The sequence below is a fragment of the Podarcis raffonei genome, chromosome 2, assembly GCF_027172205.1.
Source record: "Podarcis raffonei isolate rPodRaf1 chromosome 2, rPodRaf1.pri, whole genome shotgun sequence".
Taxonomy (NCBI): Eukaryota; Metazoa; Chordata; class Lepidosauria; order Squamata; family Lacertidae; genus Podarcis; species Podarcis raffonei.
Window position 1 is genome coordinate 90,999,415 of NC_070603.1, and position 60,948 is coordinate 91,060,362.

At 41.7% G+C, this 60,948-nt stretch overlaps 1 non-coding gene across 1 annotated transcript; it reads right to left on the reverse strand.

Moving 5' to 3' along the window:
- Positions 1 to 52,766: 52,766 nt before the first annotated feature.
- TRNAN-GUU (transfer RNA asparagine (anticodon GUU)) lies at positions 52,767 to 52,845 on the reverse strand. Its single transcript has one exon. It is a non-coding gene; the product is annotated as a tRNA-Asn (tRNA).
- Positions 52,846 to 60,948: the final 8,103 nt, after the last annotated feature.

Here is a 60,948-nt window from a genome sequence, read left to right on the forward strand (position 1 = left end):
CAGAGTCTCAAACAAGTACGCGCTCTCCCAAGTCCATCTTCTCGGCATGCTCACACTTTGTCTCATCAACATCTACATTGGCTTGGTAATGTCCACAGAATGGAAGATGGAAGGATCCCCAAGGACATACTCTATGGGGAGCTGGCTTTGGAAGAAATGCCATTATGCACCTGTGGCAGCAAAACTGGATGCCTTCATCTGCCCCACCTGCAATAGAACATGTCTCTCCCATATCAGTCACTACAACCACAGCAGCCACTGTAACTCTCCAATGGTTTGACTTTACCCGTGAAGGTGCACTCTTCCATTGTCTCCTGAGACAGATGGATACCAATCAATGTTTGAATTGTCCTGATCAATTTTATGTTGACTTGCAAGATGTATGGACAAGTGCAACAACTAAGATTCATGTGGAAGGGTGCCTGGTTTGCTTCTAGGGGCACTCATTTTTAAATAAGTTTACTTAATAATGTGCCTTCCTGAAATCCCAACTTCATGAGGTTGATCTGAAACATCTTATAGGGATATCAATAGTTTCACTAGGTGGTTTCCTGAAATATATGTCTATGATGAATGCATCATTGTTTTCCTGGTCATTCTACATTTGAAAAATATCCATTGCTTTATAACATTCTGAACCTATTAGAGAATCACTTTAGCTTTAGTATGATTGTGTTAATTAACTGATGCAAATTAGTGGACAAGCAAGGCACACGGATCCCTTTGGCCATGGGGTTGATAAGCTCATGCCACCTTCAGAGTGGGAGGAAGCTGTGAAACTGGAGGTGGTATAAGCTTATCATCTGAATGACAAAGTGATCTGCATTGCTTGCCATCAACCAGCATTCATTAATTCAAGTTAAAAGAGAGTCCATGGTCTATAACATTCAAAGCTCTCTCTCTCTCCATATATATATATATATATATATATATATATATATATATATATATATAATACAGTGTCGGTCTGAGTGTAAAGTACTGTAACTGCTAAATGTCAGTTTATATCTGGATAAATGAAAGAAAGGAGAGAGGGGCTTGTTTTAGACCAGTGGTTTGTAAACCCTTTCCCCCCTTGGACCACTTGAAAATTGCCAATGGTCCTGGAAGACCACTGAATGGTTTTTCTTCCAGTTGCAGGAATTGTAATGCTACTTCTTTTATTTCTTATATATTGTATTTCATTGTTTTATGATTTGAATTCCATAGAATTCAAATTGTAATACAGTAAAATGCAATATAATAAATTAAAGAAGCAATAAAATACAATTAAATATGAACATATGGAATATGGTGGGTGAACTATATCCCGTTTTCAATCAGAAAATCAACAAACATGTTGCATTGTTGCAGACCGCCTGAAGGAAGGCTGTGGACCACTGGTAGTCCATGGTCTACTGTTTGGGAACCCCTACTTCAGACATGTAGAAGCTTGGGCTCACCTCTTTTCTCCACTCCAGTGTGGCTCTAAGGAGGAGACTTCCTGTTTTTTACTAGCTGTGGTTCACATTTACATAATGAGGGAAGGACTGTAGCTCACTTTGTTGCATGCAAAAGATCCTAGGTTTGATCTCCAGGTAGGACTGGGGAGAAAAGCTGTGCGATACCTTGGAGAATGGTTGTCAGTCAGTGCTGACAATACTGAACTAGATGGATCAATGAGTTGGTATAAGATGGCTTCATATGATCTCATATCCCCAAAGGACAAACTGGTTGATTTAATCATATTTATTTAAACACACACACAAGCAAGGAACAAAATATGGCTTAATAGCCCACATGACCTTTTCAAACATAACAATAAACTGAAGTTAGTGAAAATCAGGAAGTGAATGCTTCGAATCTCGCAGCCTCACCAAGAGGGAGTGAGCAGCACATGAGCCATAGTTTAGTGTTATGGAGAGACAGAAGGAAGAGAAGGCAGCTCTAAGAAAACTTGTTAGCAGAAGGTACAAGGGTGCTTTGGTGTGATGTGGCTGTGAGCCTGGAACTGATAAGTGTTTTGTGCACTGAGCTACAACAGTGAACATGCCATTGGCTCTTAGGATTGTTCAACCCAAGCCCATCATAGAACAAGTTGAATACGACCTTCTTGGTCAGATGCCTCACCTGCGTGCACAAGATGGCAGGCTCGGTCACTCTTCCAATTTGATATGGCTTTCAGATGGTACTGCAGAGATGTGCCAGAATAAAGTGTGGCCGTTAACCCTTGGACAATCCCCTGTCACCTGCCGCAATGTCTGCTTAGCACTGATATCAAATATAAAACTTTTCTTTTGACATATTTCAGCTCTTTCCCATTGCAGCATGGTTTTGATGATCTGCATTCTGTGAATATTAATGAAGTAAATTATCTCTGAACTCTTCCAACTGTGCCCAAACAACAGGAACCCACATGCCTCATTAGACTCCCGTCGAGCAAAAACGTTAAAGTGGCTTTTCTTTTAATTTTAATTAAAACAAATTGGGTAGACTTTTTGATTTTCCAAAAATAATCATCACCAAAATTACTTAAAGCTCACACCCTTTGAAGTTAGATACAAAGTAACTCTTGTTAAGTGACACGGGTGGGCTCATTTCCACCACTTTGGCCTCCAGCCTTAGCTATGGCCATGAGTTATCTCTAGGTCCGTGGCAATGACATACATGAACACACCCCTGCTGCAGCCTTCCTGGTGCCTGGAGAGCATCCTTTGTCTGCGTGGAGCTGGCTTCTTCTAACACCAACCTCCTTCTTATCCAGTTTCTTAGGAAAATATTTGTTTCATCTTTTTTATTATTTAAAAGCATTTGCAAAAAACTTCGCTTTGGGGTCACAACCCTATGATCATCCGTAGAGTACAATGTCATGAGTAAAATGTGTCAAGGTTATGAAAGTGATAATACAGGGGCAGGCAATCTTTCAGGTCACTTGTTCCAAGTTGTTCAGGGCTTTATATGTTCACAACAAAACCTTGAGCAAGGCCTGATAGCTGATTGACAGCCAGTAGCCCCAATGCTTTTTGGAGAGCACGGTTCCTCAGTACTGCTCATGTATCTAGTCACCTGCCCCTTTCCACTACATGCTTTTCTTCTGCAAGCAGAATTGTTTTTATTCCATGAATGATTTTTCTTCTTCAGATTTCACTGGTTTTTCCCCTTCCGAAATGATCCCTTAGTTTCTGAGAGCACATCTTCGCTGGGAGCAAGGGAGAAGGTTGAGCAGCTTGGTGGCAAGAACGGTGGGGCAAGTCTCTTTGTTGCAATAGATGTAGGGCTCAATTCAGCTCAAATGAAGCACATGAGTGTCTCAGCGATTTCAAATGGGATTTCAAATGGGAGACGTGCTGAACTCTCTTCCATTATGCATGTGCTTATCTCTCCCCCATTGATGTCAATGAGACCTCAATGTGCTTCAGTTTGATTGGATTGTGCCCTTACATTTTTATTTCAGCACTTCAGTGAGCTGATGAATATGTAAATATGGGAAGAGCCATAATTGTATTTCTCAGGGATAAGTCTGGTTCATTGATCATTACATTCTTTCCCAGCAAACCTCACGATAAATTTTTCCTGTATTCTGAATTGTATCGTTAGGATTTGTAGGAACCTCTCAAGGCAGTATTAGAATATGAGGCAGCTGGGTAAATCGTAATGAGATTGCTTAGAACATCCTAGCATAATGAGACAGGTGTGAGCCTGACGGGCAAACACATGGATAGTCATGAGTTTTCCATGAAAGCCGTCTGCAGGGACCTCCTTACAAGAGAATGAAACTGGAGGAGGAGGCTCACAGCAGCTACTGAGAGGCAGGCATGGTTGTCATCAAAAGAAACTTTATAAGATCCTTCCATTAGCCATGCTCCCCCCTCCCTAACTCCCAGGTGGAAACTTGCAAGTACTTCTCTCCAGAAATGGACATGTTGGCAATATTGGTCAATGTTTTGTGGGAGGCGGGCATGTCTAGCTAAATAAGAAATCATCTGTTAACTAATAAGGACCTACTTGTGTGCACCTGGCTAGAATTATGCTTCTCAACAGCAGTAACATAAAGATTGTCATATTACATGCACTAATTGGGGTTGCCTTTTATATACAGCAGAATGTTTCCATGATGCATTTAGAATTGGCCAATAGCCACTGCCAGCAGATGTCTCCGAATCACTCTGAATCCAGGAGGAATAACGCCTGCAAGGTAAGAACAGATTTCTTTTCTTTTTCTTTCTTTCTCTCTTCTTCTTTTTTGAAATGTAAAATGGATGGGATGTGTTCTAGCAGCATGAGATATTTTACACAGAAAGAATCAAGTTTTCAATTGGTGTATGCTAGCTGAATGTCAGTTCCTGAGTTACAGGGTTCACAGGTACCTAGAGGCAGAAAGCTCTGTGGCTGGAATGGAAACTTGGCTTGTTCCCTCAAGCAGGCAGCCACAATTCATTAAGCCTAAAACACATCCCTAATAGATGTTTACCTAACCCTTTTCAAAGGTTCCAGTAATGGGAAGTTGCCTTGTCTTCTCAACTTCCTCCATTGGCCTAAATAAGTGTTTTCTTGGGTTGGTTCCTTATGAAAGAAAGGGGGGAAAGCAAACTTTTCTTCTGGGGCAACGGAAGGCACAGTTAAAACAAGTCTTCAGCTTACATGTGCATCAGCATTGTGACCGCCAATACTGTATTTACTTTACCTAGACGGCGCTGCAAGGAGTGTCTGCAATATTTACCAAGACTGACCATTATCTATTTAAATGTTTTTAACCGCCTTTCATTCATACCATTAAGGCTCTTAAGTGGACGCATGGATAAGATCAAAACAGACCAGCGATATGCACATAAAAGTGCACTTAGCCAAATGTGTTTCCCCCCCAAAACAGATTGATGAACAACTGGCGGCTTAGGAAGAGATGGCTAGGTAAAGGTAAAGGACCGCTGGACGGTTAAGTTCAGTCAAAGGTGACTATGGGGTTGCGGCGCTCATCTTGCTTTCAGGCTGAGAGAGCCGCTGTTTGTCCACAGACAGTTTTCCAGGTCATGTGGCCAGCATGACTAAAATGCTTCTGGCGCAATGGAACACTGTGACAGAAACCAGAGCGCACGGAAACACCATTTATCTTCCCACCGCAGTGGTACCTATTTATCTACTTGCACTTTGGGGCATGCTGCATCCTGAAGAGATGGTTAATGCTTAAACAGCATAGAAGGTATCAGGTTTGACTAAACTTCTACTGCAGGGGAGCTTTCTCTCACAAATGTTGGAAGCCACATTTGGAAGAAGAAGAGTTTGGATTTGATATCCCGCCTCTTTAAGGAGTCTCAAAGCGGCTAACATTCTCCTTTCCCTTCCTCCCCCACAACAAACACTCTGTGAGGTGAGTGGGGCTGAGAGACTTCAAAGAAGTGTGACTGGCCCAAGGTCACCCAGCAGCTGCATGTGGAGGAGCGGAGACGCGAACCCGGTTCCCCAGATTACGAGACTCTTAACCACTACACCACAAGTGCTAGAGCCAAAGGTCAACTGAGTTTGAAGTGCTGCAGGATTGCATCCCCCCCCCATGTGCACACATATGTCATTGCCATGACAAAGGGTTGTAAAATGATGCCCCGCTTTTTCAATGTAGTCCAAAATTCTAAGGCATGGGTTGCAGGCATATCATTGTGGCATCCGTTCTTAAGATCTGCTCTGCAACACACCTGGATGGGAGATTGCTAGTGGAAACTTTTCATCTATGGAGAACCAGTGTGGAGTAGTGGTTAGAGTGTTGGACTAAGACCTGGAAGAATCAAGTTATAATCCCCACTCAGCCATGAAACTCCTTGGATGACCTTGGTCACTCCCTGCCCCTCAACCCAACCTAACTCACAGGGTTGTTGTGAGGATAAAATGGAGAGAGGGAGAACCTTGTACACCACCTTGTGTGGCGTAGTGGTTAAGAGTGGTGGACTCGTAATCTGGTGAACCGGGTTCGCTTCCCCACTCCTCCACATGCAGATGCTGGGTGACCTTGGGCTAGTCACACTTCTCTGAAGTCTCTCAGCCCCACTCACCTCACAGAGTGTTTGTTGTGGGGGAGGAAGGGAAAGGAGAATGTTAGCCGCTTTGAGACTCCTTTGGGTAGTGATAAAGTGGGATATCAAATCCAAACTTTTCTTCTTGATGATGAAGAAGAAGAAGAAGAAGAAGAAGAAGAGGAGTTTGGATTTGATATCCTGCCTTTTACTCCCTTTAAGGAGTCTCAAAGCAGCTAACATTCTCCTTTCCCTTCGTCCCCCACAACAAACACTCTGTGAGGTGAGTGGGGCTGAGAGACTTCAAAGAAGTGTGACTGGCCCAAGGTCACCCAGCAGCTGCATGTGGAGGAGCGGGGAAGCGAACCCGGTTCACCAGATTACGAGACTACCGCTCTTAACCACTACACCACACTGGCTCTCTTCTTCTTCACCTTGGGCTCCTTGGATGTGTACTATAAATTTTTTGAAAAAAAGATGGCATATAAATTGAATTAGTTAATAGTATGGACACATGCTTATCCAAGTCTTATTAGTGACTGAACCTATTAATAATCAGGATTAATTAATTTGGAATAAATAAATAAAAACAGATTAACAAAAGATTCGAAGAGCCCCCTGTTCATATGAACCAACGAGGGGCTAATGTCTTGAAAGAGCAGGCATTTTACATTAACAGCTTGATACTGTCCATTTGTCTCTTGTTGAAAGTGTTCGCTGAACAGCTTGAAACCATATTAACATGCCCATTAATCATTTTCATAAGAATTGGACATGTGCCACAACTCTTATTGCTTAGTAATCAAGCAATTCTTCTTTTTTTTGTTCCAGGCAAGTGAGTCTGAATAAATTTCTGTGTTTTCTTTTATACTGCATACGGCAGGAGTGGACAACCTTTTTATTCAGGCTTAGGACTGCAGACCCTCATAGGACACCTTCTAAGGCTCTCAGGACTGCAGTAGGAAGGACCATGGTCACCTCTACTGTCTTTATGACACAGCTTCCCTCTGTCAAAATATATACAGGCGTCTCACCACTTGCATGGGGGTTAGGTTACGTTCCAGGTTACCGTGTGTATACATGAAATCACATATAGTAGGGAACACCGTCTAAAAAGCCTGTAAACACCCTCTTAAGCTCGGGAAACTCTTGAAAAACCCTTGGAAAAAACAGCAGCACTTACCAGACTGGCATGAATGGTGACAAAAATGGTGGTCTTCCAAAAACTCATCCTCCAAAAACTCCTCCAAACTCTGACAAAAATCCATAAAAATTGGCCATACTCTACCACAATCGCTCCCTCCAAACCCCCTTTCTCAAACTCCACAGGCCTCAAAGGCTCTTGGGATTGCAGTTGCAAAAAGCTCCTGGGATTGCTAGCTGTTTCTTTTGGGGCCGTTTCTGCAGTTTTCCTGCTCTTTTCAGGCCATTTTTGCCCCTTTTGCAGTTTAAAGGGGTTTATTTCATTATTTCCTGGTGCTGTGCATCTACGCAGTCACACACAGGTCGAACATGTGTAAGTGGGGAGATGCCAGCTTCTTATGCACTGTTAAATGCCACACAACAACAACAATGGTCCAGGTGTTGTTTTTCACCAGATTCTTATCCACTTCTGCAAGTGTGTCTTTTTAATGCACATGGTTATGGGTTTAAAGTGATTTTGTTCCACATTCAAATGCTGTATATTTTTTAAACCTTTGGAACTGGCAAGTACAATACATTCATCTTCAAGGAAACGCATTTCAGAAATTTGTTTCTTTTAATTTCCCTTGTGCAAAACATATTTATTATGCTCTGTATCAGAGCAATGTCACCCCGTTTCAAGATCACTAACAGTTAAGCCCAGGGGTGTAACAGTGGCATAAAATTAGTTCTCCAGCCCATGTAGACACAGTGGTGGGAGATATAATTCATTGTCCACAGGTCCCAGTGAGCACTTTATTAACTTGCCCTCCGAGACTCCTTAATGGGGTTAATTATTTAGCTACCTTAATTTACAACATATCTCTGCCTTTTGCTTGCGGCAACAGTAGTCCAAAACACCTACTGAAGAGTGAAACTGGAGGAAACGATGCAGTGAGTTCATTGAATCAGGAGGCACTGAGGATGCTAGCTTTCCTGCAGGATTTCAGACCCTGTAAACTGTGGATAAATAATATGGATTACTTATTAAATTCTGCTTGAAGTGGCAATCCCGGGACTCCTTTAACGCCCAATGTTAGAAGTGAAATACAAATTCAGATTGATTCTCTCCATTTTGCTGATTGCCATCACAGCTTTGACATCAGCAAAAGTAGTAATCGAGTGGGGATAGTCTGAACCAAATGGAAAATGAAAACTGTGGCTTGCAGGTATACCTTGGTTCAGGTAGGAAGAGGAGGTGGGCAGCTGCAATCAGTATCTGATTGTTGATAAATGGAAATCATTACAAAGAACTGAGGCTGAAATGCCAACCATGAAATGGATGTTAGTCTCTCTTTTCTTCTCCCCCTGGTCTCCATTAATTCACTGAGACCACTGAGTAACAAAGAGCAATTGCTGTGCCAGGAAATAAATAAAGCATTGTTATCTAGCTTCAAGGCGGAGAGCTAAGCATTAATACTTTGCGCGAAGGAGAGAAACTTGCCACTGTGTGTATGCTTTCTAGCTTTGATGCTCTTTCTTCAGAACTGCTTAGTAAGCTGAAGCCCATCATCTCGTCAGGTACAAAAACGGTTCCTTTTAGTGCTGTGCCAAGAATTCCTCCCATGTTTCTTTAACCATTTCCCATCAAATAATGAGAAAATAAATTGCACCAGAAAATTGTTAAAGGGGTGGAAGAGAAATTTCAGTAAAATGTTCATGGTTGGTCTACAGCTTTTTCTCTCTCTTACCTTTGGAGGCAACTAAGGGGTATTCTGATGTTACATATTTCATGGACATGTGCATTTTTCATACAATTTCCTGTTCAAAATTGGGATTGTGCATAATGGCTGAAGAATGTGCAAAGTTTAGTCAGTATACACACATTTCCCAAGACCTGTTGGTGATTCTGTGTATTGACTGGGAATCGTGCACAGTTCCTTTTTTCTGGAAGAATTATGTGCACATTATCCATGAGACCTGCTGAATGTGCACAATGATTGGTTCTTATGAATGTTATGAACAGTTATGCACTGAAACTCATCTGCTTTAGGAGGTAAAAAAAGAGACAGGACTCCTGGCTCAGCCCCTGTTGGCTTCTATGAGTGAAACACAAAACATAAAAGGTGGTTCATTAACACTATCAAGCAAACATGATTTTTAAAACCTGAAAGACAATGGAAGAGTCCGTTAACAGGCATTGACAGTGTCAATGTCTTTAAAATGTGAGAGATTGGTTTGTGAAGCAGAACCACTCCTAAACTGATCCAGTTCCAATTGTCCCTAGCAATGCAACACTTTCATCATTCTTCCCTGTATCCAAATGGTGAGAATCTTTCAAAGCTTGCCATAGGATAACATTTAATTTTCACTTGTCAGATCTTGTAGCAGGGTGGGGGGACTTCTCTAATGATAGGATTAGTGGACCACTTATGTTTATATACATTTCTTTCTGCAGATAGCCGAAGGATACAAACATAATTCATTGCTCCTGAAAGAATGTGTTCTTGGATTATATGTATGCATCAATCCTGACATCTTCTGCTTATCAATTATTTTTCTTTATATAGGGTGGCATCTAACCAACTTGTTCTGTCAGGGCACTTGCTCAGCTGAACTTCTCCCCTCTTCCTATCCCCATGTGCCCTCTGCACCCTCCCTAAATCTGCTCAGAAAAACTCAGAACAGATTTAGAGGGTGTGCAGGGGGAGAGAAGAGGGGGAACATTCATTGTGCAAGTGGGAATCTTTGTACTGACAGAATGAGTTAGCTGGATACCGCCCAGAGCATCCGTCATTATTTCTTAGGTGACATCTTTAAAGGATAGCAACAATAGTTTCCCATGTTCAGGAAATTGGTAAGTTACCTGTTCTGGATGGGGTTTGCACTCCTTCTGAAGGAGTAATTGCATAGCTTGGGGTTAATCCTGCACACATCTCTGTCACTAGAGGCCCAAGTGTCCTCTGTGGCTAAGAAATGCCTTTTACCAGCTTTGTCTATGGCCATTGCTGCCCAACCACTGTAGTCCAAGGCTAGTAACTCTAATGTGCTCTATGTGGGGATGCCCTTGGTGTTAGTGGCCTAGTAGGGAGGACCTGGAACACCCTGGGTGGCATGCCTGACAAATGGAGCCAGAGTTGACTGGTTTGGTGGAGTATGACTTGGGCTTAGCACTCCCTCAGTGTCTGTTGGTTTCCTGTCTTAAGTCCAGTCTTCCACATTTCTGCATCAGTTCTTGTTGGGGTTTTTTTTTGGGGGGGGGGTGAATCCTCCTATGAATCCATTAGCATTTTAGTGCCTGTTTCTGCTAATATGCACATTTTTTTACAAGCAATTCCCCCCCCCCCAAACATAATGTTATTTTCACTCATCTATATGTTTGAATGCAGGGTTTTGCTAGATATACACAACTCAGTACACATTCTTTGGTTGGAGAACTGCATCACAGCATATTGCTTCAAAAAGTGCAACTTGGGTAGGGTTGCATTAAGATTGAACTATCTTCTCCCCCATCCTTACCTGCCACACAACATGATGTGGGTTGTGGGTGTGTGATGAGACTGGAACAATGATTTCAGTTCAGCAAGCTAGGCTGGAGTTCATCCACAAATGGTTATCCCTTTAATAAAATGTCTACACTAAGAGGTTAGTTCCAAAAAGAAAAAAAAGCCCTGTCCTTTCACTGTGTCTGCAATCCACCCTATCAATTCCTGAAGGAAAGGGGGATTTTATTCTAGCCTAGTTTTCATAAATAACCAGTGTCGTCTCAGACCCAGAAAGACTTGTTACTCTTGATTCATTTCTGTTCTGGGATCAAGCTTTCAATTAAAACCGCATGACACTTAAATATTTATTTCCACCCAGACTAATAATTTAATTCTGAGTACCACCATAAAGTTTTCAACCAAGGCTTAAATTAAAAAGGAGACCACGCAACCTCTGTGATCATAATTAATCAGGTGAGGGCTAGGCACGAATGCATATTGACCATATATATTAATGCAATGAAGACCTCTGAGGGATGACTTGGCTCCTATATCTGTCTATAGAAAGAGGCAGAATTATGCAAACTACATAAATAATTTAGAGATATTCAGTGCATGCTGTGGCAATAATTAGAAGTCACTGCCACCAATATATCTCACAATGCTCTCAGAACTATGAGAATGAAGCTTAACTACACAAATCAGATCCTTTGTAATCCCATTAACATTTTATAGTCCAGAGATATAAAATCTTCCCTGTTGCTGAATTGTATATTACGTATTTGTTTTCTTGCAGTTGTCATAGGCAGAGACATGTTGTAACACTAAAAGATTACTTCATTAACTTGTAAGCTATGAGCTCCTTACTTTATATAGGTTGCTGCCCTCTGCTAGGCCTCCCCCCTTTTCCCCCAGGCATAATAAGGCATACACTTATTCATGCAGATTTTGCTATAAGGGTAAAGCCGAAAATAGAGGGGAAGAGCCAATGGTGCACCAACAAATACAACAGGATTTCCCCTTTCTGTGCTTTCTTTTCCCATGCTCCCATAACTGCTCTGTGGGGTTCTCTAACTCCCTGGAGTAGATTCAGGTGTGTGTGCAGGGGCTCCAGCAGGGAGCAGAGGAAGTCCCATTCGTGCAAGCAAATGGAGGGAACCAGTGGAACATGGTTCTCTCTGGGAATGACCAAAGGACAGGGTAGGACATACTGGAGGTGGCATCACTCTGTACATCAAGGGTGGCACTGAATCCAGCAAGCAAGCTCCTCCACATAATCATTGTGGTGGTGATACAGGCCCCAAGAGTAATCTATTACTGGAGGAAAGGCTGCTATCCCACAGATCGAAATGCTGAGGGAGATCTGGTGATTGAGAAAGAAATCAAGGAAGCATGCAAGAGAGGAAATGTTGTAGTAACAGGTTGGACCCTTAGATGACGAGGGAGTCAAAGGTGAGCTAAAGGAGAAAAGCCATTCTTGTTCAGTTCTGTATATACATTTTGTTAAATGACAACAAAAGCCTCGCTTACTTTGCGTTATTCAGGACCAACTAGTATTTGGGAGCATTTTTTCTTGACCTTGACAGAAGCCATAGCTAATAATCATATCCCAGCTATTCAAAAATATCAGCATCCTAATTTTAGAAGGGCAGGAAGTCTAATTAATTTACACTAAGTGGCTTTGCCATTTTTCATTGTGAGTTGTTTTCTTTTTTTGTAAAGTGCATATTATCATACTTATTTGCACAGATGTATATCTCCTGCTGAGAACAATGCTACACCTAATTTGCTCCAGCAAATTAGAACAATTAAAAATAACTCAGCAAAATTGATACTGAATCTTCAATTACATCCATGCCTAGAAGATGAAGAGCATTTCATGCAGCTCTTGACTTGCTCATTGTGTCCTCTAAAGCTCTGCTATGGAACCATTTTATGCTGGGGGTTTATTCATAAACTGTTTACTGGTGTTAGTTGCACAGCATGACTGGCCTCATGAATCACATATTACTTCTGTGGTGTCCTCCATTGAATGACCTATGCTCCATATTCAGGTGCAATCTGTTATTCTTGTCACAAATATCCCACAGACATTGCACAAATGTTCAAGAAAATTCAGAGGTGAATGCAAGAAACTTTCAGATGTCCAGAAAAGGGCTTCTACAACTGAGGCGCAACAATTTGTAGGGTTTCAATGAATGGATAGGCTTTTGTTCAGGGATGACCTTTGCCCTGTGTGTTGGGGAGTGCTGTGTGCAAGAGTGCCACACTTCTTGCATCTAACATTACCTGACTCATATAGGAAACTATTGCAGTCCTTGGGGGTTTCTAATTCCAGATATGCACCTGAGCTACATGAATGTGGTCCTGGTTATGATCCAGTGAATATAGGTTATGCTCAGCAACCATCATCATTATGCTCAGCAAAGGTAATAATTAAATTTTGCTCTGAAAAGAAACAGCCAAACATCATAACAGATCAAATCCTGTTAGAGGACTTCCCTAAAATGTTTCTCTGTATTTAGAAAGCCATGGGCTTTGCAGATAATAGAGCACAAGAAGTCACTCAGAGCAGCTGTCCATCAGTTGAGGAAATTTCCAAGCTGAGAATTAGGCACACAGAAATATTTTGATTCCAGGAGCGATTTCCGGAGATGCTACTCATCTCTTCCTGTTTGGTCTAGGCATGTCCAACTCCCAAGAGACTGTGATCTACTCCCAGTATTAAAAAACCGGCAGTAGTCTACCCATTGTCACTGTGGGGAGGATGAGCATGCATGGGGTGAGTGGATTGACCAGAGTTGTTGAGCTTTTTTGGGGGTAGGCTTGCACAGAGTTTTTTTGCTCCCCCCATAAGGATCCCGTGATCTACTAGCTTGGGATCTACTGGTAGATCACGATCTACTGGTTGGAAATCTCTGGATTCCTTTTGAATAGGTTAGACCCCATAAATTCTACATTCCCATCATGGGTCTCATTCCAAGCCAAAGCCAAACTTCCAGACATCACAATGTGCAATAGGGACTTTCCTGGCACTTAAGCCTTGGTGTTTCATGTGACACTCTCAGTTAGCTTGTCTTCCTTTTTATTGGAGAAGGAATCAGTCATCTGGTTATTAGCCATAGAAAAATGAAAAAGAGGCATGGCAGACCCTGGAGGTGAAGCCTATTGTCAGGACGCATGATAAGGAAATATTTTAACCAATGAGCAAATAACTAAATAAATCTGGGTAATTTTTGCATATCATAGGAATGTCTAAGAATAAAGTAACATAGTCCACTCATCAAACAAATACCTGTATTTTCCATGTAATTAAACCTCTAGAACCAGACCTGCCAATTCTCTGCTAAATTCAATTCTGCCAATTAAATTAGTAACCCCCATGTCACTAATTACCAGGATTTTACAGAGAACGAACATTTCTAATTAGTTCTGTGTTACACATGCTACAAATTCAGTCAAAGTCTTTGTGATAAATAGCGAACAGCTGCTACTGACAATACCTAGATATTGATCTTCCTCCTTTTTTTAATTTCAGAAGGCATGTTCAGTTGGGTTCCTGGTGGTTCTCTGCATAAAGGTGGGTGGGCAGGGTCATCAGCAGGGAAGAGAAACCCTACCAGGAAATAACTGGAGAGTTTATTCTAAATCATGGCAAATGTAAGAAAAGAACAAATAAATATTATTAGAGAATAGTAGGAGTCAGTTCTTCTAAGGAATGACATTTCCAGCTGTTCACTGGTATATTGTACAAAAAACAGGAACGTATCACATTTATTAATAATGATACTTTGAGGTTGCACAACTGATAATGGAATTAAATCAAACACAATGATGGCAGCAGCATTTTAACAGTAGATTATGCTGTGCATAATTTAAAGGAGGTGATAATGGGGCTTATGCTGCTTTCTCTGTTAATAAATCAGGCTTCTGATGTTTAAGAAAATAATAATGTTAACTTGTAAAGACAACATTTACCATGCTGTGGGGATCTCTCTCTATTCTTCCTTGCTAAGTAGCAACCAATCTCAGCCACTTCTCACTCATATCAACCACTCTTAAAGACCAGTGTACTATTTCTCCACAGTGGTGGTGACAGTACATTTTCCACTTCCTACCTGAACACTACTTTTCAGTGATAAGAAGATTCAATGGATGATCTGCTTTTACTATACACACATTGTGTATACATGAAATATTCTTCCAGAACCTGAATTCTCTGCATGGGTGTTGTACTTGTGTTGTGAGCCCTAAACTTTTAGTTGCAGACTGTTACAAGAAACTACTTTTTACTTATTTACTTTTTATTATTTATTTAGAAGATTTATAAACCATTTGATAAAAAGCTCTCTAGGTGGTGTAGAAATAAAAATGGAGATAGACTTCAAATGACACCCATCTTACCATTAGAATCAAGGACTCTGGCTAGATGCAAATGTCTTATTCTTCACCTGATCACCTCTGCATGTGTCTCAGTTTGGTCATTCATTAGCCCTGGGGAGAATAACAGTGACAAAAGCCACTTTCCAACAAGCACTGTTCCTAATGGAAGCTTAATCAACGATCATTTGAATTTCTTAAAGTTAGGATGTGTCGTTGAGGATTTGTGCATAACTGGTAATACCACATCACAATGTATACAAGTTATAAATTTTCAGGGAGAATGGTTAGTTATCCTCTAGGCAGTTTTTTTTTACAGGTTTTGTACAGTTGATTTCCTATGTGCTGGTTGATTATATCCACTTCCCATATATATGAGCTCAGTGGACCATCGTTACACTTTATGAGTCATAAACATCAGGTTTAAAATATGAACGTATTGCATGTGTTGCCAAAAGACATTACAGAGACATTATATTTGAATTGTTCCTTTTTTGTACACCTATTTCATTTTATTTTGCCACATAAATTTCCTCTCAGGGAAAAAATGCTTACAGTGCTAACTATTATTTCAAGCATCTTTCTCTAGCCAGCCACCAAGGTAAACTCATTTGAAAACTTGACATTACATTGCAATGGATAATTGACACTCAAAATGCTTTGGGTATAAAATCTGTACAGGAGCATCAAATGACAGAGAAGCCATATATTGCTCCAAGTGGTACTCACAAATCTATGAGGAACTGAGGATTTCTTAACAGAGAATGTTGACAAAGAGGATAATGTCAATGTTCTGTGTTAAGAATCCTCAGTTCCCTATAGAATTGTGAGTACTTTTCGGAATGATACAAGGCTTCTCTGCCGCTTGATGCTACAGTACAAGTTTTACACACACACACACACACACACACACAGAGACGGATATTACGTACACACACACACACAGAGAGAGAGAGAGAGAGAGAGAGAGAGAGAGAGATTACTTTCATCGCTTAAAAAAAAAAAGTATGTGAAATTCAGGAGCCTTAGTAGAGCCTCAGCAATAGCCTCCTGTCAGCAGCACTGTGAGACAGCATTGAGATAAGGCCTGCATATTGCACAGGCTGAAGCAATCTGACGCTCCCTTTGGCATCCCTGCAGAACCCTGACCTTGTTGCTCCTTTACCCTTCCTCTCTTCATAAGCAGCAGGTGATGTTGCTGCTGCTATGAGGCTATTGCTGCACCCCGCTGGGGAACACATTTTGGGGGGAAACACACAACATTGTAAATATTGGGGCAATTTGTGAGGAAGAAGGGGAAACTGGGGGTACCCAATTTTGGCAGAAGTCCCATGAACATTGTAAAATGTACTTGCACACAGAAATGTCAGGGCCAGAGATGGGGTTCATTGTGTGCAGCGGGGGAATGACTGGACACCTCTGTGGAGCAGCTGAATGGGGAAGGGAACATAAGTAATTCCCAGCAACTTTCAGGAGATGGCAGAACAAGCAGGGACTGGCTCCCTTGGCATCATGCAAGTGTACAGCTGCTGGTCATGCAATGAGCTGCACCGGTATTAGCAACTGATAGCCAAGGGACAGGGAACTTCTGGCCCTCTAGATGTTGATGGACTCCAACTTTCACTGGTCCCAGTCAGCATGGCTAATGGTCAGGGGTGATGGGAGTTGCAGTCCGGCAACATCTGGAAGGCCAGATGTTCCACATCCTTGTGGTAGCCCATCAACAGCTGTGCACTTGAAAGCAGTAGCTGACATTTCCCCTTCTTCCTCCCCCTCTTAACAGTCACTGGTAATGACTTTCATGCACATTCAGTGTCGATCCTGCACTAGTAGCACCTCAGTGGCTATCCTTGGAAATAATGCTATGGGCAGCTCATAGAAACAGTTTTAGAACTCTCTTTAAGGCTCATTGGTAATAAGGCAGGCAACATTCCTTTTCAATAAGCAAATCAATAACTCTCTGCAAAGACGAAATACATTATACACTAACAGTTCATCAGCCAATCTGCTGGTTCAAAGCATAATCCGATTCATGTTTACTCAGAAATACGTCTAAAACCTGCTATGTATGTGTGTTTAGCACTGCAGCATCCATTGTACAAGCATATGGAGTTGTCAGGTGAAGCATCCTTGCCAAATAGAGGTAATCAGGCAATGAGGGGGTACCTCACAATTTTTGTTGTTGGTTTGTGCTTCCCTCCATCCTCCTTCTACTGCTCCTCCCATGTATACTTGCAATGTTTGGGAAATTGCAAAATTGTCCCTCCTTTCCCTGTCCTTAGTTTGAGGGCTATATGTGCCATCGGCTCTATACTGTATTACTGTATTGTGCAACCAGAAGTATAGCAAGCCATAGTAGACATTACTGAAGAGCACAAATCCATTCCCACCCTTTGCATCAATCCAGTGCCTCTTCTAGGAATGAGGAACTTGTGGTCCATTGTCTGAATATCATTCCCACTATCCTTGCCCATTTGTTATGCTGGCACTACAGTGGCTAATAGGAGTCAGCATCCAAGGATGTCTGGAGGGTCACAGGTCCCCTATTCCTTGTCTAGCCTTTCAACTCCTTCCTTCTTTTTCATGCATAGAAGATCCATAGCACCTTTGGACTCCTTTGATCCTGTGACACGTGGCCCAAGAGTGGTCCCACCAATAGTAATAAAAACCCTTGATTGCTTCAGAATAATCTTGATATGTTTCTCTTAAAATTCATGAGATGTATCAAGCCCATGTTCCTTTGTAGGTAGCAAACTGTATACAGAACTGTCTGAAAAAGATAAAAATTTAGGGATTGGTTCCCTAAATCACAAAGAGGCACACCTCTGAACCTCCTCCTTAACATATGTCACACCTTAGCTGTCCCTCTTGCAATTGCTGTCACTGCTTGAAAACCAGTCAAGTCTAAACAGTACTTGGTAGATGCATAGCAAAAGGTCGTGGAGAGGAAACAAAGGCCTTGTTTCAGTTCATGCACTGCTGGAGAAGGCATTTTCTTATCTCCCTTTTCTGCCACCTTCCCATCCATGCCATGATTAGCATAGAATTAAAAAGCTTAAAGTAGACATTTTTGATACCCCTGTGATCTCCCCACCCCTCAAAAGCACAGCTGTTCTGAATATAGACATGGCTCATTTCTGTTTATCCTTCGTCTCAAAATAGAAGAGAGAACTTTATTTAACAAGCAATTCTTACTTTTTTTTTTTGCAGATTGCAGGTGCTGGTATTCTGCTACAGCAAATAATTCTAAATATATAAACTCATTGGACACCTTTAATGCAAAAATAGATTTTCATTAGTTTTAAAAATTAGGCAACATGGATCCATCCTTTACAAATAAGATATGCAGAGGAAAGGGAAAGATACTTTTCTGCAACAAGTGTAACAGTATATCTAAAGGGCATTCTGTAGACAAACATACAATACACCTGAAGCTAATACTGTTCTACTTTCTTTCTGTTTATGTGTGTATGTTAAAAGGACTGCAAGTTTAGCAGTTAACATTCATAACAATTGGCCATTTTGCACATTAACTAGGTCTCAAGGAGAATGTGCAAAAAAATCCTTCCATGAAGAGGGAATTGTGCACATTTCCCAGCCAATATACACAATCTCCAACAGGCCTTTGGGAGTGTGCATAGCTCAACTGCATTTTGTACATTCTCCAGTCTCCAAAGAACATACCATTTACCCTTACTACTTCTTCAAAAGTAGGTATGGACATAATACACCATCTACTCAGTTGAGAAAAAGCAGCAGATTATAGTTATATACACTATGTAATGTAGGAATCCAAATAATAATGTTGATGGACATATTTTAACCATGACATAGAAGTGGAATACTTCAGTTTTTCTTAGCAAACTTAGGCCTAAGTTTGTCATGTGACAAACACAGTGAAGTTGGTCTGCAATGTGAATAATTATTTTTTAGAACATGTGAAACCCTGGCCTAGACACTTACAGAAAAGCAACTGAGTATTATTGTGAAGAAGGGGATGACAGAGGACGAGATGGTTGGACAGTGTTCTTAAAACTATGAACATAAGTTTGACCAAACTGCAGGAGGCAGTGGAAGACAGGAGTGCCTGGCGTGCTCTGGTCTATGGGGTTACGAAGAGTCGGACACGACTAAACAACTAAACAACAACATTATTGTGAATCTGACCTGCATTAGAGTGTGCACATGAATCACACCAGGAAAAGTTGGTAGGTTTGCCAGTATTTTCAATGGTCAGGCAAAGGAAGAGTCTCCCAAAATAAATAAGGGAGAGTTGGGAAGTTGAAACAGGCTTCACGGTGCTGTTGCTTTGAAACAAAGGCTGGAAAAGAAAACAATTATGAGGTTGAAGAACACAACAAGTATAGCCTAAGAAATTTTGATGAAGATACCATTTCAGAGAAAACTGAAAAGTGGGGGAGGGGGATTAAAATACCTTATTCACAAGGGAAGTCTCTCTCTCTCTCTCTCTCTCTCTCTCTACCTGTGGACCAGGTTGGAATTAATAATTTGTCACCAGTAGTTCATTTCCAATCTTGCCAGCAGATTAGCTGCTTGTCTGAGCTCCTGAAATGGGAATGATGAGGCTCTGAAGAGATTAAGGTATTTCCTGATTAGCTCATTTGTTCTAGTCTACTACATCTTAATGAGAACTTACTACTCAGATCAGAGATTCAATGTTTCTTCACAGGTAACAGTGTTCTGTATTCTCACACCGCATGGGATAGAGAAATGCTGCTAAACTTGGGTACTCCACTTTTGAATGAGATGTACAGAAAACATTTCTTGGTTGCAATACCTGATTAAAATCAAAGTGACGGAAACATCCTTTCTGGAAAGACAGACACCACTGAATCACTGTGGCAATGGACATGTGAAATGGAAAAACTGAGAGCTTTATTTGAATTAGGCCAAAGTGGCTGTTTTCATCATTATTGGATGGAAGAGGAGCTCATATGGCTAGAGGTAAGCAAATTCTATTTGGATAAAACTATAGTGATGAACGTATGCAGTCAACTTCAACAGAAAAAAGTTCCCATGTGGTTATCATTTCCTGCCATTTCCCCACTAAGTCAGCGCTGGGGAATTTATGTGGTGCCATCACCCCTGAGCATTGGTCATGCTGACTGAGGCTGAATGAATTTGGAGTTGCGCACACAGGTACAGTGAGCCCCTGGCTAGTGGGGGGCACAGGAAGACGTAATAGACCCAGGACAAACATATTGGGATCGAACAGACCACAACTTTATTGATCACAGGTGCCAGTAGGTTTTGGCATAGGCTTTGAATGTGTATCCCGAAACATCCCACCCATCTGCTGGCTGCTTATTTGTCAGGGTGAATCCTGGGTTAAGATCTGCCCAATGACTTACATCACATCAGGGTGATCCCTCAAAGACTACCATAATGGAGGGTGCTATAGCCCAATGTCCTCCATTTGGGCATCCAGACAGAAGCACCTCCTCCTGGACTCCTTTAACTGGGTATCCTGTTTCCTTGAAGTGGGGGATAGGGCTCCCAACCCCCGGCCCCCCACCTCAACTAAGGATCCTATTATCATCATCATCATATCATCATCATCATCATCAATTGAATTTATATACGGCCCTATACCCGGGAGTCTCAGGGCAGTTCACAGAATAAAATCAAGATATAAAACCACAAAATGCATAATAAAAATAGAAACAACAGCCCAATAGCCCCCCCAAAAAACCCACATTTTAAAAGGGCATAGGATGTAAATCAGATCAACCAAAAGCCCAGTTAAAAAGGAACGTTTTTGCCTGGCACCTAAAGGTATATCATGAAGGTGCCAGGCAAACTTCCCTGGGGAACGCATTCCACAGACAGGGCGCCACTGCAGAGAAGGCCTGTTCTCGTGTTGCCACCCTCCGGACCCCTTGAGGAGGAGGCACATGAAGAAGGGCCCCAGAAGATGATCTCAGAGTCTGGGTAGGTTCATATGGAAAGAGACGGTCTTTGAGGTATTGCAGTCCTGAGTCCCAACCCAATGCCATACCTTAAGCTGCAACAATTACCATGAGGTAGACAAAAACGTCAGACAGTCCCAATTTGTCGGCAGGCAAATTCTTCCCTGTTCCCAAATTCAGTGACTGAATATTTCCATAGTAAGGTCTTAAGCATGAACTGCATGCTCACTTTGGGGCAAAGCCAAACATTTTGCATAGGATGGGAAAGAGGGAAATCCAGTGCCAACTGAGCTGGTGAGGCCGGGCAAGGCCCACTTACTGTAAATGCCCGAAGAGTGGATCAGAGTGAAGCCGGGGGGGGGGGGGGAGTTTCCATTCTAGCCCATCCACAATTGGCCCAGCCCAGTGTGGCCAGTTGAAGAGGAAGTAACATCCTCATCCAACTGTGTGTGAACCAGGAGATGACTCTGGCTTGGCTGCAGCCGTACCAGGCCACAATTGCCACCTGCCATTTTTGTGCCTTTAGGTGTAAAGGTAAAGGGACCCCTGACCATTAGATCCAGTCGTGGCCGACTCTGGGGTTGTGCGCTCATCTCTCTTTATTGGCTGAGGGAGCCGGCGTACAGCTTCCAGGTCATGTGGCCAGCATGACTAAGCCACTTCTGGCGAACCAGAGCAGCGCACGGAAACACTGTTTACCTTCCCGCTGGAGGTATTTATCTACATGCACTTTGACATGCTTTCGAACTGCTAGGTTGGCAGGAGCAGGGATCGAGTAACGGGAGCTCACCCCGTCGCAGGGATTCGAACCGCCGACCTTCTGATCAGCAAGTCCTGGGCTCTGTGGTTTAACCCACAGCGCCACCCGCGTCCCAGCCCTTAGGTGCAGAGGAAGCCATTCTATAACCAGTTTTGAAGGAAGGTACAAATGCCCAGTGGGGTTTTGTTGATGGAACCAGGAGGGTATGTGTCTTGCCCTTCACCTCAGGCAGCAAAATATGTTTGGTCTGCCATGGCACCTCCTTCTGAGCAGGGCAGATCAAGAAAGCCTTGATGATCCAAACACACAGCAAAATCACATGCTGTACATCTGGTAACTGGATGAATTGAAGAAGGCCTCAGACGGAGTGAATCATAAGATGTGTGCAGGATCCTCTTTGGGGGTTGACTTTTTTTGATGACATATTATACCTGATGGGTATCCACAGGTTGGCTGTACTAAATCAGTGGATGAGAGAAAACACAGTTATGCAATCAAAGCGGAGCTGTGTAAAAAAACAGAGGACACTTGAAGCCTGGTGCTGTATCAGATTCAGAACATTGTATGTTTAACAGGTTGAACTTGTAACCGTGTTCATCTAAATCAGTGAAATACATTTCCAATTAACTTTGTAATCAGTCAGTCACATCTGATATATTTATAAACCATTTCTGTGACAAAAAAATGTTGCAGAAACACTAATCATTTTCCCCCATATGCAATTTTATGTATTCTGTGTGAATTATTTCCCCATGCTTGCCATTTTATTCTATATCCCCCAAAGATCCTTAATGAGCTATGCTAGCTATGTGCCTCAGGCAGAAATGGTTGAAGCCTCGTGATGTGCTGACAGTAATTAATTTATGGCAAATTGTAGTAGGGCACAGAATGTGTGAGAGTCTTTGCCTAACAAGTTGCAATTTGGCTCGGGAGTATAAAAATGGACCCACTACAGTGTGAACAATGCTGAAGGCGGCATTTTCCATCATCTCACCTGGGAGTAATGACTTTTTCTTACCTGTAGGCACCTCAAGTATGACACATTTTGGTCCCTCCTGCTCCCTGCTTAAGTCAGGTCCCTCGGGCTGCATTCCCTCCCACCCCACTCCATTCCACAGCCTCCTAATGCAGGGTGTATTTGGGTAGGAAAGATCCTGTTTGAATGCAGAGGATTGAAAGAGTTTATCTTAAGGTATCTTCACCTTAAGTTCACCAATCCTATTTGCCATCTTAAACAGCAGATGCAAACTTAGGCTCAGAAATTATGCTAAATTTCTCTTATCTCCTAAATGCTGAGGAGGCATAACTTGTCCAGGATGAAATGGGAGCACAGATAATAAGAAGACCATTTGCACAGACTAATAAAGAAAGGTTTTATTTAAAAAAACACCAAAAAACACAGAGGTAATAACATTCCCCTCCCCCAACTGAGGCAGCATACATGCCATAAATTTACCAATGTTGTCTTTTTTGGGGGTACTCAATGGTACACAATACTGGCACCTTTCCCCCCCAAATGTTAAAAGTGTGGCACTTACTATAACAAATTCATGGTGAGTACCGGCACCTTTTTCTTATTTTTTAAAAACCAAAACCACTGGTCCTGGCTATTATCCAGCCCCAAATAATACTTGGATTTATTTATTTTTTATCCCCCACAGAACTACAACTCCCAGCACCCTTAACAAACTGAAGTTTCCAGGATTCTTTGGGCGGGGAGCTTAAAATGTGCTTAAAATGTATGGTGTGTATGCAGCTTTGAGGGCTAACAGGTATAAAAAGAAGAAACTCTTTATGATGTATTTGCAATGGGATAAATAAATAATAAAAATGCTTGCATGCAACAGCATTGGATACATATTTCTCCAATGTAAATTACAGTGGGTTGTATTTGTGTGTGTGTGTGTGTGTGTGTGTGTGTGGAGAGAGAGAGAGAGAGAGAGAGAGAGAGAGAGAGAGAGAGAGAGAGAGAGAGACCCACACCCACTTTTGTCTCTGGGTGCAACCATTGCTGCCATGCATTCCTCAACACATTATCCCCAGTGGAATGTGACTCTGTTTTAGATTTTCCCAAATGTTGCTTGCATGCTATACATCCATATATATATATTTGTGGAGCTATGAAATCTTCTGCATTGCAAAAAATGTTCAAATGTTTGTTTGTCCATCTCTTTAACTGGAATCTCTGCTACCATTATTTATTGTTCATAACAATAATAATAGTTTTATATTAACAACATCCATAAAACCAAACATAAGAAGCACAGCATTTCAACAATGCAGGTAGTTGAGGGCATGTATTGAAAACAACCTTATGTTCTTGTTCTGTGCTTTCTTTCAGATGTGCTCAGCAGTTAAATGTGTATCACAATGTCTAGATTTGCAAACTGTCACGAATTCCAGAGAATACCTTGAACCAGCACTTCTCTCATTTCCTTTATGATCCACATAGGTCATAAATTTGCACCAGTCCAACGTGTCTGCTAGCACTCTCAACAGCCACAATCCCGCCAACTTTGACCACATGCCGCAGAAGCTCTGTGAGCAAGTCTGTTTGATGGAGGATACAACTTCTACCCGATACATTGTTACAGTCATGCAGATAAGCAGAAAAGCAGATCAAAATACCAAGTTTGTAATCATATACGGAACATTGCTTCTTGTTTTCTGAAGAGCATGAGCTACAGTCTCTTTGGGATTCCAAGGATGTTCAGAACAGTTTTCCTTCTTGTTCAATTTTAATAGATCACTCTTGATAAGCAGACCATCAGAATGATTTAGGGCATCAAAGCGTTCTCTCTCTACTCCTATGAAATATTTTGAAAGTACTGTCTAAGGAAGAAATAATGAATGTTGAGAGTTTTATTTTAATGCACTTGTGAATGTCTAGCTTGAATCACTTTTTTTAAAAAAAACCAATCCTTCAGTGTTCTCATACCCATAGGATAAACTCCTTTCATTGTTATGTGACTGCCATTGTTATATGACTGCCATTAAATAATCTCCATTCCTTCATACAAGCGAGATCTTCCCATGATCTCTTCCTTCCAAAGAACGGTATGATTGGCAGTTGTGCTTCTCACAACCTTTTGTTTTGCTGAGGATATGAACATAAAGGTCTTTCTGTCATGTTTCTGTAATCAACAAAAGTCTACAGGCATGTAAACCCTTGAGATTGCTTTCCTTTCCTTTCATAACATGGCATTTCATTTAAATTTATGGGCTCAGCTGTCTGGCTGAGTGAAAAGTGTTTTGTTAATTTCCAGTTTCAACCATCTTAGCTTGGGAAATAAAAAAAGAAAGAAGAAAGAGAGTGGGTAATAATATAGGAATGAAACATTTCACTTCCTATCAGCAGAACTATGGGGAAACATTTCTAACTGCAGTTTTCTGACCTAAATGTTTCAATGGGATTTGTAACCCTGTTTCTCGGGGAAAAGAATTCCTCATCTATAAATGATCACAATATCACTAAGGAAAAGAGAAAGTTTAAAATATTCCAATATTGTGGTAATACTATGGTGATACTATAAGGTTACCCACCATTATTTCAACATGATGTGAATTATGGTGTGAAGCAAACGTGAGTCCATTAGTCCATTTTACCATTTTACCTTGGTCCATTTTACTTCAGAGGAAGCATATTGGGCTGAGTCAAAGTGACTGTTTACAGCACAATAATGCAATGATATTTTTCAAAAATATCCACCCACGAGGGAGATAAACCATGGAATGAAAGCATCGAACAGCTAGGTTATCCTATATTTACAATCTTTAAATACCATAATGGCACAGGCATTTTTGAAAGACTCTGGTAGAACAGACGGCATGACTTCCTGTGATATCCCTGGGTACCTTTAGCCATCTTCTTGGTCCAGAAAGGAACAGCTCATCCTGAAGCTACCAAACAGAACATAAGTCAAGGCATGCCAAGGCCTTTGAGATGACTACTTAGTACCTGCCAAACTGGATCCTTAGTAAGCCTCTCAGCCCCATGAAGACACTGTTCTCACAGAGGACTATGCTTAACTCAGTCTAAAGGAAACAATGTATTACTATTTCAATATGGCACCTTCTCAATATGGTTTTTCTATGACGGCAATCCATGGCTATTTTCTTAGCTGTCTCTTTATCCCAGTGTTGACAGTCTTTGGACAAAATGTCCAGATCCAGATAAGCTTAGTGGCCTTTAGATCTTCCCATCAACACATTTCTTTCCCAGGGTCCGAAGGCAAAATGTTATACTCATAGATAATCTGAAGTAGTACTGAATAGTGCCCAGTGCCAGATTGTAATAATGCACATTATCTATGATCATTTCCAATGAGCAGCTCTCTTTGGGTTATTAGGTTGCTAAGAGATAGGAAGATAAGAGATCATTGAGCTCCTTTCAGATACATATAGATGCCCAATTATTTAATCATTTGCTCCCAAGTACAGTTCTTATGAAGTTTAAATTTAAAAGGGAACAAACACTATCGAGCGAAACAGAAGGCTACATGGCGAAAGTGAATGATTGCCCTTTATCAGCCCACTAGGAGAGCTAGATTAAAGAGCTGGCGGTTTTAAAATTCATATCGGTTACATTGGATCCTGTCCAGGTTTTTCAGGGAAGGGATTGTTGCATCATAATTTATGGAGATTAGATGTAGAAAACGGAATGTGGTAATAACCGTTTTATGACCTTGTAACAAGGCTTAGTAACTTTTGGGAACAGCCAGCTGAGACCATATAACTAATGTAGACACACCGACCAATATATTTAGGCTTGATAGTTTAATGTTAGCTACTAGAGTAAATGGCTTGGGACATATATATATATATATAATTTGAGAGCACAGGGAATGCACAAGGGGATTCAGACAGTTAGCACTGAGGTTTAAAAGAGATCCATCAATGTTGCTTATGCCAAACAGATGGAAGACAACTAAGTATCTGGGATAAGGGTGATGATTATGTAGGCATCCCCCCCCCCAGTTTTGTCAAATCAGTGATCTCAACTGGGGATCTGTGGCTGTGATGAATAGTTTCTACGGCAAGGTTATACCTTCACCTGAAAAGCTTGCGCTATCTGACCAATAGAAGTTAGTCAGATAAAAGTGATTACTTTCCCCCATTTTGACCAGATAGCATTAGAAACAACAGTGTTTTGTGAAGATGAACCTTAAACTGGAAATGAATCCAGTGAAGATATCTTTATTAGAACAAAGAAGTGGAAGAGGCTTGATGATTCACCTTGTCCAGTCTCTTACAACACTGGGAATAGATACAGGCCAGCAGTGCCTGCCTACAAAACAATTCCACCACATCATTTTTGTGTGAAATGCATTCTCTCGCTCAGGTAAGGACTGCTTTCTGTAGCCCTGCCTGGGTCCTTCCTTCCTGAATGTGTGGTCTGCCGGGTGCCCACCTGTTTGCTTGAATGAACCAACCAAAAGCTGGGTGTTTCCTATGTAGTGAATCAGGGTGAAGATCCAAGCCTCCAGACTTCACTCAGGCCCACTTGCTGGACATTTAGGCAGGTCACACCTCTTCCAGACAGCTCAGCCAGAGTCAGGGCAGAATGGGTGCCAATACACACAGGGGTCAGGAGTGCGAATCCTATGCAAAACAGCCATTGCCTGTACAGTGGCACCTTGGGTTAAGAACTTAATTTGTTCTGGAGGTCTGTTCTTAACCTGAAACTGTTCTTAACCTGAGGTACCACTTTAGATACCTGTTGGAAGCCGCCCAGAGTGGCTGGGGAAACCCAGCCAGATGGGCGGGGTATAAATAATAAATTATTATTATAGATAATGGGGCCTCCTGCTGCCGGTGCATGATTTCTGTTCTCATCCTTTAAAGTTCTTAACCTGAGGTACTATTTCTGGCTTAGTGGAGTCTGTAACCTAAAGCGACTGTAACCTGAAGCGTCTGTAACCCGAGGTACCACTGTACATTTTAAGCCTGCTTTCTTTCCACTTGAATTCACTGCTTCTTGTCCTTTCCTCAGAGACAATGGAACCAGAATTTGTCACAGTTATTTAGGTCAGCCTTTTAAATATTTGAATGCATATTTAATCTTCTCCCCCTGCCCATGTATGTATGCATGTGCAGTTTCTTCCAGTTTTCCTGATATTGCAAAATCATACCATTGTGTTTATCGCATTTTTCTGAGCTTTCCCTAGATTATTTATTTATTTGAACCATTTTTATCCTGCTGAACCGCAGTAGTCCCTAAGCGATTAACTAACAAAAACATGAGCATTTGACCTATATATCCTTCTATGGTCATACTTCAAAACGTTTTCCATTTAATGGCAGTATTTGTAAGGTGATTCAAAAGCAGAAATACTATAAAACTGGTGATAAAAAAAGGAACAATGTCATCAGTTTAGTGCAAGTAAGCAAACATATGATCGAAGCTGGAGTATTAGCTCCCTAGTGATCACTACAGTTTATTTTTTAAACCACAACACTTTGGAAGCAATTGGTGTAGAAGTGTATACAGTGGTACCTCGTGTTAAGTACTTTATTCGTTCCGGAGGTCCGTACTTAACCTGAAACTGTTCTTAACCTGAAACACCACTTTAGCTAATGAGGCCTCCTGCTGCCACTGCGCCACCAGAGCACGATTTCTGTTCTCATCCTGAAGCAAAGTTCTTAACCTGAAGCACTATTTCTGGGTTAGCGGAGTCTGTAACCTGAAGCATATGTAACCTGAAGCATATGTAACCCGAGGTACCACTGTACAAGAACTAATTAAGCTTCAACATTTCCCCCTCAATTATAAGCATTTTATAAATATGAAGATGGGTAATCTAAAGGTAACATAATTTGCTCTAGTGGCTAATATTTTGAAAGTCAGCAAGCTCACATGACGTATGGAACTCAAAGAGAGTTTGCAGATCCCAACTATTGTTAATGCTTAGGACTCAGAAGCTGGACAGTTGGGAGTTTCCACCAAGGGAGAGAAATAATTTGAAATTGACTGAAGGCTTCAGATAAGTGTTAAGGTAACTTGCCAGCATTTGCCCATGTGACAAAAAATATATAACAGCAAATAGTAGGTTGGCATTTAGCCTGATTGACAGTATCAATAAGTTATTTGAGGGGAAGTGTCAATCTGTTCTTCTCGAAAGGTATTTAAACTAATCTGAAGCATCGATAGAGCGGATCGATCTTTTCTTCTAGGTCTGACAATTCTAAACTGATGGGAATCCAGGTTACGAGTGAAGCTTCCTACCTGTCGATTCTAAGGAAAAGTGCACTGACTGAAATTCACCTGGGTACAATATGTGGGCCAACCCCTCAGTTTTCTGTACACTGGTATAAGTCCACAACAGAACACATGGTCAAACTAACACCACTAATTGCTGCATTCGGTTTCTTTGGGATAGACAACAAGCTATGCTCACAAATAAGCTTTTTTCAGACTAAAAGAAATCATATCACTTAAGGTGTAAAATTTTTGGATCCGCTGTTTTGTGAGTATATTTTTGGTGTGATGTTTTTCAATTGTGTTTAATGCTTTAAAATGTTACATTGTTGTAACACTTTAGGGTGAAGGGTGGGTAATAAATTTAAATTTATTATTATTAATAATAATATTCTCCCAATTTCATAATCCTCCACTTAGTTCTGATCTTTCCATTCAAGTCCAATTTACCTTGAAGTCTTATTATCAATACATTGCAGATCTTTCCCCATGCTTCTTGTGTACAAAACAAAAAGGAAACTGTCTTATTAAATTTACGTTTCCCAAGATTTATTTGACAAGCCTCTTGAGCTCAACCTGCAAACGTGCTCTAAAAATGATGTATAAACATTAGAAGTGAAAAGGAAATGTGCAGAAATTTCAAAATATGTCAACCATACAGAATTTCAAAAATGATCAAATGTTGCATTTGCATATAAAATATAAAAGCAGAAGATGAAATTAATTTGCACCATATAAACTAGACTTTTGAAATCAAACTCAAATCAATAAAATGTGCTTGAGAATTCCTGCCGCTCACCCCAGAATTAATTTTCAAGGAGAAACAACATTTCAATATGGTGTGGTGTCATTAGCAAGGTATATCAACCTATATTTTTTAGTAAACCCAATTAGAAAGAGAAATGGTTTCCAATCTACACCGTATCACATTATAGCTTTCTGAAGTAATGCTGCTCTCCTTTAGGCTGGGATTTGGATGTGAGGCACAACGATTACAGGCCCTATCATTTCTGACATTGTTTGCCTCTGGACTGAAAAGTACAATCAGACAAGAAATAGCTTCTGCTTCTCACCCCTGCCTTTTCTTTAAAATCCCTGCAGAAGGATCAGATTATAGAATGGTGGTATCTCTCGGCTCTACTCAGGATCTTATGAGGAGACAGCTATTTTAGTATTATTTTAAGTTAGACATTTCCTGGCTCTGGAAATCTGAGCTATTACTAGCTGAAAAAATTGCTTTGCCAGGTCCACTGCCACTACAAATTCATTTAATTAAGTGGAACTCTTCTCATTTACACCAAGATAGGTTTGAAGTTGTACTTAAATGAATGTTCCATTTCAATAGTAAGCCAGCATTTTATTAAATTTTTCCCATTGGCCGTCTCTTCTCTCCTATTTTTTAAATATAAGCATTTACAAACGAACAATTCTATACTGATGTGACTGAGATCTTTCAAGTTTTTAACTATCTCATCAGTTCATGACAAGAGTGTGTCATCCATCAATCATTTCAGGGATGTAAAGAATGTGTTGTCCTTTTTATTTTACCTGGAATGTAGATCAGTCATTGTAGATTATTGATCTTCAAGTGGTGGGTTGGGACCCATACTTGGTTACTAGGCCTTGGTCAGGACCTAAAGTGAGTTACAACAGCAGCTCTCCCACTGTACAAATACCGGTACATGTCCCTCCCTCCATGCATGTTTAGCTTAGAAGTTAGTGTTGAGCTTCTATGAGACTAAATTCCTCCAAGGAGCAAGGAGTGAAAGGAAATGCCCAACTGCAGAACATGGAAGGTTAATCATGACTGAGATATTTTGTGTTGTGAGCTTATATCTGAGAGGTCTCATCCTTCCCTACAGATCCTCCTAGGTGCTAATCAGCAGAGGGAGGCCTCTTGGTAGTTCTGCTGCCCTCAGAAGTTCAAAGTGGTGGCTCAGAAAGGCTGATAGCCCCTAAGTTGTGGAATTCACTCCTCACAGAAGTGTTTCTGATGCCTTCACTATACAGCTTTGGGTCAAATTTTGAAGGTGCACCTTTCAACCCTGGCCTTTGACACTTGTGGTTTGTGTTTTCAGCACCCACCCTGTTCTTGTAATTTATTTTAAGTGTTTTAGTTCTGAATTTTAAATTGTTGGAGCCTGCTTTGGAACTTGCTAGTAAGGGTGTATCTTGTGGGATACACATGGGAGACCCAACCTGAGCACAATCAGTTTCCACAAACTGAAGTTTGACCAGGGTGGTGATCTGCAAATGAAAGCAATACACTTCTGTTGTGTACATGCACATGAAAATTACTGAAAGTGCAGAGAAAGCTGGTGAAAGCATACACAAACCCCCTCTGAGATTTTAGCAAATCAAAGCAACAATTTAGGTTGCAATCCTAGGCTGTCCCAAGGCTCATAAGACAGATTGGAATCTACTCCTCTGACACCAGAGACAGAGCTTTGACTTTTGAAGCCCTGGCCCAACTGACATCTGAGCTCCAGCACTGGATGGGGGGTCTTCTGACAAATGGCTTGGTTACAAAGGCTCCTAAGATGATCTGGTCATCTAAGTTGCCCTCCAATTGAAGATGTTGTGTTCCTGAGCTTGGCTATATTTCTCCTTTCCCTCCCATTGCTGCAATGGGAGAGAACACTGTTTTTAAAAAAATTCAGAGGATTTTTTTTAATGCAAGGTCATTCCTCCACCCTTGCTTCCACCCTGCTGGGCACAGGATAAGAAGGTGGAACTGCCACCAGCTTTCGCTCCCCTCCCTCACTTTAGGATTGCAGTTTAAATACATTACACGGGCAAAGAAAATACAGTCGGAACCTGAAGTTTTGTTTGCTGTGCTTCTTTCAGCCTCTACAAGTTATGTTTGTCAGCCCTGTTACCCCTTTTTTCTTTCTCTAAATGGCAGCCCATGAACAGGACCAATTGTTATTGCTCTTTTATGTGTGGAAAAAGTCCCTGCAAAGAAGAAACGGTATCCCCGCCTGTTTTGTACTCGCTGTTTATGGCACCTGGAACCAGCTAATAGAACTCCAGGTGGCAGATATATTCCTTTTCTAAGTTTGTTGCTGCTCAGGCCATCCCTCTTCATTACTGAAGGGTGCAGTAAACCCAGCCTTGCTTTCATGGCTATTGTGTTTCAGTGAGAGCCATTCTGCTTATGAGGCTGGGACCTGAGAGAGCTTGAGCATGCAGGTTGCTCGGTCTGCTTAATGGCAAAGTGCTAACAAGCCAGAGTGACACCTCCTGTCAAAGTAATGCAGCTGCAGCAGGCAAATCCATCAGTGGCCTTATTGCCATTATTTATTTATACAGAACTGGCAGGGTGCGAGGCAGTTAACAGGCGAGCCAGAAGACAAGGTGCCCGACCCGGAGAACAGAGGAAATAAATCAAATATTTCCCAAGCTTTTTATCACTCTGCCGGCGTTGCCGATTGTTTACAAAGACCGTGGCTAAATAGAATAAAACGGAGAGGTGTGTTGTAGATCTACGTAATAAAGATTCAAGGCTTTTGGTGTGTTCTACTTGACTGAAGAGGCAGTGTTCAGTTGTCATGTTCAGCATTGCTGGCTGTGACAGCACTGATAGCCTGTTAGGTATTTGAAAGGGGACTTTATAATTGAGGGTTGAATGCAAGAAAGTCTTTGTGCAAGCAGATTGACTTCCTCTCAGGTGACGGATTGAAGATGAACAGCCCTGTGTGAGGAGCAGGGCAGAGGATCCCCCAGGGTGAGAGGCCGGGGGAAGAGGGGGAAGCTTCCAGGTGAGAGCTGAGGCGGCTCACTTTTCTGTGTGCAGAATAAGGGTTAAGATTTAATTTTGATAGAGGACTTTGGAATTTCCCTTTCCTCCTTTTCCCCTGTCTTTTCTTCTTTATTTTCTTCCAGAGACATGTGGTGAAATTTTCCATAGGGCCAGAGGCACCAGCTTGCAAGGGTGATGGGGGGGACTGATGTTGCACCCATAAGCATGTCATTGAATTTCTACTCAGTATTGATCCAGAGTAGATTCCAATGTATAGTTAGCAGAGTAAAAACTTTAACATGTTGCAAAATAGACAAGAGGCAATTAAATTTCATCTAGCAGAGCTTTACTACTACTGAAGGAAAATGAGCATAATGGTCAGAAATCCAATACATTCAGGATTGGCACTGTCCATAAGAAATCCAGTTGCAGCAGACTTAACTTAAACTTACAATAACTTATAACAAGTCTAAACCTTAACACTAAGCATACTATGTACAGAACACCACACCAGAAGGAAAAGAGATAGAAAGAGAAAGTGAAACCCAGGCTCCTTGATATCATGGGCTGTCCCTTGAGTCCGCTAGATGACCTCGCAAGGGATCGTTGCCTTAGGAGAGCGAGAAAAATTCTCAGGGATGACTCACACCCTGGACATTACTTCTTTAATCTTCTACCCTTGGGCAGGAGATATAGAAGTATAATCAGCCGTACCCACAGGCTAAAAAATAGCTTCTAACCGTGGGCTGTTAGGCTGTTGAACGAAAAATAACATAGCAAAATTGACTTGCGAGGTGGTGTGTTGTTCAATAAGAGATTGAGTGTTGGGGGGGAAGGGAGGCTAGTTTCATTTCATTGTACACAGGGTGTACAATGACAGTAAAGGTGGTGGTGGTGTTGTCGTCATCGTCGTCCTTCTGACCTTACTTTTCTAGTCAGCATGACCTTGACAGAAGAGTTAAGAGAACCAGTTTAAACCAGCTGTAGTCAGCTTCTCTGAAGGAATAACCCAAACATCATGAAGTTTCTTTCACACAGAGATGTTTCCAGAAGCTTCCAGAACTCTCTTGAATTAATTAGAATAGGAAAGATCTCTACATATCAGATCAATACTTTCTGCACTAAGAAATGCAAACAGACAAAGCAATGATCCTCCTTCCCTAAACCGGGCAGAAGCTTCCTGGGCTTTGGGAAGGAGGCACTAGGAGAACATTTAAGAGACTAGCCTTGTCCTCCTAGTCGAATGACCACATGCCACTGAGTTAAACAGTTTCAGGTCTCTGTACAGGCTCTACATAAAGCATCAGAGATCTAACTTGTTGAACATCACTCTCTTCTCATAATTATATCTTCTGTATATTCCAATCTACCCCTGGCATTCAGAGAGGGTTATAGGTACTCCATCCCTGATCAGAAGCAAAATTCTAACTAAAGGTGAAGATTCCTCAGTAAAAACTTCTGAGGAACTTTGGGAAAAACAAAATAGTTTTGTTTAGTGATGGGTAAACCCATTCCTCAGCCCAGATAGCTTCTCAGCTTTCATTAAAGCATGTGACATTTCTGTTTCCTTTTCTCATTAGGGTTACATTTGTATATCTCAACTTGTCGGCACCAGACATCTAGCACAAAGAACCCCACATTCAGGAGACCTTTCCAAGGATGAAAGACCTTTGTTGTAATACATTTTTTTAATTATCTGGCTAATTTCAAGACAATGTAAAAAAGATAATTATAATTAAAGATAACTATATATTTTTTGTTTCATATGACTAATATTATTGTACTCAGTGGAAAAATAAGTCTTTTGACCATAGTGTGCAAATGGCTGATTAACACATTTTGAAAGGGTAACGATTTCACAAAATGAGTAACTATTATACAGTTAGCTAAATTCATTGCCACACAATGTAATGGATGAATGTGAAGTATTTTCAGATCCAAATATTCAACTACCATGTGGTGGAACACAAACTGATTGGTTTAAAATAAGAAAGCAGTACTACAATAATCTAAAAGAATGTGATTTAACCAGCCTGTGTGCAAAGATTGCAACTAAAATTAATTCCTTTGGTTTCTAATTAGATTCTTCCTTGATTTTCCCACAAAGCTACAATAGAAATCTTTCCACTATCTATTGCAAATTATTATGCTGAAATTCTTGCAAATATTTCTAAGACCGGGTTTGTTCAACAGAATAAATTCAATGGATCCAATTAACTGCATTTTCTTTTTTCTTAGACCATGGAACACAGATGGGCATGATGTTTTTAAACTTCAGCCTTCCCATCAAAGTAATGATGTATAAAATTAGCCCTGAGAAATGTATTACATTTGTGTACCTGAACCCACATGCATGTTCAACTTTAAACCCAATAAAGAAGTTATCACACCAAGAAATAGTAAAAGAATGGTTTATTACTATTTATTGAATTTATATGCCCAGAGGTCTCAGGGCGGTTCATATAAAAAGATCACAGTATATAAAATTAAATAAAAGCAATAACCCAATAATACCCCCTTAGATGACAGAAGAGAAAGACAGAGCATAAATTATTACTATTTGTTATATGATCGGCTTTAGACAGCAAGTTGCAAAGTATGCAGGCAGCAAATAATCATTAACACGTTCAAACACCTTTAGTCTATAGAATAAAAGAAAGTTCCTCTCCACTGAAATCCTGAAAGAGTGAGTGTAACATTTGCCACAGACCCACAGTAAAAGAAAAATAAATTGTGGGTTGAGGGTTATACCTGATCCCGAAGCCTAATGGAACCCAAAGTCAGGGATCAGAGATCTGTGGTTCCTTTTAAAATCCCATAACATCCGCGTATCAGAAATCTCTCACCTCTTCCTTTGATCCATCTCCTGCAAAACATACAGCTAATCGGCAGCAAAGAGATGTTCCACTGGAGCGAGTGGACAAATTTACCGTAGTGTGAGACTATCACATTATCTCACAACAACGTGATAGTAAGCTGGAGGAAACAAGCACGATAGTTAATGAATTGTGCTTGTTTCTTCCAGCTTACTATCACGTTGTTGTGAGGTAAGTCTGAAGTGAAGAGGACAAGACTCTAACTTTTGGGGGAAACAAGGTTTATCTTTATAACCCCCAAGCTGTAAATATACTCCCCAAAGTAAGCTTCGTTGTCTCTTTGAAATTATGTTTCTTTGTTAACCAGATATTCCTTGCCAATACAGATATTATTGATCTGACCTTCTCTTGCAACTGATAGGAACAGGATGTCAACTCTCCTACTCATGTCACGTATCAAATAAGAAATGTACCAGGATCATAGACAGTTCAGAAAGGGACAATTTTTGTCTTAAACATAGAAGCCTGTACTGTTGCCATGATCCATAAAAATGAACCATGCAGCAACTTCAGATAAGCACCCATGCTTACAAACATCACTCATCTGTATTATCCAAATTGATCTTTCTTCAAATTTTATTGGAGAGCTTGCTTGGCCAAGAATTTTTGAATCTGCTACAATTTGGGTAACATTTGACTACAACTTGACCCCCAAAATATTTCTATTCTATGACTTGCACGTCAATTCTGTCTCTCAAGCAGACTTGTGATCTTTCCTGACTTCTTCTCATCTACGTGAAGGCCGGTAGCATTCTTCCATATTCTACCCTCCAAAGACAGTCATTATTTCCTTTCTGCCTCAGCTGGACTACTGCTGTGCTCTAAAAAAGATCAATAATTTCCATTTTATTTGCTAAAAATACCTGACTCTAGTGTCTACAACCTGGTAATGTATCCCTTCTCCTCTGCACAACCATCTCCCACAAACTATGTCACTTTTCTCTTCTTTGCCTGTATTGTAAAATGTCCGAGGAGGCTAGTATCTACACAGCAAGTACCACATAGTAAATAAGACTGGTTAACAGTAATGGTAAAACGATGTTAGTGTGCAGTGGTGCTGTAAACAGGCTATTGTGTGTAGATCTGAATGGAGGGAAATATATCGTTGGGGCGGTTGTAGTAATCCAGTTTTAGCATATGACACACAACATATAGAAACCTAAGGCAAATCCTTATCCTTTGCCTTCACAGCAGCAGGATAAAAGACTTCATTTGATTAAGGAGATTCCTCATCCCAATGCTGCCTCCATTGGGGATCAGCAGGGATGTTCAACTCCCAATAGACTGTGATCTACTCACAGTATAAAAAAACTGGCAGTGATCTACCCATTGTCGTTGGATGGACCAAAGTTGGTAAGCTTTTTTGCAGGGGGTGGGAGGAGATCACTGAGGGGCCAGAGAGCTACCAGGATCTACAAGGAACCACCCCACGATCTACCAGTAGATCGTGATCTACCTGTTGGACATGCCTTGGTTAGATGATAACTAACAGAACCATTCAAGCCCAACTCCTGGGCTGAGTGGGCCTTCCCTGGCAATCTATGTGGGGACAGTCTGTCTGAATTTAGCCTACCTAAGGTAGTTATGCTCATTAATTTCAATGGAACTATTCTGTGAAGTCCTAGCAGTAGATACAATGCATAGTTTCTCATAAAGCTCATTAGTTTCTCATAATTTCTCACTTGTGTGACAATCCTCTAAATGCTGTATGTGGCAATAAGGTTATAAATATGCCTGCTTATGCAAAGAGGCTTTGCATAAATGGGTGCCAAAATGTATACATATCCAAACATTGTATGACTCTCGATGCCCCGCAGCTTGCTGTAATGCCAACATTCACACACACAAAAAAAACACATCCAGATAATAATTTATGTTGCACTTATATTGCAGCATTTTGGAGTGCAGACAAAAAGATGCTTTGTGGAGTGCCCAAAGCAGGGGAGAGAAGAAGAAAGAAAAAAAACTCCCACAAACCGGCTTCCATTATGAGAAAAACTCTTTATCTCTTAAAGGGAATTCTTGAAAGCTCACAAACAAATATTTCATTTTTTGAAGAGGCCTGTTGTTGTTTTTTCACTTCGTGCTTCAACACCTCCCACGGCAAGTTAAAAATAGAGGAACCTCTTAAATAGAAAATACACAATCGGCCCCTCCTGAAAGATGCAGGTTTATTTGTTTCCCTGTCTATTCAGCAAATGCTAGCATAAACAGTTTTTAACAAAGCGGCTAAGAATCAGCCATAATTGCAGTCATTTCAGTTCCATCAAAGGGATGGTATCTTTATTATTTTATAGGTAGGTGATGAATCTGTGACAAAGATTAAAGAGTGCATCTCAGAAGGAGGCCTATTATATCTTCTGTCATTTGCCTGATTACAAATGCATACAAATGACATAAACAGAAGAAATAATTTTCTTTTATGCTAATGTTGGCCTGGCCACCTGCACATTTACTAATGCTGGATTAATTGCTCAAAGATGGATTATGACAAGGTAAAGAAAGTGAATGCCTATCATTATTTTAATCCAGTCTCCTTGATCTTGCTATTTGCTGCAGATGCGAGGCTCCTGGTGCACTCCAAGATTTCCTCTTCCTATTAGGGCTGTCCCACTTCCTTCACTGCAGAAATAGACAGTTAATAATGGAGAAAGTTTTAGACCTTGGTGGCCAGTTTCTGGGTCCAATTTAAGCAGCTCATTTGAGTGTTTGAAGTCCTAAATGGCTTAGGTTCCAAATATATGAAAGACCGCCTCCTTCCCTACAGACACTCGCAGCCGTTGAGATCAGCATAGGGGAGTCTCGTGGTAGTTCCACCTGCTTCAGAATATGCCCCCAACAAAATGCATAAATGGAAAATAATGAAGAAAGCTCAGGTTATGAATACATAATATTAATTGTTATTAATTATAAAGGAATTTTCTTTATAATTCTTTCCCCACTTTACCCAAATTCAGTTCAGCTGTATTTTACATGATGAACAATCTGCTATATTATTATTATTATTATTATTATTATTATTATTATTATTATTCCCTGCCCATCCAGCTGGGCTTCCCTAGCTACTCCGGGCACTCACAGCACATACAGAATTGTGAAACAATAGACATTAAAAATTTCCCAATACAGGGTTACCTTCAGATGTCTTCTAAAAGTCAGATAATTGTTTGTTTCCTTGATATCTGATGAGAGGGCATTCCACAAGGCGGGCGCCACTCCAAGAAGGCCCACTGTCTGGTGAGAATCAGGGCCAAGCTACAGTGTATGTTGTGTATATTCTAAGAATAAAGTTACACGCACACACACACAAATTGCCTGCGGGGTGGGGGCTCTTTTGTGAGGAATACAGTGGTACCTCGGTTTTAAGAACAGTCCTGTTTATGAACTATTCGGTTTACGAACTCCGCAAAACTGGAAGTAGTGTTCTGGTTTGCAAACTTTACCTCGGTCTGCAAATGGAAGCCGAATGGTGGAAGGGCACTGGTGGCGGGAGGCCTCATTAGGGAAAGCATGCCTTGGTTTAAGAACGGATTCGGTTTAAGAAGGGACTTCAGGGATGGATTAAGTTTGTAAACTGAGGTACCACTGTACAGCACTTTAACCCTTTACACACATACCCCACTGTTGTCCTTCAGTTTGCATTTATGAGGTAATCGCCTATTCCTTTCAGTGAGGCACATATTCACTTGCAAATTGAAGGTGTCTGGGGTGGGGTGGGGTGGAACCTAGTTTGGGACAATAAAAGGCAAAGACTAAAGCCCCCCCCCTTTACTCTCACTAGGGTCCTGATCCAGATCAAATGCACCACACTGGAAATTTGTGTAAGAAAGAAGTCCAAACACTTGCAAGCACAGCTAGAGAACTAACATAATGTGTAGTTTGGCCCTTAGTACATGTGAAATATGAGCCCCTTTCATGCATTAGTTGTGTAAAGAGAGAGCAGGGTTGGAGCTCTGTTTTTTACCTCGTCCCCTTAGTTGGTGCACTACCTATATACTAGTATATACCTATACTGAGGGAGGGAGACCTTTGCATCTTTACCACTATACCCAGAGACTCTCCTGGATTCTGGGACCCTATACAATTAGGGCTTTAGGATATTGGGAAGCATCCACTTGAAGAGGTAAATGCAGGAAGTATTCTCCACATTAGATGGCTACACTAACCCAAGGACTGGGGGAGCAGGGAGGAGGAGTTCCATGCCACAGGATTGGGACCAAAGGCATGTCCCCACAGCCCCTCTCCGTGTGCTTTCTCTCATCACACAAGTCACACTACAGTTCCAGATTCTAAGCACAAATCTACTAGTTTGGTGTGTGTGTGTGTGGATTTACTCTGGGTGAGAAGGATCATTCGAAACACGTCCCACACTTGTTTTTAGAATATTCTTTTCTTATTTTGATATCTTCTCTCTTAGAAACAAAGGTTCTGTTGCACATGACTAACTTCTCCTAATTATGTTGGTTTAACTGCAAGGGCTGCGTGGAACATCAGGGAATATGAGGACATAAACACATTTTGCTGTAAAATTAAACACAGTCCTTGTTGCCCTGAAATGTGCCATTGTGCCCTGCTACCTAAAATGCTGAACTTCACATCTTAAAAACCTGGGTTCAAATCACCCAGTATCCAACTTGGGCAAGAATCTTTCTCATAGCTTCTGTGTTAAAGTTGGAATGAGACTAAGATTTCTGTTTTTATCTCATTTTATCTCAAATGAACTGAACATTGCATTCTGCACATTAGGGTTTCTATTTATTTATGAATATATAACCGGTTGCCTTGACAGTGCATACCTATGTTAAATGCAGACTACTAGAGTTATGTAATCTGCACAGATTTTTATGTTTTTATTGTTCTTAAATGTTTAAGATATTTTAGATGTAAACTGTTTTAAATACTTTTTAATTTCAGTTTTAATTGTATTGTTTTACCACTTTGGCATTTGCCACTCTGGGCTCCTTTGAGAGCTCCCCCAACCTCATCATCACCCTGGCTTTACCCATTCCTTTCCAGGTGTGCAGCCTTGGTGCCAAAGCCACTGTGCCCCCACTTTATGCCCCACTGCTGCCAATAAATAACCAGGGAAATTTATTAAAATCTGTAGTTAGAACCCAATGTTGTTTTGCCCACTAGATTATGGAATCATCTGTTATGCAACCAGCAACACAATCTTCACAAGGTGCTTATTGTCATGTTTCTCCAGTGACAACCCTTGCATTATTTCAGCAGGTGTTGTGTTGCTAGTTGGTGTTCTTTTCAAAGTTATTCCCCAAGCTTTTTCTAGGGAACAGGTAAATTTGATATGATGCTTCAGCGGAGCTTATATATGAGTAACCATAAGCTCTCCAAGGCAATTTGAAAAATCTCTTCCTGCAACTAGGCATTAGTATGCCGAGAACAGCTTTACTGCATTAAAAAATGATTGTGTGGATCCAATTCTTAGTTTCTCTCTTTCATTTTCCCCGGTGATCCTACATAGAAAGAATAAACAGCTGATTAGATGTATACCTGTGCCACAGTTGGGCAATCTGGTCCCATGTCCTACAATATGTCAGAAATAAAAATCAGGGTGCCCCTGTAACACCCCATTGTCAGACCTGGAACCCCCTTTACATATTCCTTAGGAGCTTTCTCAACCCACAATTCTCTGCAGTGGGCTAGTGAATAATAATAATAATAATAATAATAATAATAATAATAATAATAATAATAAATTTTATTTATACCCCGCCCTCCTCAGCCAAGACCAGGCTCAGGGCAGCTAGTTGATTGAAATTGTATTTCAATTGATTGAAATACAGCTTAAAAACAAAATTAAAATACAACATTAAAACATTAAAATGAATCTCATTTCAGGAGCTGTCTTACACTAAGCAAGAGCATTGGTCTACGCAGGTCTGCTTTTTTGCAAGAAGAACCACTCCTTGGCATGGTGAGACGTTCCAGATAGGCAGTGCTTACTCGTGTTTGCTTTGCTTTATGATGAGGAATCATTGGAGCATTCCAAACCTTCATTTACACCAGGATGGATGTGGTTCAGAGGTTTCCCCTCCTCCATGGGTGGATGAATAGGTCAATTTGAGTTTCTCATTATTCCAGTCTTATGCTCAGTTCTCCATATCAGTTGGCATATTTTTTAAGGTCCTCATGAAAATTAATTTTAGTGTACAATACTCATAACACATATTTTTAATGTAATCTTCCCTAAAGATGCATGTTTTGGGAAGCAGTTCTCGCTATTGCAATGCATTTATTTTATTTTTATTTTTGCTTTCCCCCGCTTATATATGCATTTTTGTACACAAATGATTGAAGAACTGCACTACGGAATTTGGAGAACTGTGAATTCAGAACCATAGGCGCATTTCAATTTGTGCACTGCTTTGGGAAAGTGTGACATAGATAGGTTTGCGTTCCTCTCCCCCATCCCAAGCTTCTGCTCTGCCGCCACCAACAGAGTGACACTAATATCCATCCCTTGAATGCATGGGTGGGCAGGAGGCATGTTGGGTATATCCTTACCTATAGAGGCCAACCCCCTGAAATGAGGCAAGGAGAGAGTGGGACGAAGGCAGTTTGAGATCCACTAGATCACAAACCAGCCTGTCATTACCCAATGGTCCCATTACTGAGTGACATTGGGCCCAATCCAAATTTGATCTCTGTACTAGCTTGCAGTTGGTGCAGGAATTAAGCCGCATCACCCTTCCCTCACCTTTCACTATTGCCACTGTAAGCAGCTAAGCTGTGGGTGCAGGAACTGCATTGGACCATAATTTTGTAATCATTGGGTTTATTAACAAAGATGCAGGTTGAGCATCGCCCTACAACAGATTTTCAAACAGGCACAACTTTCTAGCCCAAAAGCACTTCCCAGAACTCAGAACAAGCCCTCTCTCTCTTTTACGGGAGATAGCAAAATGAAAGTGAAATGGGAAATGTAAGATGGATTTCAACCAGTCCACAACTTTTACTGAATATTGGGCTAACAAACTCAACCTGCCATAAGACTACAGCATGATAATGACCCTGTATAAACCTGGTGCATCGTTGGCATAGCAATAAGACACCCAGAGTTGAAGCTTATCACTTGACTTCCCTCCAAATTTGAGAGCCTGTGGAATTCTGTCAAATTAAAGTTTAAGCTCACTGTTCAGTATAAATCACAGTGTGCAAAAATAAAAAAAATAGAAAACCCCTACCTGACCCTTGAGGAGTCCAAACATGTTCTGGATGTGTGCATAGTTAGCCATACTGATAAGTTTCAAGTTGCATGCATGTATTATGTTTATTGATAACTCATTTTTAAAGATCTAAGCTTAATATGCATAGAATGCTATGCAGAGGAGTTTGCATTAGGCAGGAGAGTGTTTAAGGCTAATTGATGACTCAACCCTGGAAACCTGAGCTGCACTCTGCCTGTCAGCAGGAAGATGAAACCTGAGAATTCAAGAGTCTTAGTCAGTAGTGGGAGCCAGCAGCATTAGGAGCAGGGAGCTTGTATAGGATCTCCCTTTGGGACCAGAGAGAGGAAAGCTATTGGATTGTATTAAGGACTAAAAAGAAGAATGGATCACATTGCTAGTTTGCTAAAGTGTTGCTTTGTATTTTTGCAATGTTTTATTTTGTAACCAGTTTAAGAGATTAAAACAAACAAACAAACAAACTGGAACTCATTCTTGTGATGGACTTTATTTCATTTCCACTCTGCACAAGGTCCAGATCAGGGATTCTGTTTGCAACACCTCTAACACTCACTTCTAGTTAAGCTGAATCTCAATTTGTCAGATTCCTCCTCCCTCTCAGTCCTAATGATTGTCCCTAATATATATATATATATATATATATATATATAAACACACAAACCCACAACACAATGAACACCCACTCCTAGAGCCAGTGTGGTGTAGTGGTTAAGAGCGGTGGACTCGTAATCTGGTGAACCGGGTTCGCGTCTCCGCTCCTCCACATGCAGCTGCTGGGTGACCTTGGGCTAGTCACACTTCTCTGAAGTCTCTCAGCCTCACTCATTTCACAGAGTGTTTGTTGTGGGGGAGGAAGGGAAAGGAGATTGTTAGCCGCTTTGAGGCTCCTTAGGGTAGTGCTAAAGCGGGATATCAAATCCAAACTCCGCTGCTGCTGCTGCTGCTGCTGCTGCTGCTTCTTCTTCTTCTTCTTCTTCTTCTTCTTCTTCTTCTTCTTCTTCTTCTTCTTCTTTGACATCTGAAAAAGTTCAGAGAAGTGGCCTGCTGGTGAGGACATGAAACACCTCAGCCACCAAGAGGCCACTAAATGACAGAGGAAAGTTCTTTCCCAGCCCTATGAGGAAACAGCAGTTGCCAAACAACCATAAGGTCAGGTTTTCAGGGAGGGGAGGGGAGTAACAGGAATATTGCTGGCAGTGGCAGGAGAAATGTCCATCATGAGCTTCAAGACCCCAAGAGAATCAAGGAGCCTTGACTGGCTGTGCTGCAAGCAAGGAATAGCTCAGCCAACCAATAAAATGGTGACATCCCAAACTGGTGCTTTTCCCATCCTACCCACCCCAGTCTTCACCAGCTCCTTTGCCTGTCTGCACAAGTTGACAATATGGGAGTGTTGCTTGCTCATTCAAAAAAACATGCAGCATCTGTTCCAAAATGCTTCTGTTGGTTTCCACTCACAGCTGGCTGGTATATACGGGAAGGCCCTTAGTTCTTCCCCAGGGTGCCTCTGAATAAATACATCGGGCTCAATAGACATACTCAGAGGTACAGAACAGCTTTGTGCTCTCCCACCCACAGCAGCACCCTCATGCATTCCAGGCAGTGGACAAGTTCTGTGAGCAACCTCTTTTGCACAACCCTGCTTCCTCCACTAAAGTCAATGGGGAAGCCTAAAGCTGCATGGCTTGAAAATGTACATGGAAGTCTAGAACTGGGCTCCAACCATGGGATGCTAGGATAGATTATATACCGGTAGCTTTAAAAAGTCCAGAGAAATGAATAAGTGTGCATAGACTTCCCCAAAAGCTCTGGTAAATCTACAGCTATTTTCCGCTGCAAAGAAAAGGAATTAAATTGTTGTGATTTGTCTTCCTTTGGCAATACATTTTTAAGGGAGAAATGGAAATGTTGCATTGCCCAACATTGGCCTGTACCTTAAAATTAATTATTGAGCAGTTACCATCAGTATACCATTATATGTGAGCAGCCTGACAGGCCCACTCTGAAATGTTAACCTTTGCAGGCATACAGCTCGGAAAGAAAATAGCTTCCCATGGCAGTTGTGAGATTCAGTTTGGTGACAGCATTCTTCCTTTAATCGATAGGAGAAGCAGAAAATCAAATATTAATGAAGGATGGTTAGCCCGGGTTCTCTGTATGTCTAGCAAATGCTTTTTCTTTTTTCATTCTGGGACTGGGTATGAGGCACTAACACAGAACTAAAAGTGGCATTTTTCATTTCAAGTGTATTCTGGAGTATCCTCCTTGTCTCTTCTCTCGCTCATTGCCAGGGCCGACAAGCATCATAAAGAGATGCTCCATCAAAACGGAGTCTGCAGGAGGATGAAAATAATGTTGTTGCTGAAGCAAATGCATCGTCTCAGAGGGCGTGCATGTCCATCATATTGTGTCGAGGCTCGACGGTACATTGCAAGGTTAGAGATTCTAATGCATGCTGCTGCAGCAATACCATAAGTAAGTATCTCTGGTAGCACAAGGAATCGCTCTCTCACACAGATTTTGTTCCATTCTCTTGGATTGGACTGATGAGGGAAGACAGTTCCATATGCTGAAAAGCAGCACTTTTCATATGCTGAAAAGCAGCACTTAGATATAGGGAGGGGGAAGAAATTCGATTCTCTTCACCAGGCCCCTGTATAGGAGGGGAAGCTGGGTACACTTGCCCTGGGCCTCAGAGGACTAAGCCAGCCAGGGACCCCCACCAAGGGCCTGCCGGACTTACGCTGTTAGGCCAATAACACCCCATTCCTCCTGGGTGCCCTGGGCCTCAGACAAGCTCTTCACCTTTATATGAAAACCTGCTGAATTGATAAGTACATAGGAAAAGCCTACTGCATCAGGCCAATGGCCCATCTAGTCCAGCATCCAGTTCTCACAGTGGCCAACCGAGATGCATGTTGTTGTTGTTGTTTAGTCGTTTAGTCGTGTCCGACTCTTCGTGACCCCATGGACCAGAGCACACCAGGCACTCCTGTCTTCCACTGTCTCCCTCAGTTTGGTCAAACTCATGCTGGTAGCTTCGAGAACACTGTCCAACCATCTCGTCCTCTGTCGTCCCCTTCTCCTTGTGCCCTCCATCTTTCCCAACATCAGGTTCTTTTCCAGGGAGTCTTCTCTTCTCTTGTATTGGAGTCTCAGCTTCTGTGAGCACTCAGGGCTGATTTCCTTAATAATGGATAGGTTTGATCTTCTAGATGCATAGCTCGGTCAATAGAGCATGAAACTCTTAATCTTAAGGTCATGGGTTCGAGCCCCACCTTGCGTGAAAGATTCCTGCATTGCAGGGGGTTGGACTAGATGGTCCTTGCGGTTCTTTCCAACTCAAGAATTCTATGATTCTTTGCCCATGGGAAATCTGCAAGCAAGACCTGAGCACAAGAGCACTCTCGGCTCCTGTGGTTTCCAGCACCTGGTATTCAGAAGCATACTGCCTCCATCTGTGGAGGCTGAGTATAGCCTCCATCATGGTAAGTAGCCATGGAAAGATTTATCCTCTGTGAATTTTGATAAAGAAATTTGATGAAATATGCATTGTACAACAACGCATAATAGAGCATTGAAAAAGTTTCAAACAAAACAGAACAATCACAACTAGAGTGGATCCTAAAAATATACAGTGGTACCTCAGGTTAAAAATGGGATGCGGGTGGCGCTGTGGGTAAAACCTCAGCTCCTAGGACTTGCCGATCGCATGGTCGGCGGTTCGAATCCCCGCGGTGGGGTGCGCTCCCGTTGCTCGGTCCCAGCGCCTGCCAACCTAGCAGTTCGAAAGCACCCCCGGGTGCAAGTAGATAAATAGGGACCGCTTACTAGCGGGAAGCTAAACGGCGTTTCCATGTGCGGCTCTGCCTCGCCAGGGTAGCTTCGTCACGCTGGCCACGTGACCCGGAAGTGTCTGCGGACAGCGCTGGCTCCCGGCCTATAGAGTGAGATGAGCGCACAACCCTAGAGTCTGTCAAGACTGGCCCATACGGGCAGGGGTACCTTTACCTTTACTTACCTCAGGTTAAGTATTTAATTCATTCCGGAGGTCTGTACTTAACCTGTTCTTAACCTGAAGCACCACTTTAGCTAATGGGGCCTCCTGCTGCTGCCGTGCCGCCGAAGCACGATTTCTGTTCTCATCCTGAAGCAAAGTTCTTAACCTGAAGCACTATTTCTGGGTTAGCAGAGTCTGTAACCTGCAGCGTATGTAACCCAAGGTACCACTGTATCTCTTAGGTTTGAAGTACAAAGGAGCCTCTTCAGTGTTCACCAAACACTGTGTAGTGAAGGTGGCAGATGCTCCTCTGTGTGTATAATGACATGGAGCTGCCCTCGAGGCTACACGGAAATCTCATCATAAGCAGTGCATCTAGAACCATACTGCATGTACTACAAATGCACTTCCCATCAATCTCTGGGCACAGTTTAGGTTCTGATTGGTAAGCCTCTCGCTGGTGGCCGCCTCCACTCACACTGGGTCAATGCCTCAGGCAGCCTTTGGCATGGGGTGGGTCCAAAAAGTGGCCATATCTGTGTGTTTTGGTATCTGTCTCATTCTGCTAAAAAAGAGCCCCCTGCTCTCTCACAGCCATTAAATAATTTTCCAAAGAAAAGGGATCTCATACATTCAGTATGAGAGAAGACTCATCCACACAGGAAGACAATTGCTTGATTTATCGATATTTGATAATGATATCAATCTTTGTAACTGTTTTTTTCCCATTACTTGACAAGTATAGCACTAAATAGTGACTCATATTTGTAAGTGAACCATCAGAAATAGGTTTTTTTTAAAAAAAATCTCATTTTTCAATGGAGTCAGTTTCTCTGCAGATTATTAAGTGATACTTAGAATCAAGCCTTGATGATTCATAAATGAACATGTGAAACGTGTTCACTGAAATGAGTTCATTCATGGGTGCTTTTCTATGTTGCTGTTTAGCTCTTTGGGTGTCAACTACATTTTTTTCTTTGGTTGGAGGGGGGAATTCTATCATTGCCCTGGGTGTGTACCGTAGTACCTCGGGTTACATACACTTCAGGTTACAGATGCTTCAGGTTACATACGCTTCAGGTTACAGACGCCGCTAACCCAGAAATAGTACCTCGGGTTAAGAACTTTGCTTCAGGATGAGAACAGAAATCGTCCTCTGGCGGTGCGGCAGCAGCGGGAGGCCCCATTAGCTAAAGTGGTACCTCAGGTTATGAACAGTTTCAGGTTAAGAACAGACCTCCAGAACAAATTAAGTTCTTAGCTCGAGGCACCACTGTACTGTTATTGGTGGTTTTATTAAAGTTGTGAGTTTTATGGCTGCTCTTCTATCATATTTTATTCTATTAATCTTGGAAACTGTATTTTTAACTCTTGTTGTGTATACCACTCTGAGTGAATGTTATTTAAAAGGTATTCCCATATCTGTATTGGGTTAGAATTGATTGTGTGTGTGCACCACTGGTCATCAAGGGTCATCTTGTCTAAGCCCCTGAAATGCAGGAATCTCAAATAAAGCATCCATGACAGATGGCCATCCAGCTTCTGCTTAGAAACCTCCAAGGAAGGAGAATCCAAAACCTCCAGAGGGAGACCATTCCACTATCAAAAAGCTCTTACTGTCAGAAGGTTCTTCCTGAAGTATATATCCTCAATAGTAGCAGAGTGCATGGTGGAACATGTTACAACACACCTGACCTCCTGTCAGTCACATTGCTGCTTCTTACCAAGAATGATTGAATCACAGAGTTGGAAGGAACCCCAAGGATCATCTAGTCCAGGCAGGTCCATCTACAAGTAGCCTAAGATCTACCATCCAATATCAAAAACTGGCAGTGATCTACCACACTCTCCCATTGTCATTCTTAAACTTAAACATATTATAGTTGGCTGAGCTTATGATAAAAATAATAGCAAGTGATAGTCGCTTCCATAAAACCTGAAAAGTTCATCATAATTCAATATATTTTTTAAAAATACATACTTTGTATACTTGTAATAACGTAAGAAAATAACATTGAGGACAGGGTCCTACATAATCAGAACATGATGCATGGATTGTTGTTCACAAAAGCTCATGCCATAATAAATGTGTTAAGTCTTTAAAGTACCTCAGGACTCTTGCTGTTTTTCAAATGAGTCAGGGGCAAATGTCAACCACAGCAGTTTCCTCCATAGTTCGAAACAGAAATTGGGTGAACTCAACTACAGAGTTGACAGCCTTCCAGACCACCTTAAGAATTGGATGAAACCTGTGGAAGCCCTTTGCCTTGGATCCAACCCACCCCTTCCTTTCAAGTAAACCTAAACCAACCCTGTTATGTACTAAGTTGAATAGGATCCAAAATGCAGCAGTCTGATTGATCCTAGAACAATAGGATCCAGAATGCAGCAGTCTGATTGGTCCGCAGGAGCCACCCAATCCAACTCCAGGTGGAAGTGAATCCGCAACCTGATTGGCCTACAGGATTAGCCAATCACGTTGGGCCCATTGTGTAAATAATGTATATAAAGCAGACATTTTGGGGGAACTTCCATTCCTCACTACTCTGAGCTGAATAAAGAGCATGAAATCCACACTCGACTCCGAGTATATTTCAAGCCCTTTCTCTCTCCCAGGAGCCAGCGCCCAGGGCTGCACATGCACACACACACACCCCTTCTCGCGTAGGCGGGATGGCAGCAACCAGGAAAGGTCTCCCCTCCCTCGCACGTGTTTACTCAGGAGTAAGCCTCACTGTGCTCAGTAGAGAGCTCCTAGGTTTACAGGGGAGGCAAGGCAGCACTCCTCTCGAGGGCCAGATCCTGGAATGTTCAGCACCATCTCTCTCTCTCTCTCTCTGGATCCAAACCAGCCCTTTCTCTCGAGGAACTAGCACACAAGGCTTCTCTCTCTTGCCCAGCCTCTGTCTGTGTATGCCTCCACTTGCTTGCTTCTCCTTCTCCAAGAGAGAGAGAGGCCCTGTGTGATGGCTCCTCAGAGAAAGGGCTGTTGGGGGTGGGGAGAGATCGACAGAAACAATCACATGATCTACAAGTTGATCCCGACGTGTTGGACATGTTAGATAAGTTCAGCTCCGGTCCTCCGAGCTGATACAGCTCATCTTGGCTTGAGCCCAGCGGAGTATAAAACACCCAGAGTCCGCAAACGGAAGGATGAGGCAGGTATGGCTACATTGCTACGCTTTATTACTAAGCTATGCAGAGAGCACACAAATATACATCTTGTCTCTGTGAGAAGCAGAGAGCAACTCCAACAAACAAACGACAGTACAAAGGAAACAGGAAACCAGTAAACGTCACATCCTGTCTCCCTTTCCCATGGGAATCCAACAGTATCTGGACTATGGAATGAAAACATAGTCCTGTGACTACCAGCAGCTGCTCAGTGAGGGAAACAGAAACCAACAGGACAATGCTGATCTAGTCCAATGCAGGAATCTCAACTAAAACATCCAAGAAGGGTGGTCATCCAGGGGTGGAGCAAGGCAGTGGCAAGGCCAGAGTGGTGCAACTCACCTGCAGGAGCGACGGATTGGCTCTGATGGTGCATTTTCAACACACTGGCTTTGCCACAGCCAAGTCTCTGCCTCTTTAACTCATGAAAAACAGCAGCAATGCAATCAGCCAGAAGTCAGGGGAGCAGTGCCATGTCATCATGTCAGCCGCTACTGATCCAGAACAACAGTCAGTCTCTAAGACTCCTTTTAACCAGATTTGGAGCGGGCGAGTGGGGTGGGGGATAGAATCTGAAAATAAATAAATGTAGCATTTCAAAAGCAATCGGAAAACTGGTGGATGTGTGACTCATAATGGTGGTCCAGTTTCCTCAAAATCCATTTAAAGGAGACTGGTTCCTGCAAGGCTAGCTGAACAAGACATGCAGGAAATCAGTAGAATATTCTCCAGCACTTTAGATTACTAGGGAAAAGGCAAAGTGACAAAGGATTTCTAAAAATATCAGACCAAGTGGTGCAAATGTACATCTATGGCTGCAGCCTTATAGGAACCAGGGAATGCAAATGATTCAGGATACGTGCAACGTTCCTGAAATGCTCCTGGCAATAGAAACAACATTTCATAGATTATTGGTACAGTAACCTAGAGAGGACATATTTATTGGCGATACAAAATGAAAAATCTGCCCAGAACTCTGTGCTTATTGGAAGCTCGTCTCCTGGGTGAAGAAAAGAATTTGAAACCACCTTGTTGAATCAATTTGTTCAGCTTCTCTCGGGATGCCTTCTTTATGAGTGTTTATGCTGCAGCTGTGCTTAGCTTCTCGGGGCAAGTTCAGACAAGATGCTATGAGACCCAATTGTGCTCTTTCTCACCTTCCTTTTCTGCGATGCTGAAGCGCTCAGCTTTCAGAAAGCACAAATGGATTGCTTCTGTCCTGCCCAGGCATGCAAAGGAGCAACTATTCTGGGACTGACATCGGGGTCATTTCCACTTCCCCTCAGACAATCTCAGAAGCAAAGGGTTGCCATATTTCCAGCAGTGAAAATCCAGAAGAAGCTGTTGAGCTCTTTTTTCTGGGGTGGGCGGAGGGCAAAGTTGCTGAGCATTTTGGGCAAAATCTAAAAAATAATAATGCCCTTTTTGAGCTATTGTTTTATGGGAAAATGGCAAAAATGGCACTGGTGACATCTTGATTTTCTTGGACATTTGACCAATTTCCACTGGGACAATGCTACTGACAGGTATTCCGGATATGTCCAGGAAAATTGGACGTATGGCAACCCTACATCCTGTCCATCAGTAATAATATTTATTTATTTATACATACATACATACATACATACATACATACATACATACCTTGCCCATCTGGCTGGGTTTCCCCAGCCACTCTGGGCGGCTCCCAACAGATTAAAAACAGAATAAAACATCAAACGTTAAAAACCTCCCTCAACAGGGCTGCCTTCAGATGTCTTCTAAAAGTCAGATAGTTGTTTATTTCCTTGACAAACCATTCGCTCCTTGTTCAGAAGGGAAGGATTAAAGAAACTTCATTGCATTCTGAGTTCATATTCATTATAAGAGCCGATGGGTTTATATCTTTTCTCAGTCCTAACTTACTTGAACTAGAAGCATGCAGCCCAAGAACCTAGCTGGTAGCAGGAGCTGTTCGAAGTTATGGACAGCTGCCCCATGTGGTGAGTCACTGAACTGCATGGGGCAGCTACCTACAGACCGTGGGTGGTCTCCACATGCCCAAGTTAACCATTGAATTATTCTGGAAGGAGGACTTTCTTTCCCAGTTAAGCCTTGCTTGAGCAGCTCAGTGCAGGCAGGAGGTCCCATGTTCAATCTCTGGCATCTCCAGGTAAGGCTGGGAGAGAACCCTGCCTATTGTCAACAGTGACTCGAGAGCTTGCCTGGAGGGTTGCCATATGTCCTCTTTTTCATGGGTAATCATAGCAATCCACGGTTAAAAGTAGAAGCTGGCAAATGTGTCCTCTTTTTTGCTCTTCAAAATATGGCAAACCTACAGTGTTGACAATACTATAGTAGATGTTCAACTCAGCAGAAAGCAGCTTCCTGTGGTTCTATGAAGCCTTATCACAGCCTTGCAGCCAGGGCCATCTTAAGAATACACCCCGCCCCCGTTTCCTTGAGTTGTCTACTTTTTTAGGGAGGACCGCACTGCCGGCAACGCGCCCAGCTTTGCGGGGCTGGAGGAGGTGGGCAGTGGCTGGAGGGCAGCTCCTCCAGCGAGGAAGAGGCAGAGACTGGACGTGGCGGCTCCCGGCTCAGCTGGCCACTTTGTGTCATGGTGGCCACAGCAGGTGGAGGCTCCGGGCACGGTGCTGCTTTGGCACGGCATGGAGGAGGTGGGCGAGGACTGCGAGCTGATGCCAGGAGGCGCCGCGTCCAGCCTCCGCCTCTTCCCTGGCGCCCTCCAGAACTTGGCGCCCTGGCACTCTGCACCACTAGCCTCTATGGGTAAGACGCCCCTGCTTGCAGCCTTGTTCTTTGGACTTGGCTTGCTCCTTAAGCCTGGCTCCTAGAATCATAGAATTGTAAAGTTGGAAGGGAGCATGTAGGTCATCTAGTTCATCCCCCTGCAATGTGGGAATCTTTTGCCCAATGTGGGGCTCAAACCCACAGCCCTGAGATTAACAGTCTCGTGCTCTACCAACTGAGCTATTGTAACTCAGGCCTGACTTCTGGCTTTCTTCTCAACTACTGAATTGTTCTTTGGTTCTGACTTCTCCTTTGATCTTGATTATTCACTTGTCTCAAGGCTCCTATTTTTCCTGGCTCCCGGGTCATGTCTGATTGGTGCCCAGAGCCCAGTGTTGTCAACTTGTAAGTTCAAAACCCACATGTGAATTTGGCTACAATGCCTGGGGCTTTTCAGTTTATGCGCAGAAAGGTGACTAATGGAGGGCCATGATATAGATTTATAAAATTATTCATTGTCTTGCTAATGGCTAGAACTCAAGAACATCCGATGAAATTGATTGATAAGCAGTTCAGGGCAGACAAAAGGAAATACAAGCATACAACACATCTTTAATTTGTGGAGTTCAATGCTGCAAGACGTGGTGGTAGTAAACACTAGCTAAATGACTTTAAAAGCTGGTTGGACAAACTCATGAAGTGTAGGACAATCAATTGCTACTAGTTTGTTTATTTATTACCCTCACCTTCTTAAAATATATATATTAAGGTGGTAAGCAACATATAAGAATAAAATCAGCAAAAGCATCCATAAAAACATCATAAAAAAACACCAATAGAACATCAATAAATAACAATTTAGTGGGGGTTTTTTAAAAAGAAAATTCATATTGCAAAGGCTTGTCTAAGCAATATAATTTTCAAGACACATGCCCAACCTCTACTAGCAAGGAGTTCCACAGGACAGGACCTGTCACACCAAAGGCTTGGTCCCCAGTGAAGGCCAACTAAACCACCAGATATGCCTCATCAGAGAATCTCAGTGACTGAGGTTAAGTATCCTGCTAGTTAAGACAGTTATAATGACTTACAAGTTTAGAGGCAGCATGTCTCTCTGTACCACCTGCAAGAAGCAAGAGCAGGTGGAGGGCTGCTGAGACCAGCAGGTGGGCTTCTTCAAGGTTGGCCACTATAGGAAATGGGATTCTTGATTAGGTGGTACTTTGAGCTGATTCTGCAGGGCTCTCATGTTCCTACCTTATTGTACCTAGGTCCTCCTGTCTTTACACTTGTGTTTAGATGTTCTCCAGTCCAGCACTTCCATTCCACATCTCCACCAACCATTGTTTCCTTGCGCACTGGCTTTTCAGTTGTTACAGAAATGTCATTCAACTTTCAACATTTTTTAAAAAATATCAGAATATGTTTATACTGGTTAGTAAAAAAAAAATCTTCTCCATGTTGTCAATATTTTTACAGCTAAAGGTAAAGTCTGATCCAAAGAAGCCTGAACACAGCCAAATGACAGCTCAAATCTTAATCCCATCACTCGATCCCAAACTAGGGTGACAATTCACATCAGTCCGAACCACTCCACTGATCTCTGCTCCAACCACCAGTTCCACCAGTTGTGATTTTGCTATTGGGGTGAACTGACCATTTATTGTGCCTCAATGCACAGTGCATCAGAATGGCGAATCTGTGGAGAACACCAGGAAATGAAACTAATGGGATGTTTTAGAGTATACCGTATTTTTTGCTCTATAAGACTCACTTTTTCCCTCCTAAAAAGTAAGGGGAAATGTGTGTGCGTCTTATAGAGCGAGTGTAGGCTGCGCAGCTATCACAGAAGCCAGAACAGCAAGATGGATTGCTGCTTTCACTGCGCAGCGATCCCTCTTGCTGTTCTGGCTTCTGAGATTCAGAATATTTTTTTTCGTGTTTTCCTCCTCCAAAAACTAGGTGCGTCTTGTGGTCTGGTGTGTCTTATAGAGCGAAAAATACAGTAGTTCTTTTGATCCGCAATGTATGAAAAGACTGATTTACAGTAAGGTACTTATTCACATAGGTTCAAGTCGATAGAATTTGAGGGCCGGTCAAATCATGGCTTTGCGATTGTTTCCCCACCCCCCTCTTTTATCAGCCCATAAAATAAAGGACTCTTCTTTTTTTTTACCATGAAGGTCTCTTGGTATGCAAGGGTTATTTTTGTGAACCTACTGAGTATCATCTGGATTGCCTACAGCACTGCTCTTTGAAACATGTAGTGTAGATGTCACAGCTGCTCCTGCTCTAAAAGGATATATGCACCCTGTTGAGATGAGAGTAAATATGTTCCTAGAAATACTGAGGGAGGGGTGTGTGTGCGTCGATCTATTTATCTAGTAGGTTTTCGTGACTCTTACGAGCAAAGGAATGTTTACGGAAATAGATTATATTAGTGGGTTTTAATTTTTTTGCAAAGATGATATCCTAGGGTCTGCAGGGTGTGCACAGCCTTGAAATATATTAGCTCTGGTGTGACAGTCATCAGTGTAGCTGATCCAATGGGGTTGTGACTGCAGGGAAGGAGAAGAAATGTTCTCTGTGTGTATAATACAAATCACCTGTCTTTAAATCACAGTGCTATGCCTCTCTCCAGGGGCAAAGGAAGGCGTCGTGACACCCAGGGCGGGCACCACTACGTAGGACGCATGTGCGTCATCACTATGTACGACGCATGCGACGTACATAGCGATGCCACACATGCGCTGTATAGTGGTTTGCCGCCGGCACCGCTCCAGCACCGTACGGACGGAGCCAGGATCCTCTGCTCGCGGCTGTAGCGGCAACGGAGGGATCCCAGCACCATCCGTACAGTGCTGGAGCGGCACCGGCGGCAAACGCTATACAGCACATGTGCGGCATCACTACGTACAGCGCATGCATGCGACGCCGCACATGCACTGTAGTTAGCGGTTTGCCGCCGGCGCCGGGATCCTTTGCTTGCGGCTGCCGCTGCGAATGGAGGATCCTCCACATGCGGCTGAGGCAGTGGGATGGCTGTTCACGCCGCTGCGAGCCCCCGCAAGGTTACTTCTTGTCACCCCCGCAGACATGGAACCTGGGGCACACTGCCCCCTGCCCACCCCGTTGTGATGCCACTGCCTCTCTCTCTCCACCGCAACTCCTCCTGCAAACGGAAGATGTGACAGATACACAATATACTTGTATATTGTATTAGCAAGACTGCATCCACCCCGATTAAGATTTCTATACTGCGTGCTAACCATGCATTAGTTTGAGGAGATTGGAATTCTGGGCCAGTTTAGCCGAATGAGTCTGAGAAGACACAACTCAAGAACTATCGTCCCATATCCCTGCTTAATGTGGATTACAAAATTTTTGCTGATATTTTGGCTAAAAGACTTTAAAAAGTTTTAGCAGAAATGATACATAAAGACCAGGCTGGCTTTCTCCCTAGTAGACACTTGTCAGACAATATGAGAAATGTAATTAACATCTTGGAAAAGTTACAAGTGAATATTAATACAAAAGTGGTTTTGATATTCGTAGACGCGGAGAAAGCCTTTGACAATATTTCTTGGGTTTTTATGAAGAGAAATCTGCAGGGGATGGGGGTTGGACAAAATTTTGAAAATGGTATAGGTGCGATTTACTCTGAACAAAAGGCTAAACTGATAGTTAATAACATAGTGACAGAAGAATTTAAAATTGAGAAAGGGACACGACAAGGCTGCCCAATTTCCCCACTGCTCTTTATTTCGGTCCTGGAGGTTTTGCTAAATATGATAAGAAGGGACCAGCTGATTCAGGGTGTCCAGGTCGGAGCAAAACAATATAAACTTAAAGCCTTTGCAGGTGATCTTGTATTGACATTACAAGAGCCAGTACCTAGTACTAAAAGGGCTTTAGAATTAATCCAGGAGTTTGGTCATGTAGCAGGTTTTAAGTTAAACAAGTTAAAAACTAAGGTTTTGGAGAAAAACTTGACACCAATGGAGAGAAAGAGGTTTCAGAAAGAGACAGATCTGACATTAGTAAAAAAGGTAAAATACTTGGGGGTGAATATGACTGCTAAAAATGCAAATTTATTTAAAGATAATTATGAGAAATGCTGGTCAGAAGTGAAGAAGGATTTAGAGATTTGGTCGAATTTGAAGCTTTCCTTGCTGGGTCGGATTGCTGTTATTAAGATGAATGTATTGCCGAGAATGTTGTTTTTGTTTCAATCATTACAAATCATTGACAAGATGGATTGTTTCAAGAGGTGGCAAAGAGATATTTCTAGTTTTGTCTGGCAGGGCAAAAAGCCCAGAATAAAATTTAAGATACTTACTGATACTAAAGACAGAGGGGGGTTTGCCCTGCCGGACTTAAAACTTTATTATGAATCAGCAGCTTTTTGCTGGTTGAAGGAATGGCTACTTCTTGAGAACACTGACATTTTAGATCTTGAAGGTTATGATAATGTATTTGGATAGCATGCATATCTGTGGTATGGCAAGGTTAAAGCGCATAAAGCATTCAAAAACCATATTGTCAGGAAAGCACTATTTAATGTCTGGACAAGATATAAAGATTTTTTGGAGAACAAAACCCCAAGGTGGTTATCACCTATGGAAGCGAAAGCTATGAAAAAACTTAACATGGAGGCAAAATGGCCAAAGTATTGTGAAATTTCCCGTTATAAAAATACTCTAAGATTTAAGAAATCCCTCTATAGAAAGGAACAATGGGAGGCACTCGACAAGGCGATCAAATTGCGGGACGACAAAAAGTTCTGGGAAATAATTGCTCAGGGAGTTTCACCCAAAGGGATAACTGTAACCAACAGTATTTCATCTAACTTATGGTACCAACATTTTCCCCGGCTATATACAGCTCCAAACATTGCTAAACCGAGCCAGTTTCCTCCTCTTAAAAACGATCTATTAATGGGCTGGGATCCTGTTACCGAATTAGAATGTTTACAGTTAATTAAAACACTAAAGAATGGCAAAGCTCCCGGTGAAGATATGATTCCTCCTGAGGTGCTTAAATTAAATGCCCAGTGGTGGGCTGCCTTTTTGGCCCAACTTTTTACGGTAATAAATGATACATGCAAAATCCCAGAAAACTGGAAACTGAGCCTGGTAGTCCCCATCTATAAGAAGGGAGACCCCCAAGACCCCTCAAACTATCGCCCTATAAGTCTCCTGGACATTGTGTATAAACTTTATACTCGCCACCTGCTAAATAAATTGGTTGACTGGGCTGACCGCTCTAACTTGCTTAATCCGGAACAGGCAGGGTTTAGAAAGGGCCATAGTACAATAGGCCATTGTTTGGTATTACAGACAATGATAGATAAGTATACAAAGACACATAAGAGCAAACTTTTTGTGGCTTTTGTAGATCTCACATCCGCTTTTGACTCAATCTGTAGGGACAAATTATGGCAAAAACTATATGACACAGATATTGATAGACGACTTTTCAAAATACTTAGAGAGTTACATACAGACACCACAGTTAAAATCAGAACTGGGATGTCAGGCAACTATACTGACCCACTGCCACTGGGGAAAGGGGTTAAACAGGGCTGTTTGTTAGCGCCGTTCCTCTTTAATTTCTATATAAACGACATTGTTCAACATATGGCAAAGTATAAGTCATCAGCTCCTGCCCTGGAAGGCAAACACCTGAATATACTGCTATATGCTGATGACATGGCGGTCATGGCACTCACTCGAAGGGGCCTACATAGCATGCTGGAGGGGCTCGTAGCTTATTGCTCCCAAAATTCTCTAAAGATAAATTATGATAAAACAAAAATTGTGGTATTTACTAGAGCTCGCCACACATTTAGATGGTCTTTAGATGAACACAAAATTGAACAATGTCCTCTCTTTAAATATCTTGGTATCACTTTCCAAGCTACATCTAGCTGGCTTGCCCACTTCAAGACTGTAGCCCTTTTAACACGTAGGACAATTGGTGCTCTGCTCAGCTTTTTTTATTCGAGGGGAGGGCAACTGGTGACCCCGGCACTAAAAACTTTTGTTGGAAAAGTGATTCCCCAGATGTTATACGGAGTAGAACTCTGGGGATGGAATCAGAAGTTGTTAGAACGGCTTGAAATCTTCCAAAATTTTTATCTCAGAAGAATTCTAGGCCTCCCTCAGAGCACTCCAGCAGCTTTCCTAAGAGTGGAAGTAGGATTACCTTCTGTGTCTGCCAGGGCCCACTTAAGATTCCTGCGTTTTTTCACCAACCTCATAGATGCCCCGAACACCTTATTGGCTAAACAAGCCTTTGTATCATTACAAAATAATACCACTTGGCATAAAAACCTGCTAGACATTCTATCTAGATACAACCTACCTGAGTTTAATACTCTCAAATTGTGGAGCCCTGATAAAGTTCGGGAATGGATCTTTGAAAAAGACGCCTTTTTGGACTCCACTAAGATAAAAAACTCTGGGTTTTCCTACTGGTTCCCCCGAGTAAAAGCAGTCAAAATCTGTGCCAACTACTTGGTGGAGCTCACTGATCCCACCCTTCGGAGAGCTTTTACTATGGCACGGTTTCAAACATTGCCAACTGCTTATTTGACCGGTAGATACACAAAAACCCCAGTAGAACATCGTTTATGTCCTTGCCTTATGAAAATTAAAGAGGATCTTACACATTACCTCCTCTATTGCCCCATTTACTCGGGCTTTAGAGACGCATTGCTGCAAATTATACCCAACTCTATAACCAGTCCTGAAGATAGAGTAAAATTTTTGTTAGTTGATGCAAACCCACGCATTACCCATGTGGTAGCGGTTTTTGTGATGAAGGCCATGAAAGCCAGGGAAAGATTCATGGACGACAATGTAAAGACCCCTTCATCGTCTGTTTAACTCGTTGCTCGTTTTCCCTCCTTTTATATTTTGTGGGAAGAAGGTTTTGTTGGCATAGTATGTAATGAATTTTAATGTTTTTAACTATTGTAGTGTTGATGTTTGTGCACAGGCATGGTCCTCACAATAAATGGATTTGATTGATTGATTGATTGTGAAATTTTGGAACAGGAAGGTGACAAGCTGAAATTGCAGAGTTATGAGAAGCTCAAAGGGAAGGTGCGAGACTGGTTACATTATTTTCAAATAAGAGAGGTTTATAATCAAGATAAAAAAATTGGTTTCCAGGTGGAAAAATCAAAGCTGGAAACAGAATTGTTGGAACCCAATGCTAAGATATTGTCAAGAATGTATAATTTGCTGTTGAAATGGAGTACTGAGGAAGAAACGGTAAAATCTGCTATGATTAAATGGGCACAAGATATTGGTCATAATATTTTGTTTGCCGACTGGGAGCAGTTGTGGACCACTGCGATTAAATTTACGGCATGTAATGCCTTAAGAGAGAATATTATGAAAATGATGTATAGGTGGTACATGACCCCAGTCAAGCTTGCAAAAATATACCATTTGCCCGATAATAAATGTTGGAAATGTAAGGAGATTGAAGGTACATTCTTTCACCTTTGGTGGACGTGCCCGAGGATTAAGGCTTTCTGGGAGATGATTTATAATGAAATGAAAAAGGTATTTAAGTATACTTTCGTGAAGAAACCAGAGGCCTTTCTCCTGGGCATAGTCGGCCAATTGGTGCCAAAGAAGGATAGAACTTTTTTTATGTATGCCACAACAGCAGCAAGAATACTCATTGCAAAGTATTGGAAGACACAAGAATTACCCACCTTGAAAGAATGGCAGATGCAAGTAATCGACTATATGGAAATGGCGGAGATGACTGGCAGAATCCGAGACCAGGGAGAAGAGTTGGTGGAAGAAGATTGGAGGAAATTTAAAACTTATTTACAGAAGTATTGTAAAATGTATGAATGCTGATGACATTGAATTAAAATGAAGGGGTTCTAGTAATAAGAGATAAAAATTTGAAATTTGGGAGGTAAAATAAATAAGGATAAAGTAGTAGGATACGAATTTGCTGAACTAATTGTTAAAAAGGGATATAAAAAAGGGAGGCGTGAGGAAGTCAGGAAAATAAGTTAATTGAAGATGAATAATTGGAAAAGAGTGATTTGTGTTTTTCTTATTCTACTTTTTGAGTGTTGATTGTCTTTTTTTGTTTTCTTGTTAAACGTTTGTATTTTATGTATCGTGAAAGTTTGTATTGTTGTGTTTTATATTTTCTTTGTGTTTTATTGTTCTATTTTTTTATTGTTAAACTTAATAAAATATTATTTAAAAAAAGAAAAAAAAGAAAATGCCCTTAAAATGTTAACTGAAATAGAAAGATATTCAACAAGCACCTGAAATTCAACAGGTATGAATTATTCCTAGAGGTCACAGCTACCACCACA